General features: G+C 32.5%; 1 protein-coding gene across 2 annotated transcripts; it reads left to right on the top strand.

Annotated features, from left to right (window-relative positions):
• Positions 1-3,387: 3,387 nt before the first annotated feature.
• Positions 3,388-15,365, top strand: SMAD4_1 (Mothers against decapentaplegic 4). Of its 2 annotated transcripts, XM_051217843.1 has the most exons (9): positions 3,388-3,455; positions 3,533-3,823; positions 3,862-4,075; positions 7,731-7,934; positions 9,087-9,721; positions 11,008-11,195; positions 12,932-13,124; positions 13,547-13,890; positions 14,382-15,365. In XM_051217843.1, the coding sequence occupies exons 2-9, from the start codon at positions 3,575-3,577 to the stop codon at positions 14,515-14,517; spliced, it is 2,163 nt and encodes a 720-aa protein (XP_051073969.1). In that variant the 5' UTR covers positions 3,388-3,455; positions 3,533-3,574; the 3' UTR covers positions 14,518-15,365. The 2 variants fall into 2 exon arrangements, with proteins under 2 accessions (XP_051073969.1, XP_051073968.1); XM_051217842.1 differs by having other exon boundaries at positions 3,388-3,823; positions 3,862-15,365.
• Positions 15,366-60,626: the final 45,261 nt, after the last annotated feature.

Raw genomic sequence — 60,626 nt, 5'->3', positions numbered from 1 at the left:
ATTGAGGGAATGTAAAAAGGTAAAAGCACCATTAATTCTTAAACCGGGAGTCCCCTCCGTTTTTAGGCCAAAACGTCCGTTACCCTGTGCAGCGCTTCCTGTTGTTGAACAAGAATTAGAGCGCTTATAAAGAAGTGGAATCACAGAACCAATGAATTTTCCGATTGGGCAGCACCGGTAATGATTGTTAAAAAGCCAAATAGATGTATCCGGAAATGCGCCGATTATTTGACTGGATTGAACCAAGCACTTGAAGCCCATCAGTAGCATTTCCTGTTACCAGAAGACTTATTTGCGAAAATTCATGGGAGGCGAAGTATTTTGCAAAATTGGACCTATCAGAAGCTTATTTACAGATTCCAGTAGCGGAGGAGTGTAAGCGTTACTTGAAAATAAACACTCATAAAGGGTCGTTCCGATATAACAGACTTTTTATCGGAGTAAAGACCACCCCTTCAATCTTCAAACAATTTATGAATACTATGCTACAAGGTATTATTAGTACCGCGGATTATCTAGATGGCATACTAATCATGGATACGGACTATACTGACTTAGAGAATAAGGTGGATACGGTCCTCAGACGCATAGCAGATTATGTGTCCAGATTACGTGCTGAACAATGTGATTTCTACGTGGAGCAAGTTCGCTATTTGAGATTCATGATCGATAAAAATGGGAAAAAATCTGATCGTGAAAACGTCGAGGCTATCAAGTCCATGAATCCCCCGACTGATGTGTCGACTCAACGTTTCTTCTTGGGAATGGTTAGTCATCATGGCGTTTTTCTTCCAGATCTGCCCCGCCTCTGTGCTCCTCTTAATGGGTTACTGAAAAAGGATACCATATGGTTCTGGTCAGTTAAATGCCAAGAAGCATTCCTAAACCTAAAACAGCTCTTATCATCAAACCTTCTGCTTAAACACTATGATCCAGATCTTCCAATTGTAGTCGCAACAGATGCGTCAAACTACGGAAGCGGAGCAGCAATTTCGTATGCCTACCCTGATGCGTCTGGGAAGCTAATCGCCCACGCAGCACGATTGCTGACTATGACAGAAAGGAACTACAGTCAGATAGAGAAAGAAGCCCTCTCTATTATATTCACTGCAAGAAAGTTCTACAAGATGCTGTTTGGCAGACAGTTCACCTTATTGATAGACCGTAAACCACTGCAGACAGTTTTTGAGTCCAAGAAGAGTATCCCTATGTATATAACTAAACGTCAACAGAGATGGGCATATGCCCTCTCAAGAATAATTATTTCCCATGCAAAACAAGAAGAGGTGGTGTTTGTAGCTGCCGAAGATGGTGAGGCTGAGGTTCACATAGTACTGGCAGACGCAGTTTCCGGAATGTCGGTCACATCCAAAGCCATTAAAGAAGCTAATGAGACCTTCATCTAGACTACATGGAGGGTTCTTACAATATTTTCGTTTATGAGATTCTTCGAAAGTTGTCCAGTTTACCGACCATCTCTTAATACAATTGACCAGGCTGAGATCCTCACGGACATATATTCCAGATCCAATAAGTTTGCTTGAGTATCAGGTTTCTTTCTTCAGCCGAAACATAGGTAACTTTCAAGAGGAGGCTTCTCTGAGTATTTTCAGAAACCACCTTTTTCCTTTTCTATAAAGCTTTACAGATGCTAAGTCTTGAAACTGTTTCTGGGAGCAGCTTTCTTATTAGGGACTTAATGCGGCTGATGTTGTGGTCAAATCTAGCCTTTGGTTTCTTCTCGTAAGATTCTCTTAACTTATGAAAAATGATTGACCTGTATGCGAAGTCCATCTTAACACGTGGAATTTTCATTTCTAGAATCTTCTCCTTTTTCTGGGTGTGACTATAAGTCAATCATTCACCTAATGTTTTCTCTTGATCACATCCTCTACACCTCTCAGACTTGGCCTTACCATAGTCTGTTTTGAGTTGGTATGCGAATCAGGAACTGAAACCGAAGATTCACATACTTTTGCGCAGCCTACAATTTGTTTCTTCTCAGCTTGCTTTTCCGTTTTCCTTGTAAAAACGCCTATATCGTTGTGCTTGTTATCCGCTTTTCTAATGGGGTCTACCGTGTTGGTCCTATTCAAATCAAAAGCTGGGCTCATGATAACTCCCGCCATTTTCTCGACAGCTGAATTCTGCACATCTACTGCTGTTTGTTTACCTGAAGGCAACTTTCTAGCTATGTTCAACAGTTAAATTGCCTCGAGAATCAGTAGAGACTTTATAAAACAGCATGTTTTGCACAGCCAACGTGATAGTGGCTTACGGCACCTTTTATATACAGCCGATGTGAGTTCAGTGCACACAATGTAATAGCACTTATTGCCGTTGTCACAATGCATCCCATCATCGACAGGGGAATAGCATGTAGGTCTGTCACAACGATGTTTTACTTGCGTCAAACAGAGGAAATTGATCGAAAGATAAAGTATCTTTTGTAGAATCAAAGCTAACGTTTGGACTGAAGAATAACTGTCTAGGTAGGTTAGATACGCGCTATTGCCCATTTGAAACGCAAGCAAGGTGATTGGGTAAATGACGGTTCTAGATTTATAAGTACAAATGTACATAATTACCTAAACAAATATTACCGCACAGTTATTAAAAATAATTGTTCAGTCAGTTCATAAATCCACATCACAATATATAACGAAGTTGATAAAGGATGCAAAAAAATTACCAAGCGCCACAAATAAGTACTATTCTATCCTTGCCGGATAGATCACGTACAGATTCGTTCAAACTATAACTTTTGGTTGCTTTATAACACAGTGTTTCTCATTCTGGAAAAATGCTTCAATTCACAATCAAAAATGTACGATTCCATTCAATATAAACACCACAATCAAATGGAGAACAAATCAATGTGGCTGCCGTCAAGACTAAGTATCAACTAAAACAACAAAAATTTAGTTCAGGAAGAAACATGGAAGCTCAGTGAAAAATAAAAACTATAAAAAACACAAATACAATCACCTCGAATGGAATCAAAAAGGCTAACAAAATGTACAACCGAAGGAATCAATAGGAATAAATTACAAGTGTGTACATGGAGGGATTTTCACACAGAAAACCTTCAAATTGGGTTACAAAAAGACCTCAACACCTTTGAATACAAACAATACTAATAGATATACTCGACGAAGAAAAAGCCAGTGCCTTTCTTGTATCTGTACTCAAGAGGTACAGGTGAATAACTTTTCTAGAAGGAGCAAAAACAACAATCATAAAATGATCAATACTAAAAATATACTCAGAGGACAAATGAAAATGTCCTTTTTAAATAGAGCAATCGCTATTTCATATATCATTTGTAGTAAATTGCATTTTTTGTTAAGAATGGTGGCCTGATGTTTGTTTATACCTTTCAATAAAAATTCACAAGGCGCGCGAGGGTTCTTAGGCGACATAACTTCAATGAGATTGACTTCATGTTGGTGCTTGTAAGTTTTCTGTCAAATTTTCTTACTAGTGTTTGTTGTTCTGTCTGCTTACCTATGTATTTCGTATTTTTTTAAAGCCGAATCCATATCAGCTCGATTTAAGGGCTGGGCAATGCGCCATGCCATTCAATAGCTCGCAGTTAGATTGTGCTTCTCCCGATTTAGTGACAGTTATAGTTCACAGCCTTATGTGTCATCGGCAGAGTGGAGAATCTGAAGAGTTTGCAAGACGCGCGATTGAGAGTCTTGTGAAAAAATTGAAAGAAAGGCAGGAAGACTTGGAATCCTTGGTAACTGCCATAACAACGAGTGGCAGCCAACCAAGTAAGTGTGTTACAATACAAAGAACTTTGGACGGACGTATGCAGGTATTGTGAAGCTTGTTGTTACACTGTATACTGTTCAGATTGCTGGGCGGAAATGTCTTCCTCACATTATTTATTCACGAATATGGCGCTGGCCTGATTTGCATCGAAATGAGTTAAGACACTCCAAACATTGTTTATTTGGATTTGAACTGAAACAAGATTGCGTGTGTATTAATCCTTACCACTATGAAAGAGTTGTTTCTCCTGTTGACTTGGCTACTCTGAGCCTTAGTCCTACACCAGAAAAAGAAGGTAAATCTTTGTAATTTCTGACCGATACAATTTTTTTTATATGTAATCCTTGTTAGTTATTCACAAGTATCTTATGCGATCCATGTTTTCAAGACACAGAATTTAATCAGGGTTTGCTCTGGTAGTTTGGCTGTCAGCCATACAGTAGTCTTTCTAGTGTAATAATAATAAATTAGGGATGTATTAGATGATCACAGAGATCTTAGATTTAGTACTGACTTTGTATCCAACATGAGACTAGTGTAACTATACAGCCAAAACTGTCCGTGCAACTAGCCAGTTACGGGTAACTCAGAACCTTACATGTGCATCAGTTGAAGCTGTCAGCTAATTTGTCATGATAAATACCATACTGGTAAAATTAATATTAACATAATTGAAAATGATACCAAGCACTTTGAAAAGATATGTTTTGATAAAAGCGAGTTCTCGGGATAAAATACACCCAGTCTCCAATGAATGGTCATTATAATTTCATGAATTACAACTAGGTAATCTATGCCTATCAATATAGTGCAAATCAACACTCAAGAGCTTTGTAGATCAATGCCTCGTTTTAGTTTAACCCCCTAACATACAACCTACTTCACCACCCGCCATCGAGCGTCAATGTCGGCGGGATTTTAAACACAACATCTCATTCACCTCGATCGGTGGAGTGTGAATATCTTGATATTAGGCTTTCCATGTATGCCCAACACTACCTAATGTTAGTTGTTCATCCATTGACTTCAGCTTACTCAAACACTTAGGGTATCTATTATGAAATAATGATGACTTGCAGACATCATTTATTTCCATAGTCCACGTTTCACTTCTAAGATTAGTAAGGTAGTCAACGCGTTTTTGTTTCTTATTTATTCGCTCTGGTGTTAACGGTCATCAACCATTCTCAAACCGACCAAATGTCTTGTAACAGTTCAAACATAATTGTATCTACCATTAGTCGATAAGGAAATCTGAAAAGTGGTCAGTTTTTGTCCCTGTGAAATTATGTATATAACAAAGTGGGGTAGCTCGTCATATGCTTTGACTTGACCAGTGGTGTTCAATTAGAGAGGTTCCTGCAATCTATGTACATCTTCGATACACCTTGTCAAATGACAAACTGTCACAACTTCTAGGTCAACAAAGTTAAACGCTGCTTTCGTTTTAGGAAATACCGCTGTTGTCGGGCGTTTGTAGGTATGTTTATGTTCTACAGTCTGACAAGGTGAATAATTGATTGGTTGCCAAGTGTGCTTTCGCAGTGGTTTTGGTGAATCAGTTGTTTACTAGCTTTAGCGAGTCGTTTTATAGTTTCAGAGGTGGTTTAGTTAAGCTTTCACTGTCCTCCTAGACGGCACCAGTTCACATTGAAAGAGGTAAACGATTATGACTTCCCAACATTTGAACAACAGCTTGTCCTGTTGACCCGCGTTTTGATCATAATTATGTTTTTATTTGCATCTTTGTTTTGATTGTCTTTGCTAGTCTGATCTGTGGTTTTGTATGTATTCTTTTCCTATTTGGTTGGTAGGTTGGGTCGGTTTCGGTATATACCGGTTGATGTTTTTAAAAATTCCCGGGTTTTGGGGTCTACGAAATCTCAGTGTTCTCCTAGTTTATAATTTTCCAAACGCATGAATACAAGCAAAAATATATAGCATCCGATGGCTCATAGGTGTTCACGTAGATGCTGGGAGCACGGCTACCCTGTATTATTTCTTAGAATTGTCTGTTTCCCGATTTTATGTGTTGATTTTATGCTCGGTTTGGTCATTATTTGACAAGGTTCTATAGGTAGCCATTTCTCCAATATTCGCCCATTAGGCATGTCTGTTCATTTCTTCATGTAGTATCGGTACATAAGCATGTTTTACTATGGAACAGGCTTTTTATACAGCTGTAGTCGTTTCTGTCATAATTGGCAGTTCGGTTAGCGTGGTCTGGTTTCCGATGTACACGAGCCTTAAATTTTTTCTCATTAGTTATAGTGGTCAACACGTCGAAGAATGGTAGTTTGTTGCCTGGTTTCGTTTCTGATGTATATCATATGTCATCGATGACTTGATCAGATTGTAAGTGCCTTCCAGCCGGTCCTTTACGATTACGAAAAATGTAGTGCATTTGATTATTCGACCTGATCTTGACACCTAAAGTTTTCGGCATCTGCTTTACTGCTCCTGCAATTAGTTCCGTAATCTTGTTATTGTCCTTTATGTTTGTACATTCTATTGTTCTTTTGGAAATATGTTGTTACACACCAGTTGATTAACTCAAATAAACGGTGGCTGAAGTTGGATGTATTCTGAAGGATTTGTATCGTTAGTGAGGGGCAACAATGTAGTGTTTTTTTGCTAACTTTGGTTCATCTGAGATAAAGCTGTGAGGATTATTGAGACCAATAATTTAACTATTGATAGTCAAAGCAATTTCTCAGTGATCATCACAAAAACACTTTCTGTAAGTGTCATTACTGTTTAACTGGCATATCTCTTCAGATTATGTAGGCTGTTTATTATAACGGCAACGTTAGAAATCTCGATTATTTCGTCCTGCTATGATTTAGTTATTTCGGTACCTGCTTCAGGAATCTCGATCACTGAAATATGCGGATTTTTCAGAGTATCATGTTATTATGGAATATAATTTCAAACTCAAATATGCTGATTTTTCTAATGGGCTTTGCATGTAAAATGCAGAATGTCCCATAAATGTACCCAATGTAATAAGCGAAAGGCAGATGGGTGCTTAAAGTATCAGAAGTGGATATTTATCTTTAGTACTTCAATTGTCGTTAATATTTACGGTAGACACTAAACGAAATAGACACAGTTTTACTTTAGGATAGTCAGTACAGTGGGATATCCCGATCAACTACAATTTGGCAGTTTGTCATTTCATTTTGCTTAACGCATATACACCATCCTCATATTTATTGGGAAAAAGCATTCTGTATCTGGAAGAATTAATGTTATACTTTCATCTCTCGGATCTTCAGTTAAGTGTCAATTGGAATGTTCCTTCCTAAATAAATACCTTCGCAAGGATCAAGGAAGAATAATCAAAATGGATCATACTAAACCTCTTTTTGGGTGTAAAAAGAGATTACAACAATTACATTTTCGGCTGTAAGCCATATTTCTTACGTTTCGTCAAGGGACCCTGATTGGTTCTTCGGATTAAATGAGGTTGAAGGGGATGTAAATACAATTTAGTCGATCATAATCCACGTGATTCAAATGTGGACTAGCCAAAATTACCGTACCACATCACGATATGATAAAATTAACAGGATTAATGGCAAGGTTCGAATTATTTAATGGCATTTAGAATTAGACTAACTAAACATTAAAAATATGGTTTGAGAAGATGAAGTAAAAAAGACATATATTCAAGAATATTTCAGTTCGAGATTTAAAGGAAGATGAGTGAGTGTATGCTCGCAATACCTCCAACTGTGGTCTGATACCACCTTTAATACAAGGCAGTTCTTATCCATCCAAAGAGTAAAGCCTCAATTTTAATCATTTTCTACACTGCAAGTCAGTGTAAAATAACTACAGTCATGAAACAAACATTTTCTTTTACATAAATCTTTAGAATAAAACCCTCTTTCTAGTCTCGGGATTTTCGTTAATCGCACTATAATATAATTATTCTTTATTTTCAGGCATGTGTAGCGACACAGAAAGTGAATCCAACTGTCCGGACTCCCTAGTTTCTGGATTCAAGGGAGCTCAAATAGCTGATATGGGATCATGTTTGCCAGGAGATCCTATTAATGAAGGGAAAAATTGTAATTCCTCCGTCTTATTATCCACTCATCCTCGTCTTACTGTTCGAGATCTTCTTGGTGAACATATATCTCACACAGGTAGTGCTATTTACTTGTTAATATTTGTATATAATACCAAAATCTTGGAATATGTGAAATGGTTTAAGGCTAAAATCGCTTTTGATTAGTGATATGAGCAGGAGTTAAATCCAGTAGTCAGGTTTTTGGCAGATGAATAACTTAAAAAGCTGATATCCTTTAATCGTCGTTTTCCTGTCAATAACTTGCATATAAGCATGTTATTTCATTGGATTAGAAAATCTATTCTTCGGTGGTCTTGTCTTTGATATTCAGTCCTTTCGTAGCTTTAAATCCGCATTCCAGTTTTGTAAGCAGCAGTCAGGGTTCTATTTATTCACTTTTAATGCCTGACGACTTCGTTCATTCACCAAATCACAATCTACTCAATTTCAAAGATTGTCAAAAGCCATATAACTATAATAGTTTCCTTAGATATTTGTTGTACATACTGTTTATTATCAATAATAATGTCACTAGTTCTGGTGAAGCCTAAAAGTCAATTAGTTTGAGGTATAGTGATTTGTGATACCACTCAATCCATTGTTAAAAATAGTTATCTTTGAAAACAGGTCAAAGTTATTTCAAACCGTAGGATTCAATTACCACATTGTCCCTCGATTCAAATAAACTCGGCCGATTTAAAACCGAGTATAGTATTATCTGATCATTCGCTTTCTCCTAACTCTAGCTTCATCGTCCTCTAGTGACGAAGAGATCAGAAAATATCTTGGTAAGTTCATTTGTACCTTTGCGTGGCTGGATTGTTTTGATCTTCAAGCACAAAACAGTCTGATTCTTCTAAAATATCTTAATTAAAGATTGGTTTATGTCTAGATCTTCTTCAAAGATAAGTAAGGAAATTATTATTTTCCTGGAAACAATTTTTGTGTGCATTATTGTTCCTACTTGTCCACTATTTTATATATTCGTCTACCGGCTTCTGAATTTATGACCCAGTAAGAATTTCCCATTGCTTGAAATCAATGGCCTGTGTTCTATCAATCAGTCTTATGTCGTTTGACGGGAGACTTCAAGATTGTTTTTCAAATATTTTGACATCTTATATTCATATTTTTCTTCAATAAGAACAGTTCAGACTTCGTGCTTTTTATAAGACTACTTCGTTGTTAATAAAGCCCTGTTTAGTGATAAAGCTACCTTTCTTTTCAGGTTGCTCAAAAAATCAAGAGTGTGATTTGGAACAGACTCCTTTATTATCCAACTCACAGATCGATTCGTCTCCAGCGCTCTCATCAAGCATTTCGGTATCGAGAGTTAACCCAGCTCCACATTTGGATAGAGGACAGAGCACTATGGCCTGGTCAGGTATCGCTAACCAAAACCATCCAAATACATTTATTCATTCTGCTACTAACTTCTCGAAAGACAGTTCCATAGAATCGGAAAACACGTGTGTAACAGGATATTCGAAAGTGATCCCTGTGAATTTGCCTACGATTAGGACGATGGATGTTTTTAAGTGTACGATCGATCCGCCTATTATTTTTACGCCAGTCCAAACCAACAGCCTTTTAACAAGTAGTTTCGTTCCAACAGCATATTCCTCAAACGCAACTCCAGTTTGTCTATCAGGCAACACTAATGGTGCTGTAAATAATAGCTCTAATAAACGTCCTGGTGGCTCTTCAGGAACTGCAGGTGGTTGTAGTACTGGAGGATCTGGTTTTGGCAGCGGTGCACCATGTAGTGGAGTAGGTGGTGCGGCTGGAGCTGGTGGTGGTGGGTGGGGCAATCGTAGGGGTCCCCCTGCCCCACCATTCACTCCTTCTGGATCTCTACTCCAGGTAAGCTTTTATTCGTGTTTTTTTAAGTATGAGGGTGTTTGGAGTAGTTATAATGTTCTTAGCAGTGAGCTAGGGTTGTGTTTCTTACGGTTATAATTACTTTTGGGGACTATACTTTGCAGGTGGTACTGACAGTCTACTCCTAATATTTCATAGTTATTTGGTCTCACTTGTTCCGGCCAGGATATGCTGCTAAAATATTGAGCTTGCTACTTCTAGATTCTTAGCTTCTAAATAGCAAAGAATTGAGTAATACCAGTTAAGGCCTTAACTTAAAATTAATTTATGGAGAAGCTACTTATAAATAAGACCAGTTGGTAGTTGCTTATGTACAACTTGTTCTAGTATTATCGAAACCGATCGACGGGAAAGTACATCTGTGGACTGTTTTGTGACAAAATAACTACGATAGTAATCCTGATCTAAAGTTTTTGTAACTGATCAAATTTTCATAGTAGTTAGTCAGTTTCAGAATCTCCGTTAACTATGAAACTTGGGACATTTCTGGTGTAACGACTCATCATTTAGATGTTGATTATAGGACTATTTAATTTAATGATACTAAAAAAATTATTTATTTAAACACATAAACATTGGTACAAGAAGGCACCAAATAGATATGCGCTACGTAAATCATTCGATTTGTGTGAGAGCTGGGATACTGCTCGGGCGCCCAAACCGAAGCATGTGGTTTTCTTAGGGGGCCACACACGAAGCCTTCAACCTAAAGGTCTGATCCATAAGGCAGTGGATCAACGTAAGGAGATACAGTCCCATGGTAGCCGGTGACTAACGATTGGTGCACACACCATTTGTTCCTTCAGGATACTAGAGTCCATGTGCACCATTGGTTTTAAATCAGAATTTTCCAACTCCCTTAGGTAGACTCCGTGTCCACCAACCCGGTTAAAGCGCTGGACATTCGCTTTTGGTCCTCTCGATTCCGTAAATAACACTGCCACCAGCGAGTAGGTCTTCCCTGGCAGTGATTGTATGCACGTGGCAGCATTTGGAGAGGGAGAGAGGACTCTTTCCACTCTCAGCCGTATCAGGGCATTTGAGGGCAATTTAATGATATTATGAATGTTATAAATTTCAACTGATTGAGAACAGTCAAATTATGCTTTTCAGGTATTCATTTGTTTATCTCTGTTATTCTATTAACGTATTAGAGAAGTTAATTTTGTGTATAATCAGTAAGAATTGTGTTATGTAGTGCTACTAAGTTGTATTTAGTTTTGTCGTTTACATACTTCAGAGACTTAGTTCGTTTTCTATATTTGCAGCCGTTGCCAGTCCTAACTACACAACGTCCTCCTGAATACTGGTGCAACATTGCTTACTTTGAACTGGACCAACAGGTCGGTGAATTGTTTAAAGTTCCAAGCCAGTATTCACGTGTCACCGTTGACGGTTACACGGATCCTTCTAGTCCAAATCGTTTTTGTCTCGGACAACTATCAAATGTACACCGGTAAGTTCAGTTCCTCACTTTCGTTGAACAACCAGTTCACTTAGTCATTAGAGGACTTAATCGGATTCTTTTTTGCTTACTTTCCAAGGCTAATACTTAACAGCTCTAATATTTCAGTGCAACTAAATTATCTTGTAAAAGTTCATGCACTGAAATAAGAGCAATTTTCCACAAGTGGTTACTAATGATCATATTCGGTTATTCCGAGCAAAGGTTTTAAAGTTGGTTATTTTGATCACTAAAATACTGTTCCATACATATCTGATAGTGATTCCATATTGTTGCAAACTTATCAGCAGATGTAACTCATGGAAATATTGATTAATCATTTCCTTATACCACCGGTTTTCTAACCGAAGTTCATTATACTATCGTGGTTGTAATCGCGATGGGATATAGTAACGTTTTTGTAATTTTGAAACTTTATGTTCCTGTCACTGTCTCAACTGAGGAATCGATTGGAGTTTATATATGATAATTACCTAGTTGCTTAACTGTTCTCCACATAACTCAACCCAATGTACATTTGTGCTTGACTCCTACGTTAATTATGACTGACCATGGATTTCAGGAATTCACTTATTCCTGCATACCTTAAAATAGTGGAGACCTAAAATCTCTGGAAAATCTGCCAACAACATGTATGTTTCGTGCAGAAGTCAAGTTCGTTCGATGTAATTTGAAGCAGATTTTGTAGCTGCAAATGTCGGGGACTAATCTCTCACGCTTTGGATAACAAAGGTATTGATAAAATTATTATTTCACATTACAATGACCTGGCGAAACATTTCTCATCTTAAGTTTGACATTAACGTTTGTTCAATAGTGACAAGAACGCTTGGTACAATAAGGCATCAGAAAATATGCCACACATTTTTATTGTCTAATCGACCTGTTTCCACTATTTTATTAGTAGTATTTCGAAAATTCCTAGTAAAAACTGAAGGAAAAATGTACTAACCGAAATATCCATGTTGTTCCGCCCTGTCCTTGACTTATGTACGTATATTCCCTTTGTTTTCCGTCTTTCGTAACCCACTTTTCTTATTTTATCTTGTGCTGTCAAAAGCAGCTTTCAACATTAAGGGTATCGAACAAATTATTCCTCTCTTTAAACATTAATTTCATACTTTTCTGTAGCTTTTATTTGATAGTTTATTTTTAATAAATGAGTAGTCAAGTTTATTGGTTATTTTAAAGCTAATTATCAATTATAGTAATCTTGTGACTTAGATGGGTAAAATCTCATCTTTCAGTTTTTGTATTCACGGCACACCAAAATCCTGACTTGTTTGGATATTTATTTATATCAAGTTTTTCGTAAGGTGAAGCAGTACACTCATCTTGCAAGACACCATTTAAGGTGGCTTACTTTAAAACTATTAACTAGGTACGAGTGGTTTGTGAAAGTGACTACCAAAATATAGCAATCAGTGCTTATGATTTAAGTCATCCTAAAGTTTTACAAATCGCCCCAATGTATTATCATCGGAATTAATTTTTAACACTAGTTGCTGGTTCTAAACACATTTTTGGAAATATCTTCGTAAACAATACCTTACGTTACTGACTAGATTGTACGGAACATTCGGTAATACTCACATAAGCAATAGAAGTGAATTTTCGATGTTTAACAAAGCGGTTCTTGACTGTTATTTCGGCGGATATCTTGTGGTTTGATAGGTTAATCTTTGGTGTGCTACTAAATGAATAAAACTGGGTATTATTTTAAACAGGTCGGAGCAATCCGAAAAGTCGAGACTTTATATTGGCAAAGGTGTAGAACTAGATAACGTTGGAGAAGGTGATGTTTGGATTCGCTGTCTTTCAGAGTTCTCTGTATTCGTACAAAGCTATTATTTGGATAGAGAGGCTGGCCGTGCACCTGGTGACGCTGTCCATAAAATATATCCTGGTGCTTATATCAAGGTATGATGTCAGTTTTAAATGGTGCGATATGTGGAATTTATTATATCAACTGGTTCTCATCCTAATTTAATAAAATTTCCTCTGAGTAATGTTTATTGGCTACAATATCAAACGCGCGCTTCTTTTTAACGATACGCACTTGGTTGTATTTATGAGTGGAATTGTTTGGTTGCAACTTCACTAAAACTTCAGGACATTAGTAATTGCTTAAGTTAATCTTTTTGGAAAATTATATTAATCATTTACTTTTTTTCTTATGACGAGTATTTTTTTGATCTGATATTAGCTAAATCTAAGAGTGGTTGTAAAATTGTTCCGGTATTATAAGTTTATTGTAACTTATTTTTCATATAATATTTACTCGATTTTTATTTCCTATGATCATACTAGCTTGTGTAGTTTTCATTTTCTTCTAATACCAGGTTTTCGATATAAGACAGTGTCATGAAGAAATGAAATCCCTTGCTCAGTCTTCTCACGCTGCTGCTGTCCGACAAGCTGCGGCTGTTGTTGGGTCACCTACGACAAGCGATTTATTGTCTCAGATACCTGGTGCCCTACCTCTAGGTTCCAACCAATCTGCCCCAGGATCTTTACCTGGTACACTAGGTACAGGAGCATCTATTATGGCTACTGCTGGGGTCGGGGTGGATGATCTTAGACGTCTTTGTATGCTTCGGTTGAGTTTCGTTAAAGGATGGGGACCAGATTATCCTAGACGTAGCATCAAAGAAACACCTTGTTGGATTGAAATACAGTTGCACAGGTATGACTTTAAAATTTATTTTCTTACAATAATAAACTAGTACCGTATAGGCGTGAACAAATTACTACCATCTTATAACTAACTACATTCATGGTCCCATGTTATTTTGAAAATTAGTTTAGAGGACTGAAATGGACGGTTTGAAATTGTAGAATTTGCTTAGTATACACTGGAAATATTTCTCACTTTTTAAAGGATTTTTTAACCTTTGGTCTCTTTACTGTTCATTGTCTTGTTAATTATGGTGAATGAAACTACACAGATGTGTAGAATTCTAAGTGGATGCACTGTAGTTAGGTAAAATATAATACTTCTAAAGCTGGAAAGAATTAGATTTTTGTTGTGAATTTCAGAGATACCACCAAAATATCATAAAAACCATAAATCTATGTAAACCTACCTTGAAAATTCTGTTTTACTTTATATCACTAATAGTTGTCAACTACTTATGGTCTCCTCCGTTTTCTGTGTTGTTTCCACTTTTTTTTCAGACCACTACAATTGCTGGATGAAGTTCTCCAGGCTATGCCTCTTAATGACTTAAAACCAACCCGACATTTCTTTTCTTATTTTCCACAACCATCTGGATGCAACTCAGTGAGACCAGCAGCAACCAAACGTGTATAAGTTGCTGGGACTAAGATATTTCTCCTTTTTTACTTCAAGATTTCAAACGTTTATTTTAACTAATCTATTTCCTGTTTACTTTTAAATCCTTTTTCGGTAGTTTACTGCATATTTTTTAGTTGATGCACTGTAACTGATTGCTTTTTATCTAGTTCTTTTTTCTTACTTTGTAATGTCTACTATTAAATTCTGAATACAATAGTCATGGTTATTGTTTTAACAATTTAATACACATCAGGTGACTTTTAATATTTGTTTAAAATTTTTGTACGTATCCATTGCCACTTACCTAACATTTAGACCTCAGAATGTTTTAAACTATAATTCTCTCTATATTGTACAACTTTGTTTATAAATATCATTTATGCGCCTTCTATCAGGTAAGTTTAATATCACTTTTTTACTATGTACCTACATCATGTGTACAATTGTTATTTTTGCCTTTTTTTAAAAAAAAAAACTTGTCCACAGCTGACTGATCTGTTTTAGGTTGTCTATGTGCAAAAGATTACATCATTGCTTTTTGCTTTTCTTATTTATAATTGTAGTACAACAAGTAGTAATAGACTTCAATCTATTTATAAAGATTGAAGTATAAAACCTTTGTAAGTTATTTGTTGGATTTTATCCATTCATCTATGTAATAGATTACTTTGTAAATCATAAGTTTATTGTCCTCCATTTTGTTTGGTTTTATTTCTTCTATTTTTCTCTTATTTAAGTTTGTTAAGTTTTAGGAAAACAAATAATTAGGCTTCTTGTTTCCAATTGCCTGAACCCATTTTTTTCCTTTTCTTTGCATCTATGTACTTTAATAAAACCCTCTAATATAATGTTTTAACTCGGTATCTCTTTAGATTATTTTTGCTATCTAGCTATATTTGTACGATCATGACTGTATAAAATGGTTGCTAAATCATTTTCAAATAGTGAACCGTATTTTAGGTAACTGATTAGTTTCAGCATAAGTTTAACAGAATAATTCACATCATTCTTTTAATTCCATTTTAAAAGAAAAATCGCCATCTATTTCGTGTAACTCAAGTGCAGTTTTATTCGTGAGTAGTCACCACATAAAAACACTATGTTCTTTCTGTGAAATGTAGAAAATTTCAAGATGATGCAAAATCACTTGGGTTGAAAATTAGGCTTGCAGTTATAAAAGTACTAGTAAATGATTATGTTTGTAAACTTAAAGGCTATTGAGGCTTTCCTCTGGGTTAAACCCGGTTGATGAGTTAGTTTGGTGTCTGAAAATAAAAGAAGCTATGTGCGTAAAATATGCCTAAATTAAATGAGAAAACTCATAAATTAAGATCAATATTCACTTTCGTACTCTCGTACTTTATATTCTTTCTAATCACACCTAGCAATGTGTGTGCTTAAAAAGGTAAATTTGAATGCAGTCATACGAATATACCGCTGGAAGAATCGTTCGCTGAAAATGATGGCCGTAACACTTCAAATAACAGTTTATCTGCTCTTTAGTTTCCTACATTTACCAAACAACCTTATTGGAATGTAAACATAAATTACTGAATCTTGAAGTTGAGAAAGCCATAGATAATCTGAAGTGATCGACAACAACAGATCCTGATACGTTTACCCCACAATTATTCAACGATATTGGTCCAATTTCACCTGATACATTGACTGTAATATTAGCAAGAATATGGAAAGTGAACGTAATCTCACCAGACTGGTCTCGATCACAGATCATTCCAGTGTATTAGGAATGACAATTCCTGTTACGATAAACACTGAGGAATTAGCTAGACTACAATTGTGTCAAATGTTTGCCTGAATAGACCGACTGTTCACTGTTTCCTGTCAGATTCTGGAACACAGATATGTCTACCGACTTTTAATTATGGTTGTTTCCCTCGTTCTGAAGACAGCATTCATCTTTGTTGATTGAGAGATTCTGTGGAAGTGTGTGTCACTGAATGGCGTACTGAAGAATTAGGTTAGTCGTGTGCAGACTCAATTTTAACACTAGTGTTCGAATGGGAAATCATGACAAACTTATCAGAATTTGAAAATATTGAGTGATTTTCATCAGAGTTGTCCACTTTCCTCATTTTTTCTTGATTTTGTCATACATATTGTCCTAAAAATGACGTTCAACTTTTCGCTTATTGACTTTGACTTCTTGGATTATATACTCTTGGTTGATGAAGATACTGACAAAATGCAATTTTGTGACCATCTTCAGCAACAATTCAAGCATGTTTGGTATGGAATTATCTCACACTTAATATAAAATAACGCTTCATTACTGATATACATCGCTTCTGGAACTAGTGATAAGGAAATTTTGGGCGCTTCGCTCATCTTGGAATTGTTTTTAGTACTTGGGGGTTTGTGTCTGACGGAAGCTTGTTGTCAAGGTGTCACTTGTGTTGTCGGCGAGATGTCCGTCTGCCAACTAAAGAACAAGTATAACGTGGACCAGTTCGCTCCATTCTGTTCGTAGGTTATTAGTGGTCATTCATTTGTTCTTTCGGACCATCGAGTTAGCTGTTCTGAGTTTAGACTCAGGGTACTAGGTAATATAATGAAATGATTGATGAATCGGTTGAATTTTTCGACTGAAATTCTTAGGATATGCATTATATCAATTCACCTATCACGATGGGCAAAGTTGTTCGGTGTAGGAGTAGGTTGAAAAAAGCTAATGATAACCAAACCAGGACGTAGTATCGGTTCATGAATACGTTCACAACTGATTTGAGACACCTTGGTGTTTAGGGTCCACGCGATTATCGTGACCGATGGCTAGAGACTGAATGAAGGGTCAGAGTCGTTCACATTGGCACAAATATATTCACTTTTAGGTCTCAAGTTTCTAAATAACTATGCAGATTTCTTTCGTCCCACTAATTTTCCCTCAGACTGAATTTTCGTTACCTAATCTTATCTGCTATCACTAATAATGTTACTACCGTTACCACTGTGATTGGTTCTAACAGTTTCTCGCTGTGCTAATACTTACTTACGCCTGTTACTCCTCGTGAAGGGGCATAGGCCGCTCACCAGCATTCTCCATCCAACCCTGTCCTGGGCAATCCTTCCCAGCTCCTTCCAGTTGTAATTCATCCTTTTCATATCTGCTTCTATTATCCGACGTAATGTGTTCTTTGGCCTTCCTCTTTTTCGCTTCCCTTCAGGATTCCAAGTTAGGGCTTGCCTCGTGATGCAGTTTGACGATTTGCGTAATGTATGTCCTATCCATTTCCATCGTCTTTTCCTAATTTCTTCTTCAGCTGGAAGTTGGTTTGTTCTCTCCCACAGAAGGCTATTGCTGATGGTATCCGGCCAATGGATGTTGAGTATCTTGCGTAGACAGCTATTTATAAATACTTGTACTTTCTTGATTGTGGTTGTTGTAGTTCTCCAAGTCTCAGCTCCATACAGTAGAACCATCTTGACGTTCGTATTGAAGATTCTCACTTTGATATTGGTTGAAAGTTGTTTTGAGTTCCATATGTTCTTCAATTGTAGGAATGCGACCCTTGCTTTGCCGATCCTCGCCTTTACGTCTGCATCGGATCCTCCTTGTTCATCGATGATGCTTCCTAGGTATGTGAAAGACTCTACATCGTCCAGAGTTTCGCCATCAAGAGTGATTGGATTGCTGTTCTCCGCTTTGAATTTGAGGAGCTTAGTTTTCCCTTTGTGTATGCTGAGGCCTACTGATGCAGAGACTGCTGCTACAGTGGCTGTCTTCATCTGCATCTGTTCGTGTGTACGTGATAGGAGGGCTAGGTCATCTGCGAAGTCCAAATCGTCTAATTGGTTCTGAGCTGTCCATTGTATTCCGTGTTTTCCTTCAGATGTCGAGGTCTTCATAATCCAGTCGACCACCAGAAGAAAGAGGAAGGGAGAGAGTAAACAGCCTTGTCTGACTCCGGTCCTTACTTGGAATGCATCTGTCAGCTGTCCTCCATGCACTACTTTGCACTGTAGTCCGTCGTATGAGTTCCGGATAATATTGACAATCTTCTCAGGAACTCCGTAGTGTCGAAGAAGTTTCCATAATGTCCTCCTATCTACACTGTCGAATGCCTTTTCATAATCAATGAAGTTGATGTATAGTGATGAGTTCCACTCAACTGATTGTTCGACGATGATCCGTAGTGTTGCAATTTGGTCTGTGCACGACCGATCCTTACGGAATCCAGCTTGTTGATCTCGAAGTTGGGCGTCTACTGCATCCTTCATCCGGTTCAGCAACAATCTGTTGAAGACTTTCCCTGGTATTGACAGTAGTGTAATGCCTCTGTAGTTTTCACATTTGCTCAGATCTCCTTTCTTTGGAATCTTGACGAGGTGTCCTTCTTTCCAGTCCATCGGCACTTGTTCCTCCTCCCAAATCTTTTTGAATAGAAGATAAAACATGCTTGTGGTTGCTTCGATGTCTGATTTCAGTGCTTCAGCTGGTATGTTGTCGGGTCCTGCTGCTTTCCCGTTCTTGATTTGTCTGACGGCCATTCTAATTTCTTCCGTAGTTGGTGGATTGACATCTATAGGAAGATCTATGTGTGCTGCTTCGATGTCCGGTGGATTCATTGGAGCCGGCCTATTCAGGAGTTCCTCGAAGTATTCTACCCATCTGTTACGCTGTTGTTGAATTTCGGTGATTGGCTCGCCTTCTTTGTCTTTGACCGGCCTCTCTGGTTTACTGTATTTCCCTGCTAGTTTTTTCGTTGTATCGTGAAGCTGTTTCATATTTCCTTCTCTAGCAGCTTTTTCTGCCGTCGTTGCTAGTTCTTCAACGTATTTCTTCTTGTCGGCTCTAATGCTCCTCTTCACTTGTTTGTTTGCTTCTATGTATTCAGCTTGTGCTTGGACTTTCTCTGCTCGTGTTCGGCTTTTGTTTATTGCTGCCTTCTTGTTCTTTTTTAGCTTCAGTTTCAAATTGGCTACAACTAGGTGGTGATCTGAAGCTACGTCAGCACCTCTCCTGTGCTAATAGGGTAAGGCAAATTAAACACATGTGCCAGGTTCTACTTTGGATATGACTGACTGAAAAACCGTTTAGATAGGACAGAACTATTAACGGAGATGGTCCTCTAAGTGATTTGAATAACAAAGACTGAAATAGTGTAAATTAAACTTGTACGCAATAGATATTAAAAGTATATTAGTGGGTATTGTGGTGTTTTACGTGTAAACGGCATGATTAGATTCCGGTGATTTTGAATGTTGATTCGAACGCTACGTTATTCCGCGGTTATTTCAGTAAATCAGTCATATAGTGATTAATTCACTTGGCTTGCGTTTACTAACGCTCGGACTGAAGCCCAGTTCCATTACGATTGACAAATCAGAGTAGTCGTAGCAACCGTCACACTAATAGTGTCTTGATGATGTTTAGGTAGGTATATTCTCGAGGAAAAGCATCAAGTTCTTTTTGGATGAAAAATCACTACGTTCCACTTAGTTTGGTTGGGGATTTCGTTGTGCTTAATTTCCTATTCAGTCATACTTAATGTAAGATAAAACACTGTGTTGCTTGCCACTAAGTGGGCTATTTTCACAACCCATTATGACAAGGAGTTAGCGACGACCCTAATAATAGCTCCGCCCCCAAATGTCCTGGTACACCCGAGAGCGGTGGGTGTGTTGTTTGCGGAACTGAGAGGATGAAAAGCGAATGCCCGGTGCTTCAACCGGGCTCGTGGATACGGAGAGTCCACCTAGGGGAGTCGGAGTACCCTGATTCCAAACCAATGGCGCACCCTGAAGGAACAGATGGCGTATGAACCAATTACTGGTTACGGGACTGCATTTCCTTACGATGCTCCACTGCCTTATGGATTAGACCTTTAGGTTGAAGGCTCCGTGTGTGGCCCCCTAAGAAAACCACCTGCTTCGGTTTGGGCACCCGGGTAGTATCCCAGCTCTCACACAAATCGAATGATTTATGTGGCGCATATCTATTTGGTGCCCCCTTGTACCAGTATTTATGTGTTCAAATAAAATAAATAACAGCTCCATGTTTATGACTCTAACCTTATTGTAGGTTCAAATCTCACAGACAGCAACGATGTTTTCATTATTACATCCGTCATATTCATTAAGTTTGTGTTCATTTTTTATCGAATGACAATTGTAAAACGCATTTTTAGCGATAAATTTGTGTTCTAAATAAAAAATAATATATTTTTTATATTCAAATGAGTATAAATAGATTTTCTGATGTTTCGTGACTCAATGTAAGCCCCTCCTCCGAAGAATGCTCAACTTATTTGAAATTATCAAGTCAAACCTTGGTAAATTATTGTTCTGTTTGTTTATCACTTTCATGTTTTTAAGATTCAATTCAGTACGGAACTAAGTATCTGGGTTTAGACCTAAACATATTGTGATTTCTATCTGAGTATAGCATAAATCTTATGATTTTTATGTGGACAAAAAGAATTGACAGTTTCTTAAAAAGGGATATTTTAAACTTATATGACTAACTTTATTTATAAAAAGTGGCCTATACTTGTCTAGATCGATTGTTTAGCCCTACTGGACTAGAATTAACACCAAAAAAATCACTCATGGCCTAGCATGAAAAGAAATTATCAAAAAATGCACATCTGGACACAGATTCTCATATCTAGGTTTATAGCATCTCTTTGTATATATCTCTCTCATCTCTTTGTATATATTTGTTTTGTAGTCAGTAAACTAGGTCAAAGAATAAATGGAATCATTTTATTGGTTTGTTAACTCAATTACAAAATTTAAAAAAAAACACATCCTATTTGTTTGAATTCATTTGTATGGATGCTGTATACTGAAAGTTTTATCTAGAATGAGTAGTCAAGTTTGTTTAAATTTATTATATCATCAATTAGGATTTCTTACCAAAAGTTCCAGAAATCGAAAGCTATTAATTGAGCACAAAGTTTTTATTAATTTGCAGTGAATAGTATTATCTTAATTTTGAAAATAGTTCTCTTACTGAAAAGAGGCGAAGAACTATTGAAAATCTACGTGTACTGAACAGTTTTTTCTGAATAGTTTGTAACTCTTAGCAATGGAGACATACAGATCAACTTAATAATTAACTTTCTTTATAATTTGCTGTCATTTATGTTGATTGTTAATAGCTTCTGACTTATCACTAATCATCTTTCAGCATGTGGAATTGTTTATGACTATAAAAATCATTCTGGAGGTACTTATTTATGTTTGTAAGCTATGTTGCACAAGCTAGTGGGTACCCGAACTCAATAACTCAGTGGATAACGTGTTAGGTTTTGAAGCGAGAGATATTGAGTTGCAGTCCCGGTGTGAAAATCGACAGCGGTATTCAGGTATATTCAAATGAAAAGTTTCTAATAGAATGAAGCTGGCTTTCAAAATTCCAACGTTAACTACAATCCGTCTCTCCTACAAAACAGACGATTGTGCATGAATTTTCCTTATACCTACCATGAAAGCTTATATAAATATCTCTTCAATACATAACTTAATATATGGGATATTTTCATGTAATTTTAATGTACGACTTCAGGATAATCAAAATGATTTATTAATATTCTGAAAGGATTGTATACTAAATGGATCACTTTGAATAAGTCCACTGTTATCTTACTATGCAACAGAACGTCCCAGTTGTGATAATATATTATTATGTAAAGGTAATTTTCACCGTAAATTGATGTCGAATAGAAAAAGAAACTTGGGGGACACTGAAGGACATTATGCTGTTATTTGAGATTAATCTCCTTAACTTTTAACTTCTTTTAATTCGATCTAAAGTTTCTAGCTATCTTAAATACGAATTAAACACACTATTTATTGAAGAAAGCTGGAGGACATACTATACACTTAGAATAGTGAAGTTGTATACTATGTTGTACTTTAATTCTGTGTGATAAAATTCTATGCACTACCTACCTGGTTCATTTGACTGACAAAGTGTTACCAAATTGATAACTTTTGCTTAAAATGATATTGCGAATAATTTTAGGAAGAAATATAAACAGTTCTTATCCAAAATGACCATTTCATAGATGCAATTTAGTTTTAAAAAAATTCAAGTGGCGAGAATTGATTTGTTAGTTCGAACTGTGCTTATTTTTTGAAGTAGTCTGCATCTGGATGATAAATCAGTGATTTATGAAGAAATTTCAATAATTTCTAATCCATAGTTTTTGCTACCATAAATCAGATCTAAGTAATACACAAACACTCCAACACAATGATTGCTTGATAGAAAAATCCAATACCAATCAGAGATATGACAGTTGTTTTACTGCTGTATATATATTGTAGTATGTCATAACATTAAGCATTACACTTTTTATGAGAATATAAAGTGTTTAACCATGTTGTAATTGAATTTGGAATATTTCATTTTATGTAATCAAGTTTAATAGCACGTGGATGAATTTGATCATCGTGAAGTGAGAATAATAATTGTTGGAGATACTAGATCCTTAGAACTCATTTGGTAAACGTCTTATCTTTGTAATTTTATTTTGTTTTCGCAAGGACATTTTTATGCTGCATATGTGCGTTTGAATTGTGTTTGTGGTTGTTTTTCGTACTTATGGCTAATTGTGGAATATACTTTTCTTCTTCTGAACCTGGACTTCTCCCTCTAGTCAACGAGGCTGAGACGCATCGGAACAGTTATCTTATCTTATCATTATGTCTCTGAGTCTTTGTTTCGTTCGCCGATTTAGGTGATCTCGTAATCTATTCAAACATAGCAATAATGGTTCATATAAAGAATCATTTGTCAAATATAGATCTTTGAAAATGTCTAAAATAAACCACAGGTATCCATTGTAATAACACTGAAATCATTGTATATTTCGAACAAATTATAACTGTAAAAATGCATCAGGTTAATTAATAGAATACAAAATATGTTCTTTGGTTTGAACATTCCTTTGACAAATGTAAATTTGACTAAAGAGTAATAACAAATAGTAAGACACTAAAAGAAGAACTAATACTACTTTTCACTTTTGAATATTAGAATTAAAAGTGAAAAAACTATTTTTCAGAAAATAAATAATTCACTATCATTTGTATGGTAGACATGAAAAGAAAAGAAAAATTATAGTTTATAGGAAATAAAAGTTTCAAACATAACACAAATGAAAAGAGTAACTATAGGAATTGAAACCTGAATAAGTGTAATATAGGCTTGACAAACTAAAAAAGAAACAGTTAACAACAATAACGATCGATTTTTTTAGAGAAGAATTTTGATTGGTTAGCGGTATATTTTACTGATCTATTAAGAAATTCATTTTTTTTTATTGAAATGTGAAAACTAGAGAAAATAAACAAAAAGAAAGAAAATAAAAATTCAATCAAATATCAATCATACCGTATGATTTATACGATTTTCTGAGGAACTACTCAATTTCGATGTGTCATTTATATGGAATTTTATATTTCCTTCGCTATAATCTAAAAACACAAATCCTTTTCAAGTTTCAATTCTGTTATTCATATTTGTTTAAGTGTAATTAAGAATATATAAACTAGGGTGTGGAAAAAAAGTTTGGAAAACAAAGATAGGTCCATATTAATGATTTTACATTTTTTCATTGATACAACTATACTTATATTTGATCTAATTATCTTCTTAGTTTAGGAGGAATTATTTAATTAATTTCAATGAATAATTTATCCCATTTTTTTTCTTTTGTGTTTGTTTTATGTGATGAAGTTTGGAAGTTTTTTTTATACACATTTTTAGTATATTACAGTACGTGTTATAAAGGGATGAACTGAAAGATGTATATCTTTTTTACATGACCTAAATCATTGTCGACTAATTATTCACTATCCAAATAAAAACAATTCGTTCAGATTATATTGGTTGAATCGTTTATAAATAGATAATACAGATTAAATTATTTCTTCTTATGAAATAGATTCCACTAAAATTAAGGAATAAGTCCTTTGGGAAAATTATCTGTTCCTCACTTACTTCAGTTATTTAAATTACTTTTTAATAAATGGATGTTTTATTCACTTGATGATGAAGTATTTTAACAAACATTTTTATTGATTACACTTATGATTCAGATTATATTAGAAATAGTTTGAATTTAAAATAAATGAAAAATATATTACACTACTACTGTAGTGAATGAGAGCATAATTGGAGACAATCGAGTGTAATGCAACTCAACATTATAGAATCTCTTAGTAAAATCTGAGAACCATATAGTGAATTCTTCATTTGCAAAATATCAATCAATCGTCTCAGAATTCATTGTTCTTTTGTTTCCATATCAATCATTCTTTGTTCTTGTTCTCTTCTCTTCGATCTTCTTAACCTTCTGCTACCGGACATTTTACTTTCGATGATAATATATACTACTTATATCTGTCGACATCAGTAGCACACACCACACTACTAGCTTGTTCGAATTCATATCTAAAATCAATATGTAAATTAAAAAAATGGTTAAATGTTCAATTTTTTTTTAAATCTTGTCAATAATTATAGATTTAAGTGTGATCAACATTATAAAATAAATATGCATAAGAAGTTAGATTTAATTATAAAATAAAAATCGATAAATGTTTTATTATATGGCGCCAATAGATTTACATTGTCGATCAAAACCAATCGAACACTTCTTCTCATTTTTTTTCTTTTTTTTTAACGTTCTTACTTTCTTGATTTTAACTATTAAGTAATTATTGACTTTCAGTAAGTTCTGTATAAATGAAATTAGAAGATTATATCATGTCTATTTATGAATCTAATTTAATCATATGTCTATACAGCGTTCGTTATCATGATGTAATAAACTCTAGGTAGTTAACTATTGATAATAAACACTTTGAAGTTGTCAACAGTTTACTTTCATTTCTATCATTTTAAAACTGTTTTTTTCTATAATCTACTTTAGATAAGATACATAAAGTATATAGAGTCCAAAGGCCAATGGTTACTTATCATAACGAAAATGTTTAAGTGAATCTTATACTCTGTACTGTTCATTCTAGTTTTTGATTAAAATCAACTAAGTCAAATCTGACAACAATAAATGTTTAATCCGTTTGTAACATCATTATATTTCTACGACTTATACTTGGAATAGGCTATTAACAGTTTGAATTGAATAGTTTTTAGAATAAATAAGTAGACATCCAAAAAAACTTTCTCAAAACATACAATTTACTGCAAGGTCAGTGGTACACTTGGGAACCAAATTTCCATATGATTAGATGTTACATTATACTTAATTGTGGAAAATACAATATACAGTTGTTCATCACAGAGTCTAAAACTTTAACCAGTTTCTAATCGAAACATCATGAATTTATCATTTAACGTGATGTATTTAAGTTTAGTTTAAGTTAGACAAGATTGTTCAACTTTATTTCATCAACACCATTTGATTTTGATAGTTTTACAGGTTAATTTGGGAACGCTTGATATAAATCATTTGCGATCACAAGTTGAATTATTCACCTGTGATAACACAGTTATATTTTATTTATAAAATTAGAAAGTGATAATAAGTAATTGGATGGATTCAATTTGTCATTGTGGTACAAATAACTATACAGTATTAATAAAAGTCTAATTAATTTACAGCTAATATTTGAAGTTACTTACGAAAGGTAAATACACAAATTAAGTATTTTTCTTCCATTAATTGTATGATATTTTCTGATTTTATTTTGATGGAGTATCAGGTAACTTTTGCAAACCTCCATCATATACAAAGAAAATATACAATCTATTTTAGAAGTAAATGAACATTTGACAAGGAGTATTTTTTAACCGAATTCTGGCCAACTCATTGTTTAATTTAAAAAAACCCAGTCACTATAGAACAATATTATAGTTCTGGATATTTAAAAATTGTTCACAAATTAACATTAAATTACTGAGATGCCTTAAAATTGATGGATACTTCAAGTGGACGAAAATACAATTCTTATTATTGTATAGAACTGAAGATCCAAAACTACACAGAAGAGCTACTGAGTGTTACATTTAATAAGAAGATTGTTTAAAGTATATGCATTATGTAACCCAACCAACATTTTAGAGAAATAATAAAACAATGCATTGGCATTTATTTTTAATGCTCATACATAACAACAGGCTCATATTAAGGTACTAGTAAAAAAATAACTCATGAAAACAGTACCATTTCCAGAGCTTAAGAATTTGGATGTATGTATGAACACAAACATTATTTTATATTGTCAACTAATCAAATGAAGACCGACGTAATTCAATCAGTCAACATGAACATTTCATTAATGTTAAAGAAAATCAAAATGATAAGAGAAAATGAATTTATAATTTAGGAAGAAATATAAATGACTGGTTTCTCTATAAATCTGTTTGGATGAAATTTCTGTTTTGAATTCCAATAAAAACCTAGAAAACACTATTTTAATTGGCATCATAATATTGACATTGTTAACGATCATATCTGTTCTGTATTCAGTTTCATTACATAATGCATTGTAGTTCAGTGAGTAGTAAGTAAACTTTGATTAAATTAGCTTAGTTTGGATAATTTAATGCTACTAGTTTCATAGAATTTAGTAATTGTGAATAAAATGGTTGGAAACACTGATGAGACCAAAGTAATCACTAATTATGAGAATGACACAGAAAGTACCAATTATGTGCCTTTCAGGTTAGTTTAAACTACCTACTCGAAGATTAGAATCACCTGCCATTAATACTATATCTCAATATTTAGCTCTTTAAATGAAGTTGGAGAGATCTATACAGAATCATTCTGTTACTTTGTCTGAGCTGCATCCAGCGGGATAAAAGATATAGTCAACCTTTCTGAGTCCTTCCTACTTCGTTTACTCGGAAGCCCACAAGCGAATATATATCATAGTTTAATCTTGTAGATCTTGTTTTGCTAAAGGAACCCCAGCAAATAAGCGGGAAATAACAATCACATCTACAAATACATGAAGAATAAATTGAACCATTATTAATATTGGTTACTTGAGGTCTAATAAATGACCGTACGTGGATCCTGTATGCAGATTTCGAAGACACACAGGTCGTGTAGTGAATGAATGCCAGTGTACCGTTAATTAATTTATTCTTTAACGCAAATTTTCATAGTGTATTTGTAAGATACGAGGATTTTACATTAAATAAATTGTTTGTACATCTTCCTTCAGTTGCCCTGTACATACTTTTTCATTCTTCCAATTCGGCTGTAATTCAAATTACTCTTTTTCTCTTTCTCTTATCTGTATTTTAATCTTCTGCTGTCAAACATTCCACTCTTGGTTTCTGCCACATATTACTTATGCCTGTTCTCACAAGCAGTGCACACCAATGTTGTTGGTACTTCACTCATCACCCACACCGTGGAAGCATATTTCTCCTTGGAGTACCTTAGAAGAGAACTGGATTTATACTGATCTTAGCGATATGAAATATGACCTCAGGGCTCAAAGGATAACTATCTGCAACCGGTCACACACGACCTTTCTGTGAGAACGTTTGGTGCGTCAGTTTTATACGTCAGAAAGTTTTTTACTGGTGACAGATATTTATGGGGTAAGGTGAGATGTGACATTTTTATAGTCTACATTTTTCAATTTCGTCCAACTGCTGTGATAAGGCAGTATCGATACAGACCCTGGATCTCTGGTGGAAACATCTTGTTGTTGTTAAGTCCGTGTACAGTTTTCAGTATAACGTCTCCCCTCAGATCTTAGACTGTCGATTTAACGTCAGGGTTCTTTAATTAACTTGCTTGGCCAACTACTACGTCAAAGTAGCAGGCACGGTTGTGGCCTTAGTACTAACTGATGAATGCTAGTAACTCTAAGGAATCATCAATTTTGCCAGGAATACGAATACACCTTGTTGAATAATGCTATCAAGCATGAAATCTATCTTGTGGATTTCACTCCAAATATATTTGGTGCGATGTTGGGATTAATAGCTTTGATAAACCTCGATCGATCAATCATTTTAGATAATGGTGTTTTATTTGTTCTGTTTCTGAATTCACTCAAATCTTTGTATTATGATACAATGGCAAACATTCTGATAGTGATCTTAGAATATCAATAATTTTAAAACACGAAAACTTATTTGACACGTTATCTTCAACATAATTATGTGATTGTGTTCAAAGTGCTTACTTATAATATGTCATATAAAAGTGAAATCAGTTAAGTAAAAGCCAAAACCATAAGCCAGGTTTCATTAATATGTCTAATATTTAGTTCAATCTCACTTTTGTTTTTTACAGATAAACAGTTTGTATTCCAATGTAAATGGATATGTTTACGTTTGAAAGAAATTGAAAAAAGAAACGGCTAAACTCTTTACACACTTAACTTACACTTACTGATTCAGTCACGTATCATATATGCAAGCAAGTTATGAGATTCTTTTTTCTTGCCATTAATTCAGCAACATGCAGTTTTGATGATACTTTAGTGAACTTGGCATTTACACGTTTTTTTGATGAAAATAACTAGAAACTATATCGATTTATTAAGAGACATTTTTCCTAAAATATGGACAATATTATTTGAATAGAAAAGAAATCGAACACTTTATGATTAAATATCGCAGTTTTAAAGAATAATCATTGCCTGACCGAGTTAATTGGTAATATCTAAAAGATTTATATACTATTGACGTATATACCTTAACAACACAGTAAACCTAACCAAAGAATAACATGCCACACTATAAATAATGTGAATTTAACAACTTTTCTGATTTTATTATTCGCCGATATTTGATAAATAGCATTGGATTATTAATGTATGTAGTCACTAGTGTAAGAACAACTGAAAAGCATAATGAATTAATGATTAGCAGAATATCTTGATTCTGCGATACTTATGTGAATTAAGACCCGGGTGTATTTTGTTCCACACTATTCAGATTAACAGTATAGATACTACTGTCTATTTACTTTTCAGTCTACCTATACTGAAGATTTGTGTCAATATTGCGAGCAGTTTCTATTTTTAAACAAATTAGGACGAAATATTTCACCAGGACTATCTACACCTGTTGTCAAATAGTAATTATATACACAAATAATAGACTTTCACAACTAACTTTAAATGCATTGTCAGTGTACTTGTTTGTAAAGAGGGATAGGTTATCGAACTCTAATGTGAATATCTCAGTGATTGATTTATTAAACGTAGTTTATGAATTCCCAAGTAGTAATATCTCACAGTTTTTCACTGGTGATAACTACACACAAGATCAGGTTGCACAAAAAAATCTTTTTCATCTAAAATACATGTTAATTAAATCTTTTCTAAATTTTAAGTTACTATAGTGTCAATACCAAGTATACTGAAATGTTTACATCAAAAAGTCATCAAATACTAATTAATGATACTTCTTCTATTCTAATTTTAGAAATGCGATATCTCAGTGTAGTTTGTATAATGTGTTAAGTAATTTGATAGGGAATATTGAAACAAAGTTTTTAGCCTACTAACAATTGATGTAATAAATATTTCAATTTTATAAATAAAATGAAATATACACTGAATACAGTCAGTCAGTCAGTAACAACGTAGAACTTCGTACGTACGTACATCAGTTCGAGTTGCCACACCACATTATCACAGAGATGCAGTTGTCCATTCAAATCACGTAGTGGTAGAGGTAGTAAGAGTATAAGCAGTAATCGGAAAGATTAGGGTTTGGAGATGTTATTTAAAGAGTATAATACAGTGAAACAAATTTGGAAAGAGGAAAAAAGGGACATGGAGAATTCAGAAGATTAGAATCTGGGAGAACACAAAGAGTGGATGCACCTGCGTCATTGCAAACGATTTTGAGCCATGTCATTCAGGGTCTCTAACCATCGGTTGCTATCATCTCGTGTTCCCCAACCAGGTAGTCTACACTTACCAACATGGCTCAGTTCACTTGTTAGTGACTTCATGGACTTGTGCCATGTTTTGTTCTGGCCGCCCCTATATTTCTTCCAACCTACTCCTATACCACTGAACATACGCTGAATACAAGTCTTAATGACTCGAGCTATTACACAAAGGTTATTAGTCTAAGTTTTTCACTCCTAATTAACTTAATGGTATTGTTCTTATGACATTGCGAATATCATTTCTTTCAGGATTACAGGTTAGCTTTAGAGAAACACTTGTTTAGAATTTTCTTTTGATTTTATTCAATCTATTAACATACTTTGTACATCATTAAAAGTTAAATGGGTCAATATTCAAGAATCATTCACAAGTTTCTTTATCAAAATCACTTGATAATGGTATAATAATTTATCATATTATTATTATTATTATTTTCAGGTAACTATTTTAAAATATCAGGTGAAGAATCTCTTCTTATAACCTTCCGTTTATTATTTCGATTATTGATTTTTTCTTTAGATATTATGAAAAGTACCCATATATCTAGTTGAAATAATAAATAAAGGTTTTCTGGGGAAAAGATGTAAATATCTCTCATTATTATAAGGAAAACTTAATTAAAAGCAGAATAAGTGTATGGTCTTATATTCAATTGTATATACAGATATATATCTTTCACTAATGTTATGATTTTTTGTTTTGAATCATTAGAAAAAACGTTTTTCACTCTAAATCTGTTTGAGTTAACATACTCAAACATACAATACATACAGTCAAAGTTACATACTACATATATACATAAATATACATACTCATATACATGGGTACATACAAGTACTATTGTATACACAGTATGATAAACTAATGTATTGTACTCAAGCAGAGATAAAATGCTTCTATGTCTAATATTAATTAAATAGATAATGAAATAGTTTAAAATATATTGAAAAAAGAAAGAAAACAGGCAAGCACACACACACAGAATGACAAAAGGATGTTATTGTTTTGTACCAGTATACATGTAAACATACATACATCCATACCAGCATACATACATATGTCTTTATATTCATGAGAGAAAAAAATAAACAACAGACAAACTTGTATTAGTAGTCAGTTGATCAGGTTAGTATGTTTTCTTTGTTGTTTTTTTATGAAAAAAAAGGAGATTGATTATGAATAAATGTTACATTGTATGTTTTGTTGTATACAAGATCACGAAATCAGTAATAATAATAATAATCATTGATAATGTTCGTTATTAGTTAAAATAAAAAGAAACGTTAATAGATTGAAAAAGCTTCGACCAGATTGCCAGACGAAACGTTGGAATTACTTCAAACTTTTTCGTTGAGATCTTACAAATACATTCTTCCTTTTATAAAATAATGGTTTGTTTATTAATTATATTATAGTTTCTTAAATAAATAAAAAAAGGATATAAAAGAAAAACAAAAACAAGTGACCCATATTTTGTATTTATCTCATTCAGTTTCATCCCAGCCAATTTTATCGATATTCACTTTTTTTTATGTTTTTAATATTTTCAGAACACATAAAAATACGCTTAATAGATTGAATAGCAACAGAAAGATTTATTTTATTGATAATTTTAATCACTAATTAACATCAATTGACTCAATAATTTTAATATATTGTTCTTGTCACAATATCATAATGGTTTTGAATTCAGTTGGATATAAGAGCATAGATACGTACTACTAAAATAGTTTAGGTTAGGAAAATATAACTATGCAGTTCTCTATAGTTCTTCAACACATCTTAATCTGATATATATGTTATGTTCATATTAATTTGAGTTTAATCTATCAGTGAATTGATTATAACCAATTGATTTGAATATTAAAAGATTAAAGAAAATACTTCTGTGTTTATAAAATACAATTAAACTATTCTAAACTACTGAAGTGGAAACAAGAATGAGAAAGTATTTGTTTTGGTTAAATTAAATACTCTCCAGTACTAGTTGTACTAGTATAGGGAACAGAACACGGGTGGGTACAATCAAATGTATTTAACACAAAATTACAGGACTTGTTAATAAAATCTAACAATCATAAAGTAAATGCTTAATTTGCAAAATGTCCACCAATTGTCTCAAAATGACTCAGATTTCATTGTTCTTGGAGTTTCATACAAATTGCATTCTGTTTCCATTCTTTACTGTTCGATCCTCTTGTCTCGCTGCTGCTAGACCTTCTGTTCACGACTAACATCATATACTACTTTTGTCAACATAAGTAGCACACACCACACTAGTAATGGTACTAGTACTAGTTCCAATGTAGCGATTTTTATCTGATAATTTCTAATTCATTATCTTACATTTTTTCATATCTAGCAAATTTATTATAGAGCTTAATAAATACTAATTTTATGAGAGAATTTACGTTCAGAAAAGTTGACCTCAGTTGATAGTTTTTTAAACTAAACATGTGTAACTTATTGAAATTTTCATAATTAATAAATCATATTAGTTATATATTCATTATTAGCTATGTAACCAATATCATAGTAGTTATTTAAAGTCAGCACATACTAAACTAAGGCGTTTCATTCTGAAATTCGATAGTTAAACATTCAAACTTTTGTTAATTAAGGATTAATACTTAGGTCATTCTCTCTCTTTTTTACCGTATAATTCTCTTTCTAAACGTCAATAATTAAAATAAACCTCAAATTAATTGCAAAATAGAAAAAGAATATTTCTTATATCTTTTGTTAGTTGATAACTAAATGGTCATTATAAAATCATATAAAGATCGCTTAAATGAATTTTGACTGTTTACATTTTTCAAATCTTAGATTTATCATTTCTAATCTTGTTATTAAAACTTAAAAACATGATCATAAAATATTTCTTTAGTAAAATACATTACCGTTTAAGTGAATTGTGATAGGGATACAGGTAAACATAAAACACATTAATCATAATATGAAGTTTATCAAAATTTATTCAGCCCAAAAATATGATTAACAACTTTTCAATACTTCCTAGTTTTTAGTTGTGATAAGGCTAATGTTATGCAGATCTTTATAAAACATTCTTTAAAAATTAAGGACTTTCGTCTATATTTGATGGAATAGTTTCACAGTTTTTGGGTGCCGAGTTAATGTAAGACATTAAAAAATGGCATTAAACTAGCTGTCCCATGGCAATTAATAATGAAAAAGTAAACCTGAAGTCCTTATTCCATTCTATCTATATCGTATTAAACTAATTAACAGATATTACTTTCAACAGTTCAAACCAGTTATGTTATTTAAATATGTTAAATAGTTGACTGGAACATTAAAATAACACGAACTTCCAATTACAAATTCTTCCTCTTTGAATTCATTTTTTTATCCTGTTTATTTTTTGTCATTTTATGCATGCTGTGACATTTCTGACTCGTATCATATATAAAAAAAATTATAGGTTTTCTTAAGATTCACCGACCGAAGACAACCTATAGTTAAATGAAATTTCTTCCCACTTACGTATGCATACAATCTGTAATCTTAACACTTCGTTTTCACACCACATGTCCCTTACACACTAATGTAAATATCTACTTTAAACATAGTTAACATTGATTGGATGACTTATTCGGTATATAGTAAACCAGAGAACCATGTACCTATTTATATTCGATAATTTTGGTGTTTGATTATATTTTCTTGAAAAAGCTTGAACCAGGTTGCCAGACGAAAAGGTGGATTTACTTTAAAATTCATTCTCTGAGATTTTACAAATACATTCTTCCTCTTTAATGTCTCATTCTTCAAAAAGTCTTTTATTTGAATTTGTAAGCTTATGAATCACCAGTGTGACATTACCATATACGTCACTCAACTTCAACAACAATGTAAATAATGCATAACATAGATACAATAAATTAACCTAATAAATATTGATTTGATTGTTAAAAGATAGTTTCTATTAATAAGCTATTTCCTTCAGAGATAAATAGCATATATATGATTAAATTAAGTGACAAGCTATGAAAGCAACTTTTTCTTTAAATCACAACATTCTTCAAGATGTATTCATAATTCAATAGGGAATCTCTTAATATAAGTTAACATTTTAAATGAAGTTTGTGTCTCTACGAATCAGAGATATCTGATTAGTGACTTCTCTAAATGTCAATCGATATGAAACCAAATAAAAAAATCTCTCTTTATGTCTAGGACATTCGACTGAACGCAGTCTAAAACTGAAGAGCTTGTGCTATATGATTAAGTTTTTTTCTTATCATTATATTATAATAAAGAGATAGATTCTTGATAAGAGTATTAATTAGTTAGAACTTTATGCAATAATAGAATTTATATTAAAAAAGTTATAACTGAATAATCATAAAATAATATGGTTGATAATGCTATATTTCTTAACTATCCTCATATAATTTGTAGTGAAATAATTCTTCAGAGTCACTAATTACCAGCTTCAGCTATTTCATAATATAAGGCGGAAGTTATTTAATGCCATCAGAGATAACGATTTTACAGTCTATATTGGTGAATAATAGTAATCAAATTTAAACTGAATAATTTGCTTAATATATTTGTAACTTACGAACCATTAGTGTTTGGCTAAAGAGAAATTCCATGACATCTACGATTTTTATCTATTCCTAACTGAATCAAAGTAAGACATGATTCAAAAGAATATGTCAGAAAATGACATATATATGTAGACTATAGATTTTTACAAACAGATAAATATACATAGGTTAGTTATTCAATACCAGTTCAGTATTTTCTCGATACTGACCAGTATTTCCAACTGTTAAATGCATATATTTTATGAGGAATAGTGCAAAATAATATTTAACACTGGATAACAGTCGAAGATTTCTTTTTAAATTTATTCTCAATCAAGGAGGTTAGTTTTAACTCAGTAATTGAAAAAATTGTTTTCCAATTGATAATATACTTAAACCAATTTAATCTACAGGAATTTCTTTAAGTCATTCACGACTTAAATAAGTTAAGAATAAATAACACCAATGTTATAAAATCAAAATTATGCTAATTGAGTTATAAAGGTGAACAATTAATCACGTTTCTGTTCAGTGTTTAGCGCTATAAAGTTAATACTCTAATGGTTTTAAAGAATTTTAGAAATCCAACATCGATGCTTCGACATCTTTTAAGAACAGTTTGAATAAGGTGTTAGGTCATTGGATCCCAATTGTTATGATCATCTTATTAGTGAATCATGACCAAGGAAATTATGTAAGAATGAAAAATTCTGTGCTTATAAAAGGCTTAACGAAATCGAGAAGATGAACTCGCAAAGCGATGAAAAATATTCAATAGAAATGATAATTTAATGAAATACAAGTTTATGAGCCAAGACAAAATTTATCCAAGTATACCGAAGTAGTTTATAACTATAAAGGTATTCTTTATAAGCCAATCATGTTTGTATTTTACTACGGTAAACATTTTATTCACGGTTAAAAAAGAGTGAATAATGTAAAGTCAAACTTTTCCCAACTACAATGTCATGAACGACAGAAAAATTTGTTATTTTTAACTGTCTGAATTTAACATACAATCTTTATTTTCAAAGTAGGTAATACATGATACTTTTAGGGTCTACAATTTTATAAACAGTCATGAAAAATTGTGTGTTGACTTTTATAGTTGGATAGCTACGTATATTTCACTACATTATATGTGTAGCTCAGTTACCTTTTTTACATCTTAACCCTAATATATTGCTTTGGAAACTTTGCGGCATATCATCAACCAAAATCCTTTAAACATAAATTTAACTAACAGTATAATTTAAACAAACCTACTTGGTTCGTTTAAAGGTTAATAAAGTTATAAGTAGCTATGTAGTCTTGATTTCTGTTTATGTAGCTGTGACGCGTCGCTAAATGGATTGTGCTTTCTTTCAACCAGACAAAAATATGTGAATATTGTTTACATCATGTAAACTTTTTCCTATTAGATTTCATATACATTAAAGTCTAGAGGAAGCACATACAGAAAACAAAAACAACCTGTATGTTTAAATTATTTCAAATATAGAACCAGTAATACATCTTAACCGGTCAAATCAAATGAAAACCTCTATTCCCACAGTGTACATACTATATCTCTCTGGTGACGTCAAAATAATTCAAACACTTCTATAGCTTTTGTTCATGAATGTAAAAGAAATTTGTAGAAAATAAATTGTGTGTAACGAAATTTTTGGATATACATAGAGTTGTACAAACATTTTCATACGAACAACTAAAAAAGAATTCATAATAAAATCTAAATATGAAGGATGAATAGAGTCTATTGCTGGACAATAATTACTTACAGTGTCAAATCCTGTCTGAAAATCTATTCATTTTGACTTTTTAATCTAATTCTCATAGAAAATAGTTCTGTGACGTTCTTATCAACTACTAGTTAGTAGTTTGGAATTTTCCAATAAATTTCACCCATAATTTACTATCTTCATTCTACATAATTACCTATATTTCTTTCAACTAGTGCCATATAAATCAAATGATTATGCTCTATATGATTTTTAAGTATAAATGATTTGCTTTTCTATTTATTCACCTAAAATCCTTTTTCCCTGAACACTAGTTTTACTAAATAAATGTTAACCACAGTTGATCCTATTTGCTAATAAATTCGAACTGTACAGATTATTACCTGATCTGAAAAATGATATTATTATAGGTAAGTGAATACTGGGCCTTTAGTTATGTAAATTTCACAACTTCATATGCTTTATCACAGTAGTAATTACTGTTTTTTTCTAAACTGAATTCTTACAATGGAGCACCAATGTAGCTATTAGCATTGCTGGAAGTGAGCAAAAACTTTATAATAAATTGAAGTCAGTCATACAATGAAAAGCTAAAAAGTTATTTATTCTCACCCTACTGAAACTAAATAATAGATCAAGTGCACTGAATCTTATGATTTTAATATTTCAGTTTCCTAAGGAATCTACGTTTTAAAAGTTATTCTAAGTTTTCCGTAGTTGTCCTATTCTCACTTTAGACAACAAAATACTGGAAATGATCTTTTGATTTCTCATATCCTAACAATACATCTTTTGTGTTTGTCAAGTTATTGGTCATATGATTTTCTTATTACAAGTTGAAGTCATTGGTAAAGTTTATAAATATGTTAACCATGTAAGGTCTTAGGTAACCAATGCTACGAAGTTTTAGATTTGAACAATTATATCCTTTTTTGAAAGAGTTCTTTATCCACTCTTACTTCTTACTTTTACAAATTAGTTTAATTTTAATAAATACCAAATTAACATGAGGGGTGGCTTTTGTGGATATTGTAGTAATTTTAATAGTTGAGATCATGAGTCAAATGAAGCTAGACCACCATGAAAAACTTGGCAGCACTGGTTGGTCGTTTCGTCCTATTGTGGGACTCCTTAGCAGTCCACATCCACGATCCCGTTTCGCGAGATTTCAACTCAGAACCTATCGGTCTCGCGCGTGAACGCTCATGATCTCAGCTATAAAATATACCAAGTCGAATTTTAAAGGAAATTATTCACAAATGATTTTATTTTTATAAACTTCTATTAGTAAAATAAAAATAACATTTTTTTCAGAAACTGAATTTATATCACTATGCAACGAAATTAAATCTCTTCATTCAAAGTTTATTGTTGTTTCATCATAAAATATTCACTTAATGTGACTGAATCTTTCAAATGTCAATATTGACAAAGATACATCTTTAAATATGATTGAAATAACATACTAGCGTCACAACAGAAGTAAGTTAGCTGTTATGTAATTGAACAACAAAAGCGAAAACAAATGAATAATATCGTCAGTTCTATGGACTATGGTGTTTTTTACAAGACTGTGTAAACCACGAAATAATCTATTGATGTAAAGTAGATCGAATGAAAAAGTGAACAAAACATTCTTTGATGCAAATGATACTTTTGTTTATAAAATATAGTGAACTATTTTGACCGAAAATTTTTTTTCAGGGGGGGGATGTATAATTCATTAATATACATACGGTTTGCAGAGCATCTAGCCAGATAATATCCCACCATAAAATGATTTTGAATATTGACAAAATTGAATTTCCTAGACGTTGCCCCCCCCGAATCTGTATGAGTTCATTATTCTGTTATTAGCTTAAATGACTATTATTATTACTGTTGAATCTATGTTAATTAAGCTCCAAACAGTGTTAATTGTTTATCACAGTTATAAAAGTACAAAGGATGTACACGGTCCGATGATGTAATTTTGTTCTGAATTGTATATTTGATAAGAATCTATGTAAATAGTTTATGAGCATACTTCACTCATCAATCAACAGCCTTTTAGGTATTTACAGTTAAATGGAGTCCTACACTATTTACATTTATTAATATTATCTACTGTTGATATAGAGTTATAATGTAATATAGTTGTAACGGACGCGTTCTCAGTAAAACTAGTTTCACTGCATAATATGACTTTCAATTAACAATAGCACCTAACTATACAGAACGAAGTCATCATGTATCACAGAATTTGTTCATCTACAGCTTATGCCTTATTCATAGCCTAGTTTTGGATAGAGTTAGGAAGAGGAATTTTATTACTAGCATTATTTAATAGCTTGTTATCAACATATAATCAGATATTTGTTCAGTGTTATCAACGAGTTACAACTTGACTATTATCGTGGTAGACTTCATTAGACTTGAACTGCCAGAAATACTTTTCTCTATAAGTTACTAAATAACGTACTTTTCATGTAATCGGGTTTCAATTTAGTGGCTCAATGATATCGTGTTAATAGTGATGTCAAAAAGTTTAGTATTCAATTTTGCGTGGAATACTAAAGAGTCTTTGTATAGAATCGAACAAATGTCTATTGGTTCTTCAAATTAACGAACCTCAATACACTTATTTATAAATTACATAAAATCTTTAGATTATATGTCTACATTTCAATACAACTAATTATAAAAAAACCTAAGCGTGATCATTAAAGTCAATTGTTAGGTGAATAGGTGATGATTGATATTAAGAATGAATAATGGATTTATATAGTATGAATCCCAATATCTCACACTAGCAATAGCATTATAAGTAGATCAACGATTATCAGGAGTTGTCTAAAATGAGAATAAACTACATTTGACCATAAAGTAGATCAACATTTTATGACTTATAGAGCTTAGACAAACCAAAGAATGTGATAATATTCATTTCTATGTTTTCAACTTCAAGTAAATGTTCTTTTCTATGTACCAACTATTTGTCACTTTTTAACCAATTGAAAAATCAGCTCATTTACTTAAACTTTAGTATCTCATGTAAAAGAACAATTCATTATCTTTTAAAGAATTTTTTCTGGAATTATAATTCCCAAATAACTCATTGGGTTTTGTTCACAATTACAGAAACTGTTGTTTAATGACTTTTTTCTGAAAATAGTTTTTGTTAAGATAATATTACAAGTTTTAAAAATATTATAGTTTCAATACAAAATTGTTGGTCTTTTTTAACTGTAACTACCTCTATGGTTTATCATATTTAATCAAAATTTTAAAATTTCATAGACATGTTATAGAATTGTTTCCTATTTACTAAACAATGTTAGGGTGTAGCCATATGATAGCACAAAAATCAACGTTACCAAGGTAACCTAAATAGTAGTTTCCAAAATTACAATATGCACAAAAGAGGAGAATGCTCACAGACCAGTTATAAATATAAAAAATATATCGATACAATGTGGAAAGAGGAAACGTAAACTAAATTTGTTCCTTTTTTATTGAAAATGGAGTCAAGCAAATTATTCTACTTACTTGTTTTTCATCAAAAATACCTGTTGTTTTCTATTGTAAACAGTTTAAATGACTCTAAGCAATAATTCATAAATACTAGTGTGAAAGAGACTTTAAAATGTTGAAACTTATTTATGTTTGCTCAAATTTACTCTTTAAATATTCTGACTTTACTGATAACATACGTAGTTTCTGATGTAGCAGTAGTAGTAGTGTCGCGAACGAGAAAACAAGTGCGGACAACCGAATATGTTTCAACAAAACATTACAAAATAGTTTAATAAAATCTGCAAACCATACAGTAGATACTTCTTTTGTAAAGTGTCAATCAATTCTCTCAGACTTGACTATTCCTTCGTTTCCATACCAATCACTCTCTGTTCTCATTCTCTTCTCATCAAACCTCTTGACTTTCTGCCACCAGGCATTTCGCTTTTGATAGGTGTTATGTACAACTTATATCTGTCGACATCAGTAACACACACCACAGAAGTAGTAATAGTAGCAGTGGTATTAGAAGTAGTAGTATTGATAATGATAATAGTAGTAGTATAATTACAACTAATATATTTTCATTAGTTGAGATCATAAGTCAGTTGAAGCTAGACCAACATGGAAAACCTGGAAGCACTGGACGGCAGTTTCGTTCAATTGTGGGACTCAGCAGTGCGCATCCACGGTCCCGCTCCGCTTTATTCGAACCCAGCATCTATCGGTCTCGCTGACTGTTTAGTAAAACCTGAAATAAAAATATGTAGGAAATAAGTATTTGAAGATCTCATGAATGAAGAAAAAAACTAGAAATCGAGATGATAAAGCTCTTATTTGGTATAACGTTTTAATTTTAAGGTAAAATCGAGTAGTGTACAATTAAAAACTTGATTATTTTATAAATCTAAATATTTCTATGACTAAATATTCAAATGACTTATCAATTCAATTATTAATTTACTGCACGAAATCGCTTTCTGATTATATTCATCATATGCTCATTAGTGACTGCCTCCAAGAATTATTTCCTGAAGTTCTATTGAGAAGCCGTGACAAGTGGAGTTCAACCGGGTCAGTTGTGAGATAGAAACTCACTTAAGACAATGATGAACGATGTCACAATTTTGTGGATTGGTTGAAGTTAGATAATAACACTGTTGGATACTAGCTCAGTAGTCTGGAGGTTAAGCGTTCGCTTACGAAGCCGATAGGTCTCGGTTTCAAATCTCGCGGTGCAGTATCGTGGGTGCACACTGCTGAGAATTGCCACAATAAGACGAAACGGCCATCCACCGCTTCCAGATTTTCCATGGTAGTCTAGCTTCAATAGACTCATGAATTGAATTACTAAATTAAATATTCTTTCTCATGAAATATTTTGATATTTGAAATAAACAAGTAGCTGGTTATTCATTATACAAAAATAGCAATAGTGTAATTTTATATAAAGTTTCCATTGTCCCAAGTTAATGATAAATTTATTTTTCCTTTAAAGAAATTCGATTCCCGTTTATTTAGTTATTGAAAATTGAATAATGTTCTGATAATAAAGTTTCATTTCAATCTACTGATTTAATGACCTGTATAATCAATAATCTGTTAAATCAGTTAATAAACGTTATAAACGTTATAACTATAAAATGGATTAAATGTAACATTCATTAATACTATGCTCGTTTATTTTTTGTTATCTACAAACGTATATTATTGTTTATATTTATTGTTTAAGTGTACATTCTATATTATGTAATACTAACTTTCTGCTTTTTGAAATAAAGATAAAATGTTAACTTCGCATTCTTTTTAAATAAGGTCATATAATGATGGTGATGATGAAGATTATCAAAATTTCATGGCGAAAGTCATCTGTTATACAACTAATGTTTAATAAATCAGTAATGTATTACTGTATTTGAATATGTGACTAGTTAAATGTCATACTACTAACTTGACCAATCAAATAATTCATATGAAAATGAAATTCACTTAAAGTATGAATTTTACAACTAGAGGTTTTTTCAATCAAGTAATAAATGTGTACAGTTGTTAGTCTTAGCTGAAGTTTTTAATGCTGTACATGGATATTGAAATGTTCATAAATATTAAGTTATTGAAATTGTTTTAATTTAACAGTTGTTAGTTTATGAATTTATAAGGTGGAAGGAGATAAGATATTATGTCACTATAGTCATCTATAATGAAGTAGTTCAAATGATGATAAAATTATGCAGAGATATAGAACAAATATATATAACACTATGATAGTACATCATTTCATCTTATTATATTTAATACACTATTATTCACTTTACATCATCTATTTATATCATTTGGCTTTTTTTCGAACCGAATCCTAGTATTTGTTGAGGATTGTCACATTGTTAAAATTCAGTATAATAGTCATTAAACTATCTCTATATCATCTAGATTAACTTTTTTTAATCGCTATTTTATAACGAGCTAGGTAATAAACTTTTTGATTGACATGTAACATATCAAATGAATTTTTTGTGGTTCCAGATACATTTTGTATACAAGTACCAAAGTTGATGGAATCTAGGCTAATCGATATGTGTTACTAAAGGTATCCGATATCACTGTAAATTCAAAACATTGATTGATCAATTAAGAACTAAAAGGAAGGTCGTTTTCTTATCGATTATTAAAGTAAAATAACTAAATAGATGTGAAGTATACTTTGAAATCAGCATACGTGTATATTAAATAGTATGAAGGAATCTTTACATTAAGTTACCTACAGACGTTTGTCAATAATTCTTGTAGTGGTTTGTGAATTTTCGAATGCCTAAAGTAAATTTAAATGTCTTAAATTATTGTTTATGGTTCCGAATCGATTTCTCACAGTGTGTTTAATCACAGAAATACTCCCGGTTATCCACTTATATAATTGCCTTCTTATTAAATAAGTTTAAAACATTCATCCAAATGAATATGAAAAATCAGCATTATGCATGAAATTGTTGTAAAAATTCTAGTAATATTATTATACTACTTAAAGTAGACACTTTGAAGTAACAAAAGCTTTGCAAACAGGACGTTGAATAGACTTAATTTAAACGGTATACTAAAGAATTTTCGTATTAGGTTCATGATATTGGAAAGCTATGCACAATTGATCAGCAAAAAACAACAGTTTTTTTTACTCAATTTCAATAATAAAGTAAATAAGGAGAAAAACACTAGTTAAGTAGACAAACTGTATTACCGTCAGAAATAACGTTACACGGAAAGCTAGTTCTCAATCTATAAGAATAAAAAAACCCAATAATAACATAAATTTAGGATTCCGGGTCCACCCTAGACATTTCTGATCGTCATTCGTATACAAATAAATTGTTTAAGCATCTATTTATCATTGACTGAGTTTACAGATATTTGAATAAGTTGTTTGTATAAGCAATAAATATTTAGTTGATAATTTTACAAAATTCACCGTTATTCATAACTCTGCTAATATTCGTCTGGGTCTCAGAGTGAATGTATAACGTTACAAAATCGATTGTAAAGTAGTGGATTGGATTATTGACTTTCTTATTGGTAAAAGACAGGCTGTGAGAGTTAATGGTAATATATTATTTTAGGAGTTTGTGGATAGTGGTGTTACCTACAGTTATCTTCTCATTTATATGAAATAAATAATTTACCTATTGTAGTAAAGCCATCTGTTCTCTTGTTTATGGACAACATGAAACTAAGCAGGTCACAATTGTGATTAGATAGGATGACAGGACATTTTAATTCTCTCAATGAACGAACAACTCTAGCAACTATTTAGCAATGTAAATTGTTCATTATTACGATCAGTACAACTGCAGAATAGATGAAATACATTTACCAAAGTTTGTTGATTAAAATAGTATGAACTACAATACAAGGGACAAAAATGGTGAAAGTTCTTTTTAAGTTGTCTTATGAATACAGGCTATGATTCTCGAAACTGTTTCCTCTATGTTACTGCAGATTGAAAAGGCATCCTCAGAAAGTTTAGAATTATGATCAAATAGTCTAAATCAGATTATTTTGTATCTGATTTGTATATAATAAATTAAATTTTAGGAAAGACTATTGAAAAAATTGAATAAAATAGGATTTTGTACTCAGATCAAATAACTAAAACTATAAGCCGATCGCCTACTCAACAAGTAAACCATGATCTATTGCAATGCATAAATGTTAAATGTAATTTTATTTTTTTTAAAAGTCATAAAATCTTTTTACAAAAATAAATTACTTCATTGGGAATTACAGTCGGTTAAACTCAAAGAAACTTATGAACATTGAAATAAACCGGAAAAATTCATTTAATTTTCACTAATTAATGTTAAGCATGATTTTAGGTTCCCTTTTTTTGTGTGTAATCTTCTGAGATGATAACAAATGAGTGTTTTTCATGTACATATCAAATGGATTTTTTTTTGTGTTTTGAACAAGGGTTATATTATTGCCGCATTTCCATGCTTTTTTTCAATTTACATAAAATATATTATACGTCCACTTACAACAAGAAGTTTAATTAAAAGTTATATTATTTGGATGGAGTTTTGTACTCTGAGCTGGATGGTTTGGTCATGGTCCTTTCATTGTTCTTCTGAACGACATCATCTGCACAAACTTCAGACTTCAGACATCAAAATCATCCACCTGAGCTAAAAATCTTCTCCATCATTTCAGTTGTATTATACTATGACTTATAAAGTTCTTGATAATGAAAAACTTTTATGAGTGAGACTATAATTTATGGACGACCTTTTAGCGACTCTGGAGCGACCTTGAGAGTGAACAACTTCTAATTAGGAATAAATGAGGATTATAAAGCAGCTGGAATTCTCATTTACAGTTGGTGGTTAGGATTTAAAATTAGATTTAGGGTTTTATCACTAAATGACATCAGCTATAATGCCCAAACTCTATTTAGACAAATGTATGAATGAATTCCGCGCCCAAATTCGTGACTAGATATCTTATATCTGGTTGGTTCGTCCATAAATTATAGTCTCGCCCTTTTATGATTAATAGATATTATGTAATTGAGAAGTTATTGAAATTACTTTCACATAAAACTGGCGTCTAACATGTTTTCCATGATGGTTTAGCTTCAATTGACTCATGATCTCAACTATGAAAAAGTTTTTGATGTATTGGTTGAAGTTATTTTGAACTACTCATTACGATTTTAATAATCAAAGTTAAAAGATAACTTAAGTGACAATTCTATTGATTTGTATTTTACACAGAACTAAATCGATCAATATTGATTTGTATACTTGCAGCTTATATGAACATCTGGAAATAACTAATGATTATAAGTTAAATATCCATTCGACACTTAATAATAGTGTCTGAGTAGACTGATGTCATTTAGAACGATTTTTAATGGATTCCAATCTGAATTTTGAATAATAGAACCAGGATGAATATTATATACAACGAAATATAAGTCCTCAGTTCTAATGCTAGTTATTATTTCAATGCATAATAATGATTACCTTTATGTTAAGTGACTATGAATGACTGATTTTAAATATGAGTATAATGAAGATTTTATAGTTCGTTAATAAGATAAAACTACAAATTAAAGTTTTCTTTGTAAAATAAACTTGAAGAACTACAAAAGGATTAAGATTTCATCAAGAGAGAAAAGAATAATTAGATTTATGAGTTAAATACATGAAGCTTTCAATGGTATTAATCGATTTTTCGAAAGAATGCAATACACAAGTAGTGCTTAGTTAAAATACCGAAAATTTTTTAATAGGTTATTATTGTAAAGAGTAAATATGATAATTAGATTTGTGTATCCACCTACATTACATTAATTCATGTGAAATATAATTAAATTAAAGAGAAAAAAGAAATTCCACTTGATCCATTTCATAAATACTAAATAATTGAAAAAGAATGTTTTTCTCTTATAGTGACAGGAAACTGTTTTCAATTTTCAATTGCATATTTTCATCATACTTATTCTGAAGTATAGTCATTCTAATTAATATATAATTTATGATCTCCCTATTAACATATTCACTGATTCATCAATCATTATTAGTTTATTGAAAAAGTTTCCATATTCACTTCCATGCATTAGCTGAGTTAACAGACTTTTTAAAAACATTTTTTCCTGTTGTGTAAATCACATACTTTGTGTATGTATTGATGACTAAATTACAGTGCACTCATATTACCTATACAATCATCTCAACTGCATTAAGTTAACAACCATTTCCCTACATACAAACAACTTACTTCACGAATCCTAATATATAATCTGATCGTATTTTGTGAAACAATGAAGTGTGTAGACCGAATTGCTTATCTTCAAGCCCTCACTAGTCGTCATGGTTTACTGCCTGATAAAGTCATCAATTCAGTTTGAATGCTGTCATTCCTATAAAACATAGCATCCACGACATTCACTTGAGTATAGTGTGTAGCAGATTTTGAACAACATCAGTTCACAGTTATGTAAATAGTATTCACATTATTTATTGATGCTGTCTCGAGTCACGCATCAGTTATGGTATGATGAATTATTAATTAGGAATGTAAATATTGTGTGACGGAGAAAACAACAAGTGAAATAGAAGAATGATACTAAATTGAACATTGATTGAAATACGAAATCAAAGAAAAAAGTCAGCATCGGTTGATGATAATGTTTGTAACTTTGTAAATGTCATTTACAATTCACTGAGGAGAATTGGACAGATGTCAATATACATATATAATCTCATCAGTAGCAATTTTCCACGACCATCTATCAAATCGAATGCATTACTCTCGTTTCTTGCAATCAATATGTTGGATTAAATCACGGAGTATAAACTGAATAATATATAGTCGCAATGATCAGTTGCCACAATTTACACTATTGGTGAACTTCATTAAAATGAAGATATTTCTTCTTACAGACAGCTTCTGTTTATTGATTGAACCATCAATGTATTCTCGACCTCACCAGTGAAATTTCATAAGGTTAAATTTTGCTTACTGTACAACAAATTTAAATAAATGCGCTTTAATTACTGGTTACTTGTTTTAAATACAATTTCCAAATAATTAAAAATAAATTTTAAAACATTATTTTTATCTTTGGTTTGATTTCACAAACTACTTTTCAAAAGCATATTGATGTTAATGATTTATCAAGATCTGAAATGAAAGTGTGACAGATATCGGGCACCAAATATATCGAAGATATTATGTATAAATATTTTATTTGAAATAATTTCAGCGATTGAAAAGCTCGCTATTTAAAACACCTTAAGTGTGTGCTACACAAAAAATGTTCAAACATAGGATAATCATGGACGCATGATGCCCCGGTATAATTATTGTCATAAAAGCATGGGTCATCGTAGATCTAGACTGTTGTCTAATCATTGCAGGATAAATCCGTATTATAACTGACAGAGTTATAAATCTCAAGGAAGGAGTCATAATGTTATATGTAAAAGATCAATCGAGCGCACAATCTAGTACACCAGAGGCAAACAATAATGGTACATATGAGTTAGCTAGTTGTACAATGAAATCTAGATATGGTCTGGTAACGATAGAAACAACATATCATAGTCCACATTATCTTGCTAATGGTTTTTATCTAAGTCATATCTGTACGAAGAGTAATGTTGATTGTTGTTTCATCTCTGGACGACAGTCTGCTATCAACTATTATTCAATGAGCCCTCATATAACGTGTCGCGAAACCGACACATATTGAACCATTATTGTCTTTATACATCTCCGTGATGTCACCAACATTGAGTACGTCACCAAGAATATTGTATCGAAGCAGCAAGTCTATTTATTACTAAGGATATTATCCTACTCAAGAGTGCTTAACGTATAGGAACTAAGTTAGTGATGGGTCTTTCCAAACTCTTCTAAGATGATCGCTTAAAACGCCTGAACCTTTTCACCTCATCTAGTTGTAGAACGCTAAATGACCTTATATTGGTATTATGTAACTTAAATAGTGATTTGGGTGTTAATCTATTTTGTCTTATTGCTCCCTCCGGAATTAAACATCTCCGAGGACGCGGCAAGATGTCTCGAAAACCAAGATCAAATAAACTCAGAGTATGATTCCGTTTTTCTCATTGAATGCCCAATCACTAGAACGCTCTATCTGAACAAGTGGCATCAGCTCTATCAGTGAATACTTTCAAGCAGAAGCTGGATCTTCACAGGAAAACCAGCTGCAAGGATTAACATAGATCCAATAACCTATTATCTATATTCCAGAAGACTCAAATTCTGATAATTCTTTTATTTGCATATTTGCTCAATGAATTTTTCGGACAAGTAGATGAGGTAGCAATGGGATCACCTCTAGGCTCAATCCTTGTTATTTTTCTGGCCAAACTAGAAAATGGACCGTTTAAAGACATCCTAAGTAAGCTTGATTATTACTGTCGATACATAGATGACATACTAATCATATGTGACGAAAATATCGACAAACAAGAGTTGTTGGACTGTTTCAGTAACGTCCACCCAGTCATTAAATTCACCAGCAAGGAGGAGAAAGACAATAGTATAGCTTTTCTGGATGTTCTACTTTCTAGAAGGATAGACGGTTCCATAAGGAGAAATATACTTAGAAAGAGTACTTGGACGGGTAAGTATACCTATTTCCAAAGGTTCACACCTCCTCAATATAAAATAAATTCGGTTAAATGTCTCAACCACAGAATCAAGTTACTATGTTCTGAAGACAGTGTGGATGGCGAAATAGATATGCTAAGCAACACATTACGAAATAATGGCTATCCAGATAATTTCGTCAAAAAGTACCTCGTAGAAAGTACTGAAAAAAAGGAAATTGTGATACAGTCAGTTAAAAGACCTTATATCTGAGAATAGACTTTAAAGGGGGACATAGCGGGTGATATTTTAACACGTCGACTCAAAAGATCTGTCGAAAGGACGTTTCATGCCGTCAAGTTACACATAATTTTCTCAACTAAACCAGTACTCACACAACTAATCAAGGATAGGTCACCGAAGATGGGCTCCTTCATGTGTGTATATCAATTCAACTGCTCCTGTGGAGCTAGTTACATAGGCCGTACTCAGAGGGCTTTATCCTTGCGTGTTCGTGAACATGCACCCGCATGGTTGGGAAAAAGAGTTACTAAATCGACTAACAGCACTTTTCTTTTTCACTTGGTAGATAGTGAACATCATATCAAAATAGAGTAAGCTTTCTCTGTCTTATATCAAGTTCCAAAATATCTACCTCAAGGACCTAGATTACGATTGCTCTACATAGCCGAAGCCATCTGGATTAACTCCAGAAAACCAAATTTATGTATCCAGAAAAGATGTATCCAGCCTCTATGTTTACCTTGACCCACGACTGAACCACTGGATACCTAAACTCAATATTATAAAAGTCTTTTTATAAAAACCCTTTTTTTGATTACCTCTATCTTAATCTTCACATTCATCATTCCCAATTCGTTGATCTTAATTACCTTGATAACACCCTCCTTATTACATATTATATTCACACAACAATCTTATTATTATAATCTCAATTGACAAGATGAAATTCTCCTACCATGCATTTTATTCACACAAAAAGTTTTTTGTATTTTCAACTTTGCTATAATATTATTCTACTTATTGTGACTGGACACTTTACTCTAAATCATCCTGACCTTTATTGAATGACCTTTCTAATTTGTCAAATAATACAATTTTGAAGTATATATATCGTGACAGATGCAAACGTTCACCATTTTTAACACATAACATTGTCAAATTCACTAATACATGCCTTATTTTTGGCTTTTGTAAACTATCATAATAATGGACTGTAGAGCCTGATGATGAAGTTATTGAAAACAATTGTTCGCCCAAATATTCTTCATTTTTAAATATTTATTCAATCAATATCCAATTAGTGATCTCAGCTTAAGGCTTTTTTGCTGCATACTTATTTAATATCTTAAATTAACAACTGATTTTAGCTAGGCAACCAATACTAACCAGGAATTTTCGGCTGGAGTTTTATCTTATCTTACGACTCAGGAGGATCAAACGATTGCCTCAACAATTATCAGTTCCACGGTCTTTAGATCTCATTGAGGGTATTGAACCTTTAAACCACTGAATTAGCAACCAGAGGTCTACACCTCAAATTTCAGTCAGTTCACGGTAATCCGAGACCATTATTCGTTTTTTATTCCTTGTTTCCAAAAAAAGCTTTTAGCTAAAACTTGTCCATGATGAACTATACACAAGAACTTTGTATGATAACGATATTTCATTTTATTAAGATATGAAATAACTCAAGTTACAAGTGTTATAGCTAAATAAATAAGTTTCGTCTGTTTTTTAATGACAAATTAAAGGTTATTGTGAATACGTAACAAATAAATGTCACATTTTCTTCAGACTTAAAATTTGTTATAAATTCACTGGATTAAATTAACTTCTATGTCACATCCTCATATGTTATATATTTTTCATTTATTCATTCATACCTCTGCCCATCATTTTTGTGTATAATTAGGTGTAGATACATATGTACAGAAGCAAAGGGAATCACGATATTGACTAAGTGAATAGATTACAAGATATATGCAATATGATTGAAAAAACTGTTTTTTACGAGTAAAATTTAGTAAGACATTTAAAGTAGAAGAGTCACCTGCTTTAGAAAAAAAAGCATAATCACTAACCAAATATGTTTATAGTTTTTTTTTTTAAGAAAGCGATTCTAATTGCGAGGTTAAATAATTCATTAATTTGGAAAGGTACTCATAAATAATTCAAGAAGAAATATGTATTAATGAAGTAAAATGAATTTTTGTGGAGAAATCCCATATAATTTGGATTTATTTTTTTATTATCATATTCTGAATGAAAGAATTTAGACTGTCGAACTTAATATAGTAGTAAATAGTAGTAAAAGGATGCACACTACTGAAGATTCATTTAATGCGATGAACTAGCCGCGTATTTTTTCGTAGTTTTTAATAGTTCTCCATATGATGGATGTCATTCCGTAATGAAACGTATTTTTAAACTGTTAGGTTGTTGGAAGTATTTGTTGAGAAACTTTGAACCTTGGTTCAGTGATAATTGGTGTTTGTTAGTAAAGCATACCTACATTCTTGAAGTAACTGATACTCAACATAGGATTCAAAACTGTTCCAGACAGCTTCACAGTCCGCGAAGTTACGACTAAACAATCCAGCGAGAATAGTTCATGGCATTTTTTTACTTCACAATGAATAAGCAATAGTATTTTTAAATTATTTACTAAGTAGTTACTCTCTCCGGACAAAAAAATCCAGCGTTATTCTAAGAAGTAAGTTGACATATAGGTATTTTTACAATGTAAAGACTGTTTTATAATCAATAGAATTAGACGTTGAGTGACAAGTGTTTATTTTACATCTTGACATTTTAATAATGTGGGAATAACGGAATTCCGAATATAATTTTTGTCAATCATGCTTCGGTTTGAAAGATGTTAGCTATGCAACCCAAGTAACCCATTCTGTTTACAATTAATCATTTTCCAGATATACATACCTTTATTTCACTTCTAACTACTATCCGAAATAAGATCATTTTCCAATCATAGTTAATATTCAGTTAATTAATCTGAGAAAACTCTATACTATAAAATAGTGGTCATGTTCATTTATGAACATTGACATATAGAAATTAAAGTTAATAGTAATGTAATTGAACTTTTGGATTTAAGTGTTTATCGACTCTTTTAGTTAGGAAAAAACAGATTACTATAGTTTTTCGTGAATTGTTTCCACACTAATGTAAAAACGTGATCAGAGTTATTCGTTCAGTCAAATTCCTTGGTAGCTTCTCATTGAAGTGTTTAGTCGAAACATCTATTAATTTAGATGCGCTACTTTTTAAAATATTAACTTTATCCAATTTTTATAGGAGAACCGCCCATTTTCTTCGACTTTCTTCTCATCCTATACTGAATTAATCTCAGAAACAAATGAAAACCAAATGAGTCACATGGATTCTAATCATCAAAAATTTGGAAATTAGATAGAATGTTACTTGTTTACTTAATAATGTATAAGTTTTGGGACATTTTAAGTAAAATAGCTTTCATTGATATCTGTTACCTCATAATGCTTAGGGACATTAACTTTATGTACATCACTTTACTAGTTAAACTGTAGTTACTATGGCAATGAACTAAAGCTTTATCAATCTTTATTAATCGATCACTTGTTTACATTGTGTTCAGTAGAATACAATTTATTTAATAAAAGTACCTGCATGTCTATGGTGGTCTAACTTCAATTGACTGATGAATTCAACTATTGAAAAAATGAATTGCTCATAAGTTCTAGGTTCAAATAGAAAATTCTTCCTAACTTTCACCGTTTATTAGAAACATTCAGACATAGGCAAACGATAAATCTAATATCAACAAAAGCATATCATATGAGTATATAACATAGTCAGTAGGCATAATTCTGAATAAAAAATGTGTTAAAGATGAATATTATACATTACCTTTTAAAGGTCCTTAACATAATTTTCTTTCCATCGACCGAGTTAAATAGTTGATAGCCTTTTATCTAACTACAGAAATAGTTGAATATCCTTAAAAGTAGAACTAACTACATTTGTGAGTGAACATTTCATATATATCTACACGTTATATTCTTACATATTTGAGCTCACACTAATTTGTATCTGGTTATTTGAATGATTTACATTGTTTTACGAGTGAATGAATATATGTTTTATATATTTCAAACATAATTATGACATTTAACTAGATATATTATGAAATGTTGATAAGTAGTAAACAGTCATATTTCTAGTAAAATAAAACCCATCAAACATCGCTCCACTGCCTTTTCTAGCATCTACTCAAACATGATTTCATTTTTTTAAATTGAAAGACAAACAGATCAAACACTCCTTTTTGTATCTGATAAATGAAATAAACATACAATGAATATTCTATGAGCTTCGTACGTAACAAAATGTTTTTCTTCATAGCTATAGTAGTGTTTATCATTTAAGTTATACGTTTTCTTCAGGGTTTTTGTGGATATATTGAGTTGTTATTTATGCTATTCAAATGATTAGTGCACAACACAATTTTGTCTAGTCACTAATGCTGACCCAATAATATTCATCAAATCTGTATTCTTGCTAATAATATAAATGACATAACATAATGGTGAACTTTGCATTTGTAATGATAACCAATACTTCCTAAAGGTGATCTTTGATCTTTTAGGCAGTAACACTTGTCCGAATTGTAAATCGGCTTATAGTGATGAAGAGTGACTACTGACGATAACTGATCATCACTGATTTACATATCAACGTGACTGAATTCAAAGTTACAGTTTACTGAAATTAAATCTGGTGACTAGACATTAAATCATACCAAATGAAACTGAATTTCATACAACATGAAAATGCATAGTTGGAGAAGTTCGTACTACAAAGACGAAACGTTTCTAGTGTTCACCAATAATCAACCACGATTTATCACATAGTTTCATTACTCTAAGACCTAGTTAAACTTTTAGTATTCTGACAAACACTATTTTTGACAACCGAATTAAACTATCAGTAGGTCAGGTATGTCAACAATATAGTAATAGTTCTGTGTAATATTTCTGTCTAGATAATACTCTTAACACTTCTGTAGATGCTTCCAAACTAATACCAATCCATTCATTTGCCCACTGCGTCATTGAATCAAGATATTCCACTCATTCATCAATCCATCCATCAATTTTATCCAAGTCTTTAATTTGTAACTTCGAATTTGTTGTCAATACAATTGATCATGTATAAACACACATATCTTACACATAACGCCATACACTACTTTCTACATTTACTTTCACTAACATGAGGTAATAGCATTTCAGTATCCGCATGAATATATACAATAACGTAAGCATACATATAGAATGACTTTCACTTGAGACCATATTCATTGTCTGTTTATTAGTAAATGGTGAATCGGTATCTTGTAAAAGTTCATTACGTTTTTCATTTATTTTCTTTTTTTTAATGAATAATAATAATAGATAGATGGATGGATGAGCAATAATCTTCATTTGAATAATTTATTTATCTACGTACTTTCTTTTCACATATTCAAATTCACAAATTAAAACAAACAAACTGAATATTCACCAGTGTGTTGCAAACTAATCGAGAAAATTGAATAGAAATTTGCAAAGTATAATTTGTTGATAAATACCTTTTTTGTTCATCTAAACATAATTCCTGAATAGTAAATTCTATAAACTGTAGTATCTATGAAAAAGTTGCCCGTTTATATAACTTTTCTGACTAAATGATAATAACATTTAATAGTAAATAGATGAGGTACTAAACAGTATTTCAGTATTGTATTATTTACTAACAATTAAATTATCACAGATTGAAATCATGAGTCAATTGAAGCTAGACCATCATGGAAAACCTGGAAGCACTGGACGGCCGTTCGGTCCTAGTATGGGACTCCTCAGCAATGCGCATCCACGATCCCGCACCCCGCGATATTCGAACCCAGGACCTACCAATCTCGCACCAGGCGCTTAACCAACTAGACCACTGAGCCGGCATCCAATGGTGTTAATGTCCAACTTCAACCAATCCACGAAGTTGCGCCACCGTACACCATTGTCTTCAGTGAGTTGAAGATATCATTGAAGATATTAAATATAAATTTGATCTACATTACTTTCTATACATTTAAAGTTTGACAGTTTTATATATCAATGTCTACTATTGAATTTTATATTATTTTCGCCAACATAATAGTTACTCGTCCAATGAGTTAAATGGATTGATGAAATTTTCTTTGATATTTTTATGGTAGTTTACATTCTGAATTTATATTAGCCAAAATTATTTAAGTTGAATGTGAGAAAGTAAATGACTTCTTAATTATTTGGAAATTGTATTTAAAACAAGTAACCAGTAATTAAAGCGCATTTATTTAAATTTGTTGTACAGTAAGCAAAATTTAACCTTATGAAATTTCACTGGTGAGGTCGAGAATACATTGATGGTTCAATCAATAAACAGAAGCTGTCTGTAAGAAGAAATATCTTCATTTTAATGAAGTTCACCAATAGTGTAAATTGTGGCAACTGATCATTGCAACTATATATTATTCAGTTTATACTCCGTGATTTAATCCAACATATTGATTGCAAGAAACGAGAGTAATGCATTCGATTTGATAGATGGTCGTGGAAAATTGCTACTGATGAGATTATATATGTATATTGACATCTGTCCAATTCTCCTCAGTGAATTGTAAATGACATTTACAAAGTTACAAACATTATCATCAACCGATGCTGACTTTTTTCTTTGATTTCGTATTTCAATCAATGTTCAATTTAGTATCATTCTTCTATTTCACTTGTTGTTTTCTCCGTCACACAATATTTACATTCCTAATTAATAATTCATCATACCATAACTGATGCGTGACTCGAGACAGCATCAATAAATAATGTGAATACTATTTACATAACTGTGAACTGATGTTGTTCAAAATCTGCTACACACTATACTCAAGTGAATGTCGTGGATGCTATGTTTTATAGGAATGACAGCATTCAAACTGAATTGATGACTTTATCAGGCAGTAAACCATGACGACTAGTGAGGGCTTGAAGATAAGCAATTCGGTCTACACACTTCATTGTTTCACAAAATACGATCAGATTATATATTAGGATTCGTGAAGTAAGTTGTTTGTATGTAGGGAAATGGTTGTTAACTTAATGCAGTTGAGATGATTGTATAGGTAATATGAGTGCACCGTATTTTTGTTGTCATTATTAACAGAGATTGCGTGATTTGCAAGACAAAATATATGCATATGTCATTTCGTGTATTTCGACTAAAGGAGATTGAAAGCTAAGCATAGAGAAAATCTTTATTTTATTTGTAAGCAATCCACATTTAATGATAGATGTATATACCGATATTTTCTTTTGTTTATTCACGTTTAATATTGTCAACCTTTTGTTGGTAAATCTGAATCTTATTTACAAGTTTTTGTGCTTGTACTTTTCAGTATTTCTGTTTTATACATGTGTGTTGTTAATAATATGTTACTTGTTCGTTAAGCAAACAACTGAACGTTTTAAAACGAACTGCATTGTTTCCCATATATAATAAATATTTTACTTACCATGGAAACTGATTAAATGCCTACAGTATTTACCATTTGTCTAGTAGCCTATTTTATATGAGGATGCATCATTTATTTCTGTTGATAATCAATTAGTTAAAATCAGCTGTTAGTCTTGCTTAGAATACACTGAGAAATCGTGGATAGCGTTAGCACACCATGATTTTTTTTTACTTATGTCTAAGATTCAATAAAAGTTAATAAATAAAATTAGTTAAAGTATCTATCAAGAAGAAATAGACTAAAAGACAAATATGAAATATTCCACGATTAGTTTTGACTTGATGACAATAATCATAGCTAAACACCGGCTTAATGAAAAAAGAAACTATAATACATTTCACATGAAATGGTTTCATCATAAAAATACTCTTTTTATATTTAGCACTATAGGCAATTTTGATTATATTCGGTCTAAAGTCATTTAAATTCTAAAGGATATAATTGGCCATAGGGTGAATTTGTTAAAAGTAACCGCTTTTATCAAATTAGGATTGCAATGTATGTTTATTATAGAATGTGGCAGATATAAAACAATAGAAGTATAAATTAATGTGAATGCGTGGAGATATTGTAGTAGACAAATATCCATAGATCAATATATACTAGTTACAATGAAAGGAATTTCGAACAGAGAATAAACTGAAAAATTTGACATAAATCTTTCAGCTTTAACCTTCCTAAACATGATATGAAAATATCATCAATCATGTTTATGCTTCAGTTAATCTTCGGTAATTATATTTGATGTTTATAATTTTTTTATAAAATGGATAAGGATCAATGCTCTGTATCGAATGATTCAAGAAGAATAACTCGTATTTCATTGCATAATATATAAATAGTATATTTGTAATATCCCAATGAGTAGAAAAATTTGATTTTCTGACGTTTTGTGACTTAGTGTAAGCCACTTTTTCAGAGAATAAATAAACAAATTAACATTAATCCAAGTTTAAATACTACAACGGAACAACACGAATATTATGCTCAGTTTATTCGATATTATCTAATCTAACCTTGGTAATGATACCTACAGATTCATTGTATATGATTGATACATGATTTGAATTTAAATTACCAGAATTAATTTAAAGCTATTCATTCTATTGATAGTCTGATAACTTATCAGCTATTAAAATCAGTTTGAATACTATATTTTCGCGTTTGATGAGAAGCAGCAACGATAAGTCTACTGATCAAAGTATTCGATTAAAACTACTTAAATCGTGAGTTCAAGGGTCATTAATTAGAAAAACTATGACGCCTCATGGTAAAAGTTGAATCTCCTAGAAAGTGATGAAACAAACGACCGTTCTGACAACTAGGGAATTAATAAACATGAGAACATGGAATATTTGGACAATCAAGAAGACCAGAAGGATCGTTCAGATGCTGGCGGATATGGGAAAATGCAACCTCTATCTACTTATAATACTTGAAACTGATTGAACACAATCTGGACAAAAAGATTAGCTTTAGGAGAACTGTTATAATATTATGATAGGAAAAAAGAAAATGCTCCATGTACACACAAGGCGTTACACTAATGATATCTAAAGAAGTATGAAAATTGCACATAGGAAAGGAAACTCATGGTTTCAGGATCAATAAAGCGGTTTATCGTAGGAAATTATTTGGAGAAAAACCGAATCATTTTGATGAAGAACCTAAACGCTGAGTTCGAGAATGGACAACAGTGTGTACGAGCGCATCACAAGGCGACATGAACTGGAATAAAGCAGCAAAAATGAGGAATACATGTGCATTCAACAACATGATTATAGGCGACATTATTCTACCCCAACAAATTCGTATACAAATCTTATTGAGCTTCAGCTAGTCACATTACAGAAGATCAAGTCGATCTCATCTGAATCAACAAAACATTCAGAAGTCTAACTGAAGATGTAAGAAAAAGTAGATGGATAGAAACAACTTCAGATCACCACTTCGCAGTGGCCAGGCTAATGAAGCACCAGACACTTGGATAAGGAGCCCAACGAACAAGGTAACAAGCTCAGCGAGTACCATATAGTTGTAACCAATAAGTTTCAAATCTTACACGACTTACCAAAAGAAGGAACTAATATGGTGTACAATTTGAAAAGGACTAAGGAAGTTTTTGGTTGAGATAATGAATTAATTGATGTTAGACCACCGTTGGAAACCTGGAAGCACTGGATGGCCGTTTCGTCCTAGTATGGGACTCCTCAGCAGTGCGCATCCACGATCCTGCTCCCCGCGGGATCCGAACCCAGGACCTACTGGCTTTGCGCCTGAGCACTTAGCGGGCATTCAGTGGTGTTAGTGTCTAACATCAACCAATCCACGAAATTGCGCGACCAACTTCCATTGTACTGAGGTAGATACCTGTCTCTACCCGACACGGATTAGCTCCACTGGTGGTCTAACATCAATTAATTCATGATCTCAACCAAAAACTTAACAATCTCCACAACCCCCATACTGATAACTAAGGAAGTGATAACTTCAAACGCTAGAAGATGCTGGGCCTCAAGAAACACCAGAATAAAGAACGGATTTGTTTGGGCATCCTGGATAGGATTCGAGGAAGGTAAAACAAGAAACAGCAGTCAGAAATAGTCGAACGAGATCAGCGAAAGTCAAGCCACATGCTGAATACACAAATGCAAACAAATGAATAAAGATCATTAGAGCTGCAAGTGGAAATATGTAGAAGTCCTAGTAACGACAGCAACGTAAGTGAATGAAGGAAACATCCATGGAGTATAATTAATGACTGTAATTTATGGACAACCTTTGAACAAATCTTAAGCGACCTTGCGAAATATTAGCCAATTGGAAAACAGTTAGTATAGGGTAAAAATATACTATACAAAACCAAAGAATTAAAGTGGATACACTTTTTTACATAGTTCAAAAACTTTTCATGGTTAGAAACAGGTTCAGAGGTTCTGAAATCAAAATTCATTCGGCAGAGGAAATCATCTATATCGCTGAATATTAGTGGGCCTCCGGAGCCATGATAAGGTCGCAAAAAATCTTTCAACCGCGACCATATAACATCGAAACTGTTTGTGTGCACTCCAGTTGTTGTGTCCACAAAATGCCGCTTGTGTAAAATGATACGATGCACATAACCACGTCTATGTAGGCATCTTTAAGCTCTCCAATCATCCGTATATATTGTAGTACCCGGTTGCAGCCACTCTTACTTGTGCTTTTATTATCCGGTTCGCAATAATTGTCATAATTAGCCTTAGTCACAATCTGGATCGAGCGAAAAAGTTCTATTCGGGCAGACTTCTTCCTCAAACATATATTACATCGAAAGACAACATCATCGCGGTAGTCTGCACTAGTTCCACAAGTCATTTGATTCCCACAATCACAAATAAAGGAATTTCTTAATAGTCCCATTTGTTGTAGCCGCTCAGTTATCACGCTTTCTCTAAAATCCTCTATGAACGGATGGTACGTGAGCATCAGGTACTGAAATTAGCGCCATGACCTTGAAATCCCTTAAACGCCTCTAATTGACTCGTTCATTAATTATAGTCTCGCCCATAAAACAACAAAGCAATTAGCAGTAAAATTATACTGACCAAAGCGACTGGTCAGAAAAAAGGAATGTATACCAATCTCTGAGGTTCAAAAACAGCGGTATAGATGCATGTAACACTTTAATGAGATCTTGGATAGACTAACCTCACTGACTCTACTGGCCGTCAAAGTAGCACAAACTCAAGTTCATCCATGTAAAATAATGCAAATTATTATTCGTCACTATCAATAAAACAATATGAATCCTTCATCGGATCAAAAATTAAATTATAGCCATGAAAATCTCAGTGTTATATTTTTAATGGTACCAAAGTTTCTCCTATCAGTCTTGACTGAACTTTTGTCCAGACACATTTGAATTTAGAGTATGTCATGTCTGAATTGTAATACATAGTGTTTCCAAATGAAGTGAGTATGTTATTCAAACGTTAATTCAGTGATCAAATGAGTAATTGTATTATGGACTGATTCACATTAAATTACCTTGAGCAAATATCTATTATTTCTATTCACAATAGCCAAAATGATCCAGTCGATGTTGACTTAAAGTTTGTACTTAAAATAGTCACTAAAGTGACAAATAATAGAAACACATACATGAAACATTAAGTTTCAGATTAAATATATATATGTAAAGAATCAATATCGAGAAATATTAGACATTCTCTCAAAGGAAGTGTTTTATATACAAGT

Source organism: Schistosoma haematobium, chromosome 1, assembly GCF_000699445.3.
Source record: "Schistosoma haematobium chromosome 1, whole genome shotgun sequence".
Classification (NCBI taxonomy): Eukaryota; Metazoa; Platyhelminthes; class Trematoda; order Strigeidida; family Schistosomatidae; genus Schistosoma; species Schistosoma haematobium.
The sequence above is the reverse complement of the archived record's forward strand: the minus strand, read 5'-3'. Positions and strand labels throughout refer to the sequence as shown.

Coding starts and splice junctions, on each gene's coding strand:
- SMAD4_1 (XM_051217843.1), top strand. CDS start 3,575: ATGCCATTCAATAGCTCGCAGTTAGATTGTGCTTCTCCCGATTTAGTG. Junction 11,196..12,931: donor CAACTATCAAATGTACACCG/GTAAGTTCAGTT, acceptor TATTTTAAACAG/GTCGGAGCAATCCGAAAAGT. Junction 13,891..14,381: donor ATTGAAATACAGTTGCACAG/GTATGACTTTAA, acceptor CTTTTTTTTCAG/ACCACTACAATTGCTGGATG.